This window comes from Rhinopithecus roxellana, chromosome 4 (assembly GCF_007565055.1).
Source record: "Rhinopithecus roxellana isolate Shanxi Qingling chromosome 4, ASM756505v1, whole genome shotgun sequence".
Lineage (NCBI taxonomy): Eukaryota > Metazoa > Chordata > Mammalia > Primates > Cercopithecidae > Rhinopithecus > Rhinopithecus roxellana.
In genome coordinates this window covers 172,770,949-172,843,037 of record NC_044552.1, presented here as the reverse complement: position 1 = coordinate 172,843,037, position 72,089 = coordinate 172,770,949, and the positions used below count along the sequence as shown (strand labels likewise).

At 40.6% G+C, this 72,089-nt stretch overlaps 1 protein-coding gene and 1 long non-coding RNA gene across 4 annotated transcripts; both read left to right on the top strand.

The window, feature by feature from the left end:
* Positions 1–20,598: 20,598 nt before the first annotated feature.
* On the top strand, positions 20,599–22,243 carry LOC115896963. The gene is made up of 3 exons (XR_004056914.1): positions 20,599–20,734; positions 20,849–20,910; positions 21,458–22,243. It is a non-coding gene; the product is annotated as an uncharacterized LOC115896963 (long non-coding RNA).
* Positions 22,244–43,217: 20,974 nt separating this feature from the next.
* HDDC2 (HD domain containing 2) lies at positions 43,218–69,776 on the top strand. Of its 3 annotated transcripts, XM_010359026.2 has the most exons (7): positions 43,220–43,486; positions 44,650–44,771; positions 46,512–46,614; positions 53,757–53,825; positions 68,418–68,556; positions 69,415–69,538; positions 69,629–69,776. In XM_010359026.2, the coding sequence occupies exons 1-6, from the start codon at positions 43,403–43,405 to the stop codon at positions 69,510–69,512; spliced, it is 615 nt and encodes a 204-aa protein (XP_010357328.1). In that variant the 5' UTR covers positions 43,220–43,402; the 3' UTR covers positions 69,513–69,538; positions 69,629–69,776. The 3 variants fall into 3 exon arrangements, with proteins under 3 accessions (XP_010357327.1, XP_010357329.1, XP_010357328.1); XM_010359025.2 differs by having other exon boundaries at positions 43,218–43,486; positions 69,415–69,776; XM_010359027.2 differs by lacking the exon at positions 46,512–46,614 and having other exon boundaries at positions 43,218–43,486; positions 53,744–53,825; positions 69,415–69,776.
* Positions 69,777–72,089: the final 2,313 nt, after the last annotated feature.

The window sequence follows — 72,089 nt, the reverse complement described above, 5'->3', positions numbered from 1 at the left end:
CATGCTAAAGAATAATAAACAGTTATCTGTATTAACCTGGAGGGATGTCAAGATATATTTTAAATAAAAAAGAAAGAATGATATATAGTCAGCACTTCACGTCTACAGGTTCCACATCTGAGGATTCAAGCAACCACAAATATTTGGAGAAAAAATAAAATAAGAATGACAATACAATAATAAAAACAATATAAAGAAGAAAAACAATATTCTGTAACAACTACTTATAGCATTTACATTGTATTAGTGTTAAAAGTAATCTACAGATGATTTAAAGTATACAGGAAGATGTGTATAGGTTATATGAAAATACTATGCCATTTTATATCAGGGACTTGAGCATTGCAGACTTTGGTATCACACAGGTCCTGAAACCAATCCCCTGTGGATACCAAAGAATGACTGTATACAGTATGACTCCATGTTTTTAAAAAATTTTATCTATACATGTATCTCTCTATAGCATTGATATATCAAATTGTATTCAAACACTGCCCTGTAGATGGACAGTCAGGATATTTGCAATTTATTGGCTCTACAAGAAATGCTGCCAGAGACTTCCTTAACCATGAGCCTTTACGCCTAGGTACCTTTACTTCTGTAGAAGAGATCCCCTAAGGTAGAACTGCTGTGTCAAAATGTACACACCATTACTCCTAGGAAGAGCAAAAATGCATAGAATTTTAAAAAACCCTAAAATTTAATTAATAGAAAAATTAGAAGCCCAATCTGTGTTTCCCTGTGCCCATGACCAGAGAACACTCGTCAGATAATTTAGTGTCTCCAACCATTCAGGAGAAAGAGAATACTCTGAACACTTAACACAATAAGAAAAGTCAAGGTCATTACTGGAGAAAGGTTCTAGTGGGCCCCATAAAGTATACATACTGAGTGCTTCCTCTCTGCCAGGGATAGTCATAGGCATAAGAGACATAGCAATGGATAAACTGGTCCCTGGTCCCAAGGAGGTTAAGAGTCTGATAGAGGAGACAGACCAGTAATCACATTTACAGTACACTGTGAGAAGAGCTATGACAGAGACATGTACAAGTTGCACTGGAAACCCAGACATGGGTCACCTGCAGTTCTTAAGATTGCCTAATATACATGTCGAGTCACCACACGTGGCCAAGAAAGCACATAGAGCTGAGTTTGCTGAAAAGCTCAGTGATTAAGTACTAAAAACTCAATGATTAAGTCAAGTGGCAAGACACAGGCCAATAAATGATCTAATAGCAAGTTAAAGCTTTACAAGGTTATATTTAAGTTCTTTATTTTGAGAGCCCTAAAGACAGACTTACATATATTTATAGTGTAACTTTATAATGCTTATATTGGGGATAGGAACAAACACAACTTTCCAACTTGTAAAATCAATTTATTAAATGAAAAATTTTTTGACCCCCAGTATATCCACATCCATATAAGAAGAAGATATTGTATAATGGGGTTTGGCTGTATTTCTACAATCTTAATAAACAGAAGTCATTGAAAACACAACTCTTACTTTATGATTTGGTTTTTGTCGACAGGAGTGGATTTCCACATGATACAACAATTACTGTTTAATTTAGCTTTAAAGATGAGCTATAAAATAAAAGAATCCAGGGAATATATTTTTAAATTGATGATGTGTTGGCTTCAAGAACATCTGCATAATCCACTTAAAAAGAAATGGTAAATGATGTGAGTGTAAAGAAGCACTACATAAAACATTTCCATCAAATTTTTTTTTTTTTTTTTTTTTAGACAGTCTCACTCTGTTGCCAGGCTGGGGTGCAGTGGCAAAATCTTGGCTCACTGCAACCTCCTCTGCCTCGCGGGTTCAAGTGATTCTCCTGCCTCAACCTCCTGAGTAGCTGGGATTACAGGCACACACTACCATGCCCAGTTAATTTTTGTATTTTTAGTAGAGATGGGGTTTCACCATGTTGGCCAGGCTAATCTCGATCTCTTGACCTGGTGATCCACCTGCCTTGACCTCCCAAAGTGCTGAGATTACAGGCGTGAGCCACGGTGCCCAGCCCATCAATGCTTATTTTTAATCTAAAAATATATACTCTATAAAAGCAAAAATTTAACATTTGGGCTTTTCTTTGGAAAACTGTGGTTTTCTCAACCTCCCTCCCTATGCCCAACAGAGCAGTGGTATTTGCTGGTTTTACATTTGTTTCTATAACATAAAGAATTCTTAAATAGTTTGCTTAAGTGAAATATTGTATACCTTCACTTAGCGCCTTCCCACAAAGAAATTGAAAATAAGGTTTTTACCACCCCCCCGGTAAGGTCATTTTGTAAGGACTACGGTATATCAATGCGTAGCACTTACCTACACACCAGAAACCAATTCCTTCTTCCTTCCATCTCTCTCTTCCTTCCCTCCTGCCTTCTTTGCTTCCTCTTTTTTTCAACAGTATTAACCAGTAACAATTGAATGCTTATCATGGTGCTATCTACACAGATTCCAAAAGCAATCTATTCCATTAAAGGGTTTTATAACACAGTGCAGTATTAGATTGTAAATATACATGATTAAGTTTAGAAGAGTTGAACACTTCTGGTTCAGTGTTGTTTAATAATTGTATCAATAGTATGAACGATTAAATAAAAGTCTGGTTTCCTAGGGACCAAAACTGTTCTTCTGCCTTAGAGGATAAGTTCTGAATCCCAAAAGATCATAGTAAATTGGAAATGTGGTCAGATGAAAATAGATGAAAATCAATGAGAAAAACTGCCTGCTAATTTAGAAGTAGGAAACCTAGACTATTCAAATGAAATTATTGAGAATAACTTTTTATGTGAAAGAATGACAGAAAAGTATTACTTGCAGTAAATACAAAATTATTACAGTCATGTAGAATAGTCACTTTTTCAGGGTAAACATAATAGTTTGTAGGACCCAGAGGTAGTTATTGCTTGACATTCACTCACAATATTACCAAAGCACGCTAATCAGTTGGGATATAGTAATTCAAAGAAACATTGACAAGCTTATAGAAGATTCACAGATATGTCTATATTTGTGATATAAATATTATTAATTTTGTTTATAAAGGCATTAAGCAGCCCCTGAGTATATTCACAGCATGACTCCACGGTGCCATTCTCTATCCCCACTGAGGATGGACAAGCAGGTAAAGGAAACAGACAAGGAATAAAAGCTGCCTCTGTGGTTTGAGATCAGATCAATTCCTCATCTTTCTGAAATGTTTGCATGGTCCTTCCCAGAAATGGAAAGGAGCAAAAATCAAAACACTGACTTTAAAGCTAATTAATAAGCAAGCAGCTTGTCAGGAACTGTGAAAGCATAGCTATATTTCTTCCAAATTTTGATTAGAGAAATCTGTAGATATGGATTACTTACATATAACAGAGGCTTATAATGTATCTGAGGGAGAGCTTTATGTTTTATTTATTCTTTTGTTTTATAATCTTCCTTCCATCACAATGGGTTTTAAACACTTTTCAAGGATTCTGGATAGAAGGTAGTAAGAGAGGTATGGTTTTTAAATATTCTTGAGTCCTCTCATAAAGCACAGGCACAGAAAGTATGATAGCAAAACCATAATCCCTTGGGCAATGTGTGCAGCAAACAGGTGACAAGGTATCCTCTACAAACCCCTAGATACTGGGAGACGAACCACCCACAGCTGCAAGACCGATGCGAGGTCATCCTCAATGAAGGAAGAAGTAAAGTCAACAGGGCATCAGCATCCCTGGGAATAAGAGAACCCAATGAACACTCCCTGGAGGCCCCGTGCCAGCTGAGAGAGTGGCTTAGGTTACTTTTGTTCCACCAAAGTTCCCTTCCAGGACAAAATCCCACAATGAGGAGAAATTGCTAGGGGAGAATCCAAATTGGGCAGGATGTGGCAAAAGGAACAGAAGAAAGAGAAGGTCCCAATATGTTCCATGAAAACAACAGAAAAGAGGACATTAGAGACCTCAAATTAGAAAAGCTACCCTAACTACCATCCCACTGGAAATGATGGAAAACTCATTTTCCTTAAAAATTAGCATCCAAAAAAATGAGAGTTGAACTTATACAAAGATATCACATGAGACAGAGAAAGGCAAAACATCCATGCAAACAATTAAAATGAGTCAAAAGGAATACGTACAAAAGACAAAAAGTGTAATACAATATTTAGCAACCACTTACATGAAACACAAGAAATGATAGAAGACAATAAAGAATAATCAATCAGATTTAAGAAAAACTAAAAAATGCGATAACTGAAGAAAATGAAAATTTGAAAAGAAAGGTGACAGAATTTATGAAAGATTTTAAAACAAAAGAAAAATAATATCATAATGTAAGACTAAACTAGAAGGGATACAAGAACAAGTAAATACAATCAATAATACCTTCATGAATTAGATGACCCAACAAACTAGAAATAGAAGGGAACATCCTCAACCTGATGAAAGGCACTGATGAAGAACTCACAGCTAACCATACTTCATGATGAAAGACTAAATGGTTTTCCCCTAAAATAAGAAGTAAGACAGGGACATCTGCTCCTACCACTTCTATTTAACATTGTGCTGGAGGGTCTAGCTGGACAATTAGGCAAATGAATAGACTAAAAGGTATTCTGATTGGACAAGAAAAAATAAAGCTATCTCTATTTGAAGATGACATAGTATTGTATACAGAAAATCTTAAGGAATACATTAAAAAACATGATAGAACTAATATATGAGCATAGCAAAGTTGTATGATACCAGTAAGTATACAAAAATCAATTATATTTCTATAGAGTTACAATGAACAATCTAAAAATGAAATTAACAAAAAGCAATCTCTTTTTTAATACCATCAAAAGAATAAAATGCTCCCAATCAAAATCCGAATGACATGTTTTGCAGAAATAGAAAAAAATCCTAAAATTCATATGGAACACAAAGACCCTGAATAGCCAACACAATCTTGAAAAAGATGAACAAAGCTGGAGACATCACACTTTCTGATTTCAAAATAGATTGCAAAGCTACAGTAATTAAATCGTATGGTACTAGTATAAAGACAAACATGTAGATCAGTAGAATCAAATAGCCCAGAAATAAACCATGTATATATAGTCACCTAGTCTTTGACAAAAGTGCAAAGAAAATATAATAAGGAAAAGATAGTCCCTTCAACAAATGGTGCTGGGAAAACTGAATATCCACATGTAAAGTGGCAAAATTAGATCCTTATCTTACACCGTACACAAAAATCAACTCAAAATGGATTAAAGACATAAATGTAAGACCAGGAATGATAAAACTAGCAGAACAAAACATAGGAAAAGTTTCTTGACATTGGTCTTGGCAATGATTTCTTGGATATGACACCAAAAGGACAGACAGACAGCAAAAAGCAAAAATAGATAAGCAGGACTACAGCAAAATCAAAAGCTGTGGCAGAGCAAAGGAAACAATCAACAGAATGAAAAGACAATCTATAGAATAAAAGAAAATATTTACAAATCATATATCTGATAAGAAGTTAATACTCTAAATATATAAGGTACTACTACAACTCATTAGTAAAAATTAAAAAAATCAAATAATCCCATTTAAAAATGGGCAAAGGACTCTAACAGACATTTTTCCAAAGACATACAAATGGCCAAAATGTATGTGGAAAAATGCTCAATATCACTAATCATCAAGGAAATGCAAGCCAAAACCACATTGCAATATAACCGCACACCTTGTTAGGATGGCTATTATCCAAAAAAACACAAGACAACAGTGTTGGTGAGGATGTGGAGAACTTTGAAACTCTGTACACTATTGGTGGGAATGCCAAATAGCCACCATGGAAAATATTTTGAAGGTTCCTCAATAATTTAAGAATAGAACTACCATATGATCCAGCAATCCCACTTCTGGGTATATATTCAAAAGAAATGAAGTTCGGATCTTAAAGAGATATCTGCACTACCATGTTTACTGCAACACTATTTACAATAGCCAGGATGTAGAAATAACCTAAATGTCCATTGATGGATAAATGGATAAAGAAAGTGTGGTAGATGCATACAATGGAATATTACTCAGCATTAAAAAAGAAGGAAATGCTGAAATATGCGACAACATGGATAAACCTGGAAGACATTACGCTAAGTGAAGTAAGCCAAAGAAGGACAAATACTGCATGACTTCACTTATATAAGGCATCTAAAATAATCAAACTCACAGAAGTAGAGAGTAGAACAGTGGTTGCCAGAGGCTGAGGGCAGGAAGAAATGGGGAGTGGCTAACCAATGGATATAGAGTTTCAGTCATGCAAGATGAACAACTTCTAGAGATCTGCTGTGCAACATACTGTCTATGGTTAGTAATAATGTATTGTACACTTAGAAATCTATTAAGAGGGTAGATCTGGTAAGTGTTCCTATCACAATAAAATGAAACTTTTTTAAGTTGCTATATCAGCAAATATTTTGTACTTGAGAATCTAAATTGAACTCATTAGACACTACTTTCTCTATTTGCAAGAATATTAATAAACACATATCTGCAAGAATAAATACACTTTTCCTAATTTTGCCCACTTGCAAATTCCAAAAAAAAAAAAAAAAAAAAAAAAAAAAAAAAAAAAAAAAAACTTAACCAGTGTCAATAAGCTTTCTCAGAGCTTTAACTGAGATCTCTAAATACCATGCCCCACTGAAAATAACCTGTTCTCCCTGGAGAAATGGCCAATTCCAAATCTGCAACAAAACAGTATGACAAGCCTGGAACACCTTGTCATGCCAGAATCAAGGTCATGTCAAAAGATGTCAAAATACATCTTAAATAGGCTCCTGCTGGCCAAAGATGGGACATTCTAAACATTACTAAAAATAATGTCTGTAATACATCAAATATATGTATATTCATAAGTATATGAGGTATAAAAAACACTGGATGGATAACTTCAGAACATGCTCAGTAATCAATTATTATTTTGAAAATTGATGAATAAACAGAAAGAGTCAAGCATGTAAAAGTCAAGCTCTTCCTATATGAATTATACATTAGTTAACCAAATAAGGGGATGTTTTTCTTTGTAGAACTATTCCAGCTAAGAAATCATAAAGGAATTCTAGAGTCAGATGAGAAGTATGCCAACATTAATAAAGTAATGGATCTAGGAAATACTCATTAATGGTGGCTAGCATGGTGGGAGGGTGGGGTGAATAGAAAGAGATTAAGACAGAGAAAGAGAGAGAGAGAGGGAGAACTGAACTTAAATACATGGACATACGTATGATAATAATGACATAATCATACGTATGACATACATAATCATACGTATGACATAATCTTGCTTAAAAAATAAAATGAATCTGAATAAGCTCTAGATTTAGCTATCAATCTATGAAAAATACAAGAAACATAGAAACACACACTAAACAACATTTCATGGATGCAATCAACAAAATCCAGACTGCAGGACACTCTACAGCACAAATGACCCAGTTCGTCAACAGAAAATTACAACGAAAAAAAAGAAGCTAGAAAAAGGTAGAAGAGGAACCAAGAAGTCAAAAGAGACTTGAGAGACCTATAAAGCAATCTCTATGTATAGACTGTATTTGGATCTTGAATCAAATTGTTAACTACACACACACACACACACACACACACACACACACAGGGCAATTTGCAAAATGTGAACATTGAATATTTGATGATAAGAAATTTCTTATTTTTAGGCATGAAAATATTATTGTCATTATTTATTTTTTGAGTCCCTATCTTTAGAGAAACATTCTAAAATATTTATAATTTATATAATGTCTAGATTTTGTTTCAAAATAATCAGCATGAGAGTGAAAATGGGGAGATAGCTGAAACATGATGAGCCATGTGTGGATCACTGTTAACACTGGGTGGCCAGTACATGGGCATTTCTCATACTATTGTCTCCACACTCAGATGTGTTTTAAATTTTGTATAATAAAAAACTTCTAAAAAATAAAATTACTAGAAAATAAAAAATACATTAAATGGCCAAAATATTGCTTACAGGGGTATACAAATGATGAGAAAGCATAATAAAGTTAGACAAACAAATGAAAAACAAGAATGACACACAAGACAAGCGGGAACAAAGCTTAAAATGTATATCGTAAGGACCTCCACATAGGCTACTGGTGGGTCATGTATTTGCCCAAAAGTTTTTAGTGGTTAACGTAAAAAGTGAAACTTTTGGCCAGGCATGGTCAGACATGTGCCTGTAATCCCAGCTACTTGGGAGGCTAAGGTGGGAGGATCACTTGAGACCAGGAGGTCAATGCTGCAGTGAACTATGATTGTGCCACTGCACTCTAGCCTGGGCAACACAGTGAGGCATTGTCTCCAGAAAAAAAAAAAAAAAAGTGAAATCTTTAAGTTACAAAGTTTATAATGTCAGATAAATACTAATTGCTCAGAAAAAGTTACTTGCTCAGTAGTTTAACCATGCTTAAAGTTAAGATTCTACCAGAATTTCTCTAGAAGGAGTCTCTTGAAGGGGACATGGCGTGCTCATTCATTCATACATTCATTCATTCATTCACTCATTCTTTCAGCAAACATTTTTTGAGCACCTAGCACATTCCAAGCTCTGTGTTCGAAACTGAAGTCACGATGATGAACATGAAGACAAAAGAGACTCCTGCCTTCACAGTGCTCACAGTTCAGTGAAGAAAATGACGAAACAAGGAATTAAGATGAAGCTGTGATGGGCAGAACTCAGGAAGGAGACCTAATCCCAACGAAGGATAAAGGAAGAATTATTCCCTGGAGAAAGCAACAGTTTTCTTAGTTGACATGAATTAAGGGGCAGGAATTAACTAGGAAAGGGTAGTAGGAGGGAAGAAGTTCTCAGATGGTGAGAAAAACCAAGATGTATGGAGAAAGCAGGAAGAATAAGTTGGTGGTGATGAGACTGAGGAGGCAAGCATTAATCCAAATGTGTCCACAACCAACTCCTGATTTTCTCCCAGAATTGGCTCCGCTTCCGGTCTTCTCATGTCAGTAATGACAACTCCATCCTTTTAGTTGCTCAGTCCAAAAATCTTGGGGTTATTTTGGTGCCTGTTTTTTGTGTGGTGGGGTGTGTGTGTGTGTGTGTGTGTGTGTGTGTGTGTGTGTGTGTTACAACCAACATTCAATCCTTCGGCAAACCCTATGTGTTCTCAAGTAAATCCAGAATCCAACCCCTTCTCACCACCTCCACTGCTGCAGTCATCCCTTCTCACCTGGATTATTTAAACAGCCCCCTCCCAAGTGATCTTTCTGCTTCTATCCTTGATTATCCACCACAATCCCCTAACCCCAGTGGCTAGTGGGATTGTTTTAAAATAAATATCTTAATTCAAACCTCACTGGCTTCCACGCTGAGAATAAAATCCAAAGTCCTTACAAGGTCCTGTATGTCCCTACACCATTGGGCCCTCACTGACCCGGTTTCCTGCTACTCTTCCCCAGCTCACTAATGGCCTCCTTGCTCTTCTTCAAATGTGCCAAGCACATGTGTCCACTAGAGATAGCATTTGTTCTTGCTGGTCCCTCTGCTTAGAATGTTCTTCTCCTAGATATCCCCAAGCTTTCTTTCTCCTTTCCTCAGTTGTCTGCTTAAATACTTATTTGCAAGTGATACTTTCTCTAGCCATTGCACATGAAATAGTAATACCCCTTAGCTCGATTTTTCTGTATAGCACTTGTATTAATTGGAGTAGGCCATTTACTATTGCAACAACTTCAAAATTTCAGTAGTTTAATACAACAAAAGCTTATTTCTTAGTCATGCAACAGTCCAACAGGATGTTTTTTATCAAGCAACATTTCTAAGTAGTTCCTCTTTTAGTAATGATTCAGGTCCCAGGCTCCATTCTTCCATGACTCTTTCATCACTTTGGTTCTCTGAGTCCACTGATACTATTTGTTGCATCTGCCATCAGATAGGTGAAGAGGAGGCAATAGAGGATTACACGGAAGTTCATTTTATGGGCCAGACTTAGGAGTGGTACACATCTCTTCTCTCCATATTCCACTGGCTACAGTCACACAGCTGCATTCACTGCAAAAGAAGCTAGAAAATGTAGCCGAGCTCTGTGCCCAGGGGAGAAAAAAGACAGTGTGGTGAACACTTAGCCAATCCTAGCCACAGCCTGTCATTCATTTATGGACACCAAACACTTGTTTTGCTCATCCTGTGATACATAGAACACTTTGCCCTTTTTCCATGGGAGGCAATTGTAATCCCATTCAGTTACTGTATCCAGCTCAAGGCCAGGACTTCTGGGTGATGTGAAGTCTTCTCCATAGGGCTCTGTGACCCACAATTTAAATGACAAGTTATCTATGTTTTTCACCTAATATTCAACTGGGAACAGGAATGGGATAATCACAATTTTTTTCCTTTCCGTTGGAGAAAGTAAAGCTTTTAGAGCCTAATTCCTGTTGGTACAAATATGGGGCCCAAAGACGTTTTCAGTTACAAACAGTCAAAAGTTTTGGTTTTTAATCTAGGATCACGCTTTATTTGGTTATTAATCTTTTCAAAAACTTAGTAAGTTTTTGGTTCATTTGCTTTGAATGAGTTCCATATGCAAATAAGGACACTCATCGTTCTTTCTTAGGGATCATTCTCAAGCCTGATTTATTCCCAAGCTTTCTCACCCTATGCCTCTATTTTTCAACATGTTGGCAGTGATCCATGGTTATCTGAAACAATAGGTGGGAAAGCCACATTTTAATTTGATCTTTTCTCTAGGTCTAAGTCATTTTGTTTAATCAAGAAGTTTTACTGGTTCTTTATCTCTCAGAGCCCTTTTTGTTTCTACATCTTGCTGTTGGGTTATTTAGCAGCAATTGGTCTTTCCAGTGTTTCAGTGCACCAGATTTTAGAACTAAGTTTTTCATTTCTGCTTACAAACAGGTCCTTGTCTCATCTATTAATTGCAATACTTTGTTAAAGGCAGTCAATGGTAGCCAACATACTCCAAACACTGGTATCTTCCAATCACTTTCTCCCAAGCTACCAGTTTAGTAGGCACAAGGTTTGTCTTCCAAGTTTTCTTAGGCACTAGCTTTAACAAATGGTGAACCACTGTATAATATGGGTCATCTTAGCTCCTACCTCCCATATCAATGTGAATATTGCCCAGTAACTGACTGCTAGGATAATGCTGCACACTCTAGGTTCTTGGTGATAGCATCCCCCACTTCCTGGTGCTAATATGTGTACTTGTCAGGGGATATTAACTTTCACAGAAAAAAAGTAACCTCCAAAATTTAAATGGCCTAACAACATAAAGGTTTATTTCTCACTCCTGCAGCAGTCTAAGGTAAGTGTTTTGGTTAGATGGCTTTTCTTTAGGAGTGATACAGGCTCTTTCTGTATCCAAGCTCTGACATTGTACAGAGCCTCAGAGTCCTTCAATACATTTAACCATCTGACTGGCAGAGAGGGGGAGAGAGAGAAAGAGAGAGAGAGAGTACAGTGGAGGAGGCTTAGATAGGAAGGTTTGTGTGGCCTAGGCTAAAAGTTGTGCATATCATTTTAGCTCATCTTTCAGTGGCCTACTACATGGTTTATTATTTAAAATTGAAATTATATATGACAAAACTGCAGAAACTTAGTGAAATGATAGACACAGAATTCCAAATGGCAGTTACCTATGGGGATGGGAATGGAAGTGGGTGGGATTTGGAAGGAATACTCAAGGGTCTTGCTAGGGGTTAATAACATTCCATCTCCAAAGTTTGGTCATGGAGATCCAGATGTTTGTATTGTTCATCTTTGTACCTGTCAAATATACTGAGAATATTCTATTGTGAGTGTGTTCAACATTTCTAAAAGCAATTAAATTGAGTAGTACTATGAGGCAGCATCTAATAAATATCTAAGAAAGAACACAAAGTGGGGAATATTACTCAGCAGTGAGGGTGTGAGTATTTGAGCAGTGTAAAATGTCTAATAATTGTTGAGTTCTTATATATAGCAGGCAGTATCTAGAATATCTTGTATTTAACTAGTTTAATTTTCTGAATGATCCTATGAGGTAGGCACTATTATTTTGCCCATTTTGCAGATCAAGAACCTAAGGTACAAGGTTCAGTAAGCTGTGTAAGGTCACACAGTGGGTTGGTAACAGACTGGAATTTGGATCCAGACCTCCTGGCTTTAAAGTCCATGTTTTTAATTCTCAATATTCCACTCTCTCTGGATCTGCTTAGACAGGGGATGGTGATGGTTGTGCTGTAACAAGGTTGGGAGTCACGCCAGCTATTCACAAGGACCGGAGGGGGGAAGGTCAGAAGTCTCATCATTCTTCACTTGCCACAGCCTCCCATTCTCACGGTAAGGCAAGAGCAGCCTGAGAAGGGCAGCTCAGAGATGAGAGCAAGCAGCTGCAAGAGCAAGAGTATCTCTTGAAATGGGCTTAACACATGCCCTCCTGCTACAATCCCATCTCCAGGGACCAGGTCACATGACCCCTCATGGACAGGGATTAGGGAGAGAAGGGCTTCCAGCTACACCTGTAAGCAGAAGCACTATTGCAGTAGTCAAAACACAGGCAATCTAAACCCCAGTTATGGGGGTGGATATGGGAAGAAAGGACCTAACATGAGATCACAATGACTGATTGGTTATGAGATGGAGGAGCTAAAATCACCAAAAATGAGAGTTTTGAGGCAAAAAAAAAGAATAACAGAACTGAGAGAAATATGAAAACCAGAAAGAGATGTTTGCTTTGAGTAGGCTGCTATTGTGCCCCCTTTTTTTGAGGCATGGTGGTATAGCAAAGCTCACAAAATTTTTAAAAATTTCAAGTTCCTGATGTACCACCTTGAAGGCTTCAATGAAGGCTAATGACTCAATATGCAATTTCCCCTATACATTCATGGGGTTTTTTGGTTTGTTTGCTTGCTTGTTTTTTGAGACAGGGTCTTACTGTGTTGCCTAGGCTGGAGTGCAGTGGTCCAATCTTGGCTCACAGCAACCTCCGTCTCCCAGGCTCAAGCCATCCCCCTACATCAGCCTCTGGAATAGCTAGGACTATAGGCACTCATCACCACACCCGGCTAATTTTTGTATTTTCTGTAGAGACGGCGTTTCTCCATGTTGCTCAGGATAGTCTCGAACTCCTGAGTTCAAGCAATCTGCCCTCCTTGGCCTCCTAAAGTGTTAGGATTACAGATGTGAGTCACCACGCCTGGTCCCACCTAGGTGCTTTTGAGAGACTTTTGTTGCTTGTTGGCATTTGGAAGGGAGTGTATATGTAATCTACTCATATGCTTTTTCATGGGATGCAATAACTAATGATATGGGTTTCTCAATAAAAATAATAGTATCTATTTCTTGAGTATTTATTTTGTTCCAAGCATTATGTTAAGCACTTTATACACATTCCAGGAATACATGCTGACCATAGCACTGCACAGGCTACTATTGTTCTCATTTTGGTGATGAGGAAATTTGGGCACTTAAAAATGCTAAGAAACTTGCCCTAAAACACATGACTAGTAAATGGCCAACCCATGCTTTAAGCCCAGGCCCAACTCCAACACATCTTGTCCGTGGTTACAAATAGTTTACATTGCTTCCGATTTCATTGTTTTAGTATCTGTATGAAGCTCTTGCTTTTAACTACAAGTTTTTCTCTAAAAATTAGCAGGTGTCCTTTTCACTCACTCCTGACTCACTAGCTATTTAACTGAATTGCTAGTCAACCAGTTTAGTCAGCATCCTGAAGTCCTTCTTTATTTGTGTAAGTCTCTTATTAATTGAACATTTACCATGTGCCAACCTCTTCAATCTGTTGGAGAAATTGAAAACAGGGACTTTCCTTCCATGTCCATAGTTCATTAACTGTAGAGAAACGTATTTTGAGGAATAAAATATAGCACTCCAAAACGATGTGGACATATCATTACACAGTAAACCAACTAGACCCATATTACAGTAAAAATCTATTCTGGGGTTACCCATTTGATTCCAGTTTGGAGAAAAGGCTACACCTTTTACACAAAATGACAGCAAGAACTGGGATGATAATCTAATGTTGTGTATTGTTTCCACCCCCAATCCTTGCAAAGAAACTAAGGCAATGAATTTAAAAATAAAAATAAAAATGAAAATGATATAGTACCTCAATAGATACAAACCAAAAGACAAATAATTGAGATTATTTTTTAGAATTAGTCAGGTAGAAAGCTGTTTTTTAATTGAATCATTCAAGTACTTCAAGTCCCAATAATTATTTAGGTCTGAATGACACATGTAATTGCCTCAGTTGTCTACCTTGCTTTACCAGTGGAGACTTAGAAAGAGAAGAACATTTCAGATGAAAGTTTGGGAAATAAAGGCAGAAAGGAAAAGTTACAGACCTGGGTTACTTCATCTTGAACTAGGAACAATAATCCAGTAAGTCCTCAAATACACGAGAGGTTGATGACCACCATTCTCCACCTGCACAGAGAACAGAACTAGCATATTACTTGATATGCCAGGGCTGCACAAACAAGGCACAGGGAACCAATTGTCCATTGATAATAACAAGGTTCCTTCCAAACAATGTAGCAAAAGGTAATTCGGTGAGAATTGTCTCTTTCCCGAAGTCTTTAAAAACTAAGAATTTAGGCCAGGTGCAGTGGCTTAATCCTAGCATTTTGGAGGCCAAGGCAAGAGGATCACTTGAGGCCAGGAGTTCAAGACCAGCCTGGGCAACACGGTAAGACCTTATATCTACAAAAAATGTAAAAATTACCCAGGTGTCGTGGCACATGCCTGTAGTCCTAGCTAGTCAGGAGACTAAGAAGATAACTTGAGCCTAAAAGTTTGAGGCTGCAGTGAGCTGTGATCATGCCACTGCACTCCAATGTGTGAGACAGAGCCAGACTCTGCCTCTAAAAAAATAATAATAAATTAAGTAGTTAGAATAGTTTAGATTTAGGCATATTTCTTAAAAGCAGGTAAAGGACTTGAAACTAGAGTTTAAATGTTCCTAAAGCAGCATGGGACTAGAGCTTTCTCCCAGATTACAACATTAGCCCTCTCCCCACGTCCTTTTCTTCCATCAACAGGACTTCTCAAACGGGAGCCAGTTCTGCTCTCAGCCATATCTTAGGTCCTAAGTACTATTCCTTCATGAATATTTGCCACAATGAGCTAGTTACTCACACCCATTCCATGTTCTGTCATCTTAAGAAATGAATTCACACTCCAAAATCAATTGTCAGATACGGATTTTAGATCTAAGTAGCATTAAACCCAAGGAGAAAAAGAATAGTGATTTCTTAACAGTTCTTAGTATTTTTCTCTCCAGCTTTATCTTAAAATTGCACCTCTTAATAATTCAGGATGAATATAGAATACTTAGCAAGCCATTTTATGAATGTTCAGACTTTTGGCGTTAAAAATAAAATCAATGTGATAGGGTAAATGGCTTGCTAAGAGATGCAATGACTTAGAAGTAAGTTCAGTAGCTTACATCTGCCTAGTCTCAACCCAGATAATACTTTAAAAATTGTCTCAGGTTACCAGGAGAACATATCTGGTGACATTGTCCCATTTAATAAGTAATGTATCATTATTCGGAAGCATCACTGAACTAAACTCACATCCTACTATAAGGGATCCCAATGTAGCCTTCAAATTAGTCATCCAGAGAAATACACTATGAATTGAAACACTTTTGCATGTGTGGTACAACACAGAAGCTATTTTGTTTCACAAGTACAACATGATGGTTTTTATGGGGGAAGTGAAGAATAATTCATCCAGTGGGGGAGGAATGTAATTAGCTTGAATACAAAGTATTGGAATTTGGCCAGGATAATAACCCAGTTATTTTTTCTAAAAGACTCCATTATGGATTATTCCAAGAATTAAACTTAAAATAGCGCCCCCTGTAGAATATTGTATTCTCATGGTTATTATTATTTTTTTCTTTGTCCTTCAAATATGGTAAGGGAACAGACCCGTAATAGCATTTGCTGAGCATTCATCGTGTGTTAGGCACTTTGCTAAATGTTCTCATTGTTCATGATGCCTACATGCCAGTTTGTACAGCCAAGCTCCTTCTTCATCCTCTGCAAAACGCCTGTTCTTTGGTCCTCTCTTGAGCCTACGAGCGGTCCGCCAGTGATGCAAGACACTTTCAGAACAGAGCTGGCAAGAGACCCGAACAGGTCAGGAATAGACTGGGCTATTTGGCCAGGAAATTCCACAGTCCCTGGTACCTGGACTGTGGCCTAAAAGGTAAAGTGGGTGCAAAGAGCACAGGCTCCACTGGGTGCTGCCCTGGATCCTGCCTGATTCTAAGCCCAGAAGCCGGGAAATGGAGCCTGGTGCAGGTCCTCATGTGCCTTCTCACCTCTTGCCATGGTCAAAGCCTCGTGCTACCAACTTGAGACTGACTCCAAAGATTTATGCTCTTAACAACTAGGCTAAATAAGCTCCATAGAACACAATAGGAAAACTGCTAACTGAACAAGTGATTGCACAAGAGACATGGTACTTGTCCTCTTGGAGTTTCATAGCAAAAGACTTGTATATTATCTATGAAACAAAAGTTTAGGCCAGGCACATTGTCTCATGCCTGTAATCCTAGTATTTGGGGAGGCTGAGGTGGGAGGATCTATTGAGCCCAGGGGTTGGAGGCAGCAGTGAGCTATGATTGCTCTCCAGCCTGGGTGACAGACTGAGACCCTAACTCAAAATAATAATAATAATAATAATTTAATTTAAAAATAAAATTTTTTAAAATGCTGGGCTAGAGATGTAAAAGAGTCCTGGCTCTGATTATCATACCTGTGACACCTGGTTAGACTTTCCATGAGGAGCACCTGTGGCTTAGCTATTCGACTAAGACGGTTTTTCACAGTACACAGTACAGGCTCCAGCATGCTGGCTTCTCTGCCACAGTTCAGGATTCAGCGTTCTATCCATGATAATCTGTCTCAAACAAGCCCATAGGCAATACTGGGATAACAATATACACAAGAGAAGAATAAACCCAGGTTAGGTTACTTGATCTGTTGTACTCTTTCAGGAACTAAAAATCAGTCTAATCAGCATCAAAAATTATCCTCTGATGATCTCAACAGGGCCTCCTGGTAAAAGGTTAAGGTGTTGAGTCATTGGATTGTGTTTAAGTAAAATAACCCCTATGTGTAAGGGAAGTGGAAATTTAGAGTCTTTATTACTCTTTTTACGACAAAAGAAAGAAGTTCTTTTGTTTCAACAAAGATTTTACTTTATGATTATAAAAAATGTCATATGCTCTTTGGGAATAATGTTGAAAAATTAATCTCCCAGAGATTTGTTATATCAAATCTCCCTGAGTCCCAAACAACGAAAAATCAACCCAAATCCCACTAACCAAGATCATGACTATAAATATTTTATTGTACTTTTGTAAGCTAAAACCAGTACCAGCCACTCAATTATAGCTTCTCATTTCAACTAACATTTAAATAATTATTCGCCCATATTATTAAAAATCTTTGGAAGCATTAATTTTAATAGCGACATAGCATTCAATCATATACATCTACATGTTTACGTAACAGTTACTACAGTTACGTAACAGTTACTCTGTTAGTCTCATTTTGTTTGGGGCCTTTGTTTCTTCATATTCTTTGGCTTTGCTTTTATTTTCTTTGATGAACAATATTGTATTTATTTTCTTATCTTGCCAGGAATATAATATAGTTAAAACATTTCTATAGGTCAGGTGCAGTGACTCATGCCTGTAATCCCAGCACTTTGGGAGGCAGAGGTGGGCGGATCACAAGGTCAAGAGATTGAGACCATCATGGCCAACATGGTGAAACCTCGTCTCTACTAAAATTACAAAAATTAGCTGGGCATGGTGACGCATGCCTGTACTCCCAGCTACTTGGGAGGCTGAGACAGAATAATCGCTTGAACCCAGGAGGCAGAGGTTGTAGTGAGCCGAGATCATGCCACTGCACTCCAGCCTGGACAACAGAGCAAGACTCTGTATCAAAAAAAAAAAATTCTATAATGAATATACATGCATAAAATATAAGAAGAAGGATATGAAGTCAAAGAGGTAGACCATTATCAAGGTTCTGCTATACTGCTTTCTAAAATTGTGGATCTAGTTAAACACCATATTCTCATTCCATGTCCCCCACAAGCATGGAATACTATCATTTGTTTGAATATTTGATAACTGAAAGGTAAATGTGGCATCCCATTAATATAACTTGTACTTACAAGGAAAGCAATTTAAATAAATGGAATCATGCCACAGTTTTAATTGAAATGTACTAAAAGATCATTTTATCTGATCATTAAAAATACATCCAGCCTGGTCAACACAGTGAAACCCCATCTCTACTAAAAATACAAAAAATTAGCCCAGCGTTGTGGTGGGCATCTGTAATTCCAGCTACTTGGGAGGCTGAGGCAGGAGAATCGCTTGAACCCAGGAGGTGGAGGTTGCAGTGAGCCGAGATTGCACCATTGCACTCCAGCCTGGGAAAAAAAAAAAAAAAAAGCACATCCTGACTTTCAATCAGTGGTAAATACATGATACATACCTCTGAATTTCCTTTGTTCTTAAACATTTTATTTTACTTATTGCTACTTTTTTAAAAAATAGAGATGAGGTCTCACCATTTTGCCCAGGCTGCTGTTGAACTCCTAGGCTTAGGCAATAATCCTTTCATCTCAACCTCCCAAAGGGTATTGTTACTTTTAAAAATCAGCGTTAGAGATGTCATTGGTTTGGTCCATAGAAAAGGTAGACTTTTTATTGCATATCCAAAATTTGCAACTGAGTTCAAATAATTCCATTTTATAGCTGAAAACTCTATTTTTAGACACCGAAATTTAATTCATTAACAGTCACAGTAGTCTCACACTAGCTGGAATTATTGTTTTTTATCCTCAAAAGTTGTCTTATTTTTGCTTTACATTTATGGCATTTTATTTTTATTACATATTGTTTTCCAAAGTATTGAATGCTATATTCTTATTTTTTTAAACTCAAACCTAATTTTTGGTAGGCTTCTACAAGCATTTTGTATTATCATTCAAGCTAATTGTACTTAAAAACAAACAAACAAAGAAAACAGGTATGAGGATTACCAGCTTGAAGGCAGACTCACTCGCTAGAAAAGTGTCCACATACCAACTTTAGCAGGATGTGGGATTTTTGCCATTGACTTTTTTCCGTTCATGGTCTCACTTGTGAACAGTGTAAGTGAAATGAGCTGGTTGGTGGTCTGCGCCTGTCCGGTCATTGCTGGGAAACCGTCAGGATTACAATGGTCCTTTGTTGGCTGGCTTGGCAGCGATGCCAGGAGCTGAATGGGCCACAGAGACTGAACCAGTTACGACGACTGCTCTGTCCTCTCAAACAACCAGAAGCCCTCCCCATATCTTAGCCCAACCACCCTGAGATGACAGCATGGATATGGAGATGCTCCAGTTGCCCCCACCAATATGCTGCACCAAACTGCTTAATGGAAAATTCTGGCTTTCTGATGGTCACTCTCAAATTCAGGAGGAACGCCAATCTCACCAGAAACTTGCAAAAGAATGTAGAAAAGCAAGATAAAAAGTAAATCACCAAAAAAAAAAAAAAAAAACGAGTGTAATGGTGTCCTAATCAATCTCACTGAAATCGCCTGGTGATTGTTAGCTAAATAGCTGAGAGGAGGGAGAATAAAAGACGAAGAAAAAAAAACAAAAAAAAAATCAGAAAAAAAAAAAAAACAGAAAAAAAAAAAAAAAAAGCTCCTGGAGGCAGGCAGCCCGAAAGTCTGATCTGACCAATTTAGGTCATAGCGATTTTTTATTTGTTGGTTTTTGTCATATTAGATCTCCGAGAGCCTAGATTTTTAACTTCACATGCAGCCCCTACTGACAGAGAGAAGGAAACTGAAGATTATGAAGCAGGTAGGATAAAAAGATGATTAAATATAAAACAAGTTGCTTTCTCTTCTAACAGCTTTCTGCTCACCCAGACTTCTGGTTTTATTTAAAAAGGCACTGCCTTTAGAAAGACACAGGGCCGTTTCAATAGGAAAAGATCAAATGATGTTAATCAGGCCATGAGGCCTAATGCTTTAACGCAACTGTCTCTTTACATTATACACATTCCAGCTCTATAAGGGGGAATGATTTTTATCCTAGCATTTCTTTTTTCTCCTCTTCTCTTCCTCCTCCTCCTTCTCCTCCTTCTCTGTCTCTCGCTTTAAATCTTAAGTTTGACCAATCCGTACAGAATATGCTTTATTCTATAATACTTCCTTTCCAACCCCCAGCAAGGAAAAATCTATTGTTGTGTCTTACAATGAAGACAGACAAGATGGTGGGACAAGGCCCTTCTCTTCTCCACGTTCCTCGCATTTTTGGTTGCTCATTTTGGGCGACATTTCAGTGCACTGCACGTAGCCCAGGCTTCTGTCTTCTCATCACCTTTTCTCCTCCTCAGCTATTGGTTCTGCCTGATAGATTCAGTTCCATTTAACTACAGATGTAAATGCATTTACAGCTGTTCTCAATAGCTTTTTTTTCAGTCAGTTTTTTCTTCAAGAGCACAATCATCATAGTTTGAATTCTATGGCATGTTAAGCCTGAAGATGCAAAAATTGAGCGTTGGGGGAGAAGATGTGTAATAATTGTCTTCAGATATTTGACCTGCCACCCTGTTGATGTAGGATTAAACTTCTATAGGAATATAGAGCTATTGGAGCAGTGATTCTGGAAGAGGGGCATGTGGTAAGTAGAGTCACTTGGGGACTTCCTCAGGTTATAATCCCTTTCTCTGCTAAGACGCTAATATCCCTGCTGTAGAGTGCCTCTGTTACAATGGGAATGTGATCTATTTCTTAGGAGCATTAGGATGGAAAAATTCAGAGAACCAGAGAAATGGACTATAAATTCCACAAGATCAGGTAAACTACATACAAATTCCTCATCTTTTTATTCCTAAGTCCTCACAGGGACTGGCATGTGGCAGATACTCAAAAAAATCTTAAAGTATTGTCCTGTTCATGAATTAAAATAAACACTTCAGGGAAACAAATTTTGTTTTAATATAAGAATTATCAAATAGTATGAAGCATTGTCCAAGGTGAGTTGTCATGACAGACAGAAACTGGGGGTACTGGTATATCCATAGAGAATTGACCTGATCTATGGGACTAACAGAAGGGCAGCCAGTTTGTCCCCAGGCCAAGAGAAAACCCTAACATGTTTTGTTTCTTGGCCATGAAAAGATTCATGATTTGGAGGGCATAAAGAGATGCATGCTGTCATATCATCAGTTTAAATCAGGGAAACAAATCCTTATGCCTTGCTTTCTGAGGATTCTGTTAAATTTGAACTAGAGTTTATTAAATCCTAAATTTAAAATTTCTCTGTATAATAATTTGGGGTTTATTACTAAGAATAATACTTGCACATTTGAAAGTCTCTGTATACTTGGGTCTCTTTCTCTAGAGCTCTACATGAATGCTGGTACATATCAGCACAAAGATGCCTTCAGCCTGCAGACAGCAAAACCTTTTAACCTCACCTCTTTGCCATAGTAATTTGGAAACCAAATTTTGAAATAAGCTTGATAGTGGCGCACAAGAAAAGTCCAACATTTTCTTGAAACATTGGAAGTCTTTTGAGGTTTTGCCCTCTTCCTCCTCCTTTTTCTTGCTCCTGTGTAATTCTGAACGATATTCATCATCCAAGGGAATGGGGTACGGTGATAATCATTTTTTGATATCAATGTGTTGCACAGTCATTTACACTGAACATCTGTGGCCTATTATAAGGAAGTCATAAAGTGGGAAGCCTCAGTGCCCACACAGGGCAAGACCATCAGTGTTGATGTGAAGATATTTTGGTCAAGAGCGCCACCTCTCAGCAGTGAATCAAACTGGCCCCCTGTGGGCCAAAATCCGAGGAACCATTGGCCAGTGGAAGAGTGAATCGTCTAGTCACTAGTATTTTCTCATTGCTCTTCACCCAATTACTTTTGTATTAAACAGTGAGAAAGTGCCTGAGACTGTGCATTGTGTCTGTTTTAATGGAAGCACACAGGAGGTGGATAAACCTGCGCTCTGAAAAATAGCCCTGAGTTTTCCGTGTCAATAGTTTTGCACCATGAATTCACTACTAAAAGAGGGTAATAAAAAATTCTTAGCTACTTATTTAAAAATGTAGATCCTTACAGAGTAAAACAAGTCTTCAAACTTTATCAAGGTTAAGAATTATGCCTTAGCATTTTAGAGATCTTTGAGTTCTTCTAAGCCCTTTGTTTTTTTTTTTTTTTTTTTTTTTTTTTTTTTTTTTTTTTTTTTTTTTTTTTTTTTTTTTTTTTTTTTTTGAGACGGAGTCTCGCTCTGTCTCCCGGGCTGAGTGCAGTGGCCGGATCTCAGCTCACTGCAAGCTCCGCCTCCCGGGTTTACGCCATTCTCCTGCCTCAGCCTCCCGAGTAGCTGGGACTACAGGCGCCCGCCACCTCGCCCGGCTAGTTTTTTGTATTTTTTAGTAGAGACGGGGTTTCACCGGGTTAGCCAGGATGGTCTTGATCTCCTGACCTCGTGATCCGCCCGTCTCGGCCTCCCAAAGTGCTGGGATTACAGGCTTGAGCCACCGCGCCCGGCCACCTTCTAAGCCCTTTGTGTTATCGGTGAGGAATGTGGGGTTCAGAGTGGTGCAATGACTTCCTACGACAACCCTGTTGACTCCCCAGCCACTGACTGCTGCCCTCAGGCCCTTTCCTTTGAACTCTTTTCTTTGGATTCCCAGGATTTTACAGCTTAGAGGATACTGGAAAATTGAGACTAAATAAAAACTAATTGTGGTATCTTAGACTGTATCTAAATAGATATTTTATCTTTATACATTTGTTGTATGTGGCTAGTGCTAATAAAGTACAAATCTCTCTATCCATAACACACACAAAACACAGATGTTGATTTCTGAATAAACTTATGTAAATCACTGCACGTGTGTCTGAATTTATTCATGCAAAAATTTTGAAAAAGCAGTTTTAGATTCTTCTTTATAGGGTGCTTTTAAGTGATTTAAAATATACACCTGTATGTATTAATATGATTTGATGTTCATATAATATTTTCTAAGTAACTTGCCTTTTTATTTATTTGTTTTTTTCTGAGACAGGATCTCACTCTGTCAGCCAGGCTGGAGTGCAGTGGTGCGATCTCGGCTCACTGCAACCTCTGCCTCCCGGGTTCAAGCGATTCTCCTGCCTCTGCCTCGTGAGTAGCTCGGACTACAGGCACGTACCACCATGCCCAGCTAATTTTTGTATTTTTAGTGGAGATGGGGTTTCATCATGTTGGTCAGGCTGGTCTCAAACTTATAACCTCAAGTGATCCACCCACCTCGGCCTCCCAAACTGCTGGGATTATAGGTGTGAGCCACCGCACCTGGCCACTTGCCTAACTTTTAACAGAAACTTTTGGAGATAATGTCATATTTTGAGAGACATGGAGGAAATTTTACCTCTTTTTTTTTTTTTTTAAACTATAAAGTGGTGTTGCTGTCACAGGAGGAAGATAGTAGGCTGAGGATGAGAACATTTAGGTTCAAGTTCAGGGCCAACCACTTAGTAGCTCTGTGGTTTAACCCAAGTCACTTAAACTCTCCTGGGGTGTGTGTGTGTGCGCGCACGCATACATGTTAGAGGGCAAGTGTGATAATAAGAAAATCTAAACTGCCTTTCTCATTGGATTGTTCTTAGCATCAAATTCAATAATGTACTTGAAACTTCTTTGAAACATAAATCAAGTTTAAGTTAGTATTACAATGGCCAAAGCATATGCTCACCACCATGTAGCATGCCAAGTGGAGGCAGTGTATTTAAAGGTTAAAAGCCAAGCTCTTTGACCTGCCAATTTGGATGGAATCCCAGCTTCACCGCTCACTAGCTGTGTGACCTCTTGTGAGTGCTGAACCTGCCTAAGTTCAACATCCTGATGGAATATGAATGTAGTATTACACATAGTTTGTTGGGTTGTTGTAAGTACAGTGATGCATGCAAGACACGAAGCGGGAGGTCAAGCCCATAACACATCAATGTTAGTTTGTCTTCACATTACGAGATTCCTGGCTTTTTCTTTTCCTATGGTTCTGGGGGATAATCAGTCTAGGAGAGTTTGGCCTGTTATCCCTTGAAACATTTACTTAGATCTCCTTTATTTATTTACAGAGCTAAGATGTCACCTCAAATAACATAGAACAAATTAATGTGTCATGAAACAAAATCATCTTCAGTAAAGATTCAAGAGTTTGAGGGCTAAACCAGAGAATATATATATTTTATTCTAACTTCCTCACTCTCATCTTCAGAGCTGTGTCCCTTTCAGAAAAATTCTACTTCAAGAGAAGATTTGGTTTCAGGATGTCTCCTGGACTGGAGGCATGTACCTAGTAAGTGTCCCCAATAATTTCAGACCCTTTATAAACTTTATGGATTTCATACATAACTCAGTTTTTGTATTACAAATAATTTGGTTCATTTACTCTATTTTCCCTTTCTGATTTTGAACTTCACAAAGGGTTAGACTTTTTCTGTCTTTTCTCACTATACCTAATATTTATGTCACATGAATGATTTAAAGATCATTAATGCTCTGACATTATGTAAGCTTGGACTCCTGTTGTGTCTCACTTACGCTCTCGTTGGGTATCTTTGAAAAGTTTGCTTTAATTCTCTGAATCTCAGCTTTTTTGCTCACAAAATGTAGGCAACCTTACAGATTGCCGATGAGTTTGGGAAATAATACCTGGAAAGCCCCCAGTATATAAATAAAAGCCTTCAATTAAAGCTCACTATTTTTTACAAATAAAAAAAATCAGGCTTTGGGGGATTGTTGCAGAAAAAAAAGGCCAAGCGCAGTGGCTCATGCCTGTAATCCCAGGACTTTGGTAGGCTGAGGCAGGATGATCGCTTGCAGCCAGGAATTTGAGACCAGCCTGGAAAACATAGTGGGAACTCATCTCTACAAACAAATTAAAAAGCTCACTATCAGTATTCTTCTTCTTTAAGTTGTCCATTATGGTTATTACCAGTACGATGGCCTTCATCTCTACGTATATGCCTAAGTATTGGCTCAGATTCCCAACAAAAACATGGGAAAGGAGAAAAAAAAAACGGAGGGGTATGTTGAAAGCAGATCCCTTTTGCTAAACCCAAATCAGCCAACACAGAACAATAAATGTATTCCGTGGTCCAGAAGAGAAGGCCCAGCAGGTTTTGTGAGCCTGATAAAAGAGAACACTAATGAGATGGTGCCACTTAGTGGTCGTCTTGTAATACTACAGACGGCTACTTAGTGAAGCGTTCATGACCAAAGGAGCCTCCATGTGTTTTCCCTCTTGTCTTTATTGAGTAGTTGGGAAGATAGGCACAATGTTTCCACACTCTTCTCTCTAACCTGCCCTGAGAGGTGCCATGGCCAGCACCCATGATCTGTTTAGCAGGGCTTTGCAACTTTGCATGCTACTCCTATGTCATAGTTAGATCCTCTCTGCGCATATAAATTAGCTCATTAGCAACTCGTCAACAATTAACTAATATATTAATCAATCAAAAATAACAAAGAATGATGAGATTCTTCTTGACATTTGCAGGTTAAAATGTGGCCTTGATCACCATTCAGAATTCTCTTTCCCCAGTCTGAAAAGAAAGGCCAGCAGAGTGGGTGGTGGGGAATGCTTATCATTAATTATGAAAGCATAAGGAGCAATGTTTTATCTGATGGTGGCTTCTGAAGCTACTTGCTGACAATTATCTTTTACACTCAATGGTGTTGAATAAGCAGTCCTAAAGTGCTCTACAGACATTATCTGATTCAGTCCTAAATCCCTAGGAAAGAGAAAATAAGCAGATTTAATTATCCTTGTATTATTCATTCACTTCTTTATAGTAGAATCTATGGAGGGAAACTAAGCCCACCAATAGGGAAAAAAATCCAATAGCCCAAGTATAAATCCGTGTGTGCTTCAACTGTGAGGGAATCTTGTTTTAAAGGTCAGAATTTTAGAATTAGAAGCATTTTTTTAAATTAGATGGTTCAGCTCCTTCTTTTATAGATGACAAATAGTTCTATGTTTATCTCACTCAGCTTTTGGTGATTTTGTGTTTTAACCTTGATTGCCATGTTTGGTTTGGTAACAGAATGATCTGGCTCTGTTAACAAGTCAGGCTATAAAACACCTTCTACAATGTGTCATTTATTGGGAGAGAGTGGGCCTGGGAGAGGATTAGAAACAGCTGAAGGCACATACAGGGCCATTGTGGCTCCTGTTTTAAAGGCAGTTTAAAAGCTCAAATGAAGAGAGAATGGGGAGAAACAGAAAGTTAGAAGAGAACAGATGTTGTTCAGCTGTGGCTCTGGCAATAAATGTGCCTTGGTCTTAGAGACAAGTAAGAATCATCTCTGGCAGTGTAACATACTTTCTCCCCAACTCCCTGCCACCCTAGCTTCACCTGGACATGGGAGAAGAGAGGGACAGGTGTGTCACAATCCTGAATATGCTTGCTTTATAGAAATGTCACAACCTGGCCGAGCACGGTGGCTCATGCCTGTAATCCCAACACTTTGGGAGGTGGAGGCGGGCGGATCACCTGAGGTTGGGAGTTTGAGACCAGCCTGACCAACATGGAGAAACCCCATCTCTACTGAAAATACAAAATTAGCTGGTGTGATGGTGCATGCCTGTAATCCCAGCTACTTGGAAAGCTGAGGCAGGTGAATTGCTTGAACCTGGGAGGTGGAGGTTGTGGTGAGCCAAGATTGTGCCATTGCACTCCAGCCTGGGCAACAAGAGCAAAACTCCATCTTAAAAAGAAAAGAAAAGAAACAAAAAGAAAAGTCACAAGCCTTGGACCAGCAGCATCTATTTTTATGGAACTTGGGAAACATCTCCCAAATATATTGGTTTTATTCATTAAATGAACTTTTTTTTTTTTTTTTTTTTTTTGAGACAGAGTGTCACTCTGTTGCCCAGGATGGAGTCCAATGGTGCGATCTCAGCTCACTGCAACCTCCGCTTCCCGGGTTCAAACAATTATCCTGCCTCAGCCTCCCAAGTAGCTGGGATTACAAGCGCCTGCCACCATGTCCAGCTAATTTTTTGTATTTTTAGTAGAAACATGGTTTTACCATGTTGACCAGGCTGGTATCAAACTCCTGACCTCAGGTGATCCACCCACCTTGGCCTCCCAAAGTGCTGGGATTATAGGTGTGAGCCACTGGGCCCAGCTAAATGAACATTTTTGAGCTCCTGATTTGTGATGCTCTACAAACACCTGATAGTGCATACCTCCTTGCCTTTGGACAAGGTGATTCTGTCCCTGAAATGTGTCTCCTTTCTAATCCACCACCATCACCACAATTTTCTTATCACCATGTCTGGAGGAGGCCATACTGGGTTCTAGGTTCTGGAGATAAAAGATGGATGAGACACAGTGTCTACCCTTAAGAATCTTTCTGTCTAGTATCACCATCATGATAAAACTGCTTGAGAAATCCTCTATGAAATCAGAAATGCAGTTCCAAAATGTGAGAGAATTCTATAACTTTATGGTTTGTCATTTGGTATTTCCACTTTCTAAAGTCAAGTCCCACTTTGAAATGACAAGGGCAGTCATCAAAAATGAAACTTTGCCTAACATATAAGCTAAGAAAATTGTCTTTTCAATTAGGATGAACCAAAGACACACATATTTCTTGATATGCACTTTATATAGAATAACATTTCTGCTCAGTATTACCTTGCAAGCTCTGAAATATGATTCCTTGGCAAGACAGCCACCTCAGATTCACCCAGTATTTACATGACAGTATAACATTCTAACATAGCTCCTCTCCAATTGAAGTGTTATCCCCACACAGAAGACCCTAATGATCGCCAGAATCTCCACGTTGCAATTTTGGAAAATCCAGGAGACCATGCAGGTACTGGAAAATATATAATCCATGGTGTTAACAGAGTTTAAGTCCTGACACAGATGTGGAACATGGGGCAAGTTATTTAACCTTTCTATGCTGTTTCCATACCTGTGGAAAGCAGATAATGCATTCTGCAGGGTTGTATGGATTCAAATGATATGGTAGAGATCCCAGCAAAGGGCCTGGCACAATAGGTGTTGTGTAAAGAAAGATATTATCATTGCCATATAAATACTTCTCGCTCCCTGAAACTCTTGGCCACTCCTGCAACTCCTGTCCGTTCAACAAGAGTGCCCAACTGTCCTGTACTTTTAGTGAAGCAAACATTGCCATTTTAGTAGCTGCTCTTTTATTTAATTTTTTTCCTTGTGTCAATATCTGTTACTCACAATATTCCCCACTTGTTGCCTTTGTTGTTTGCCATTCCCCTTCCTTATTTTCTTCTCTTTTCCACCACACTTCTACACTTCTTGGCTTGCATGCTGACATGGTTTGACTTTTATGACTCTTATAACATTGCAGTGGCTTTATCTTTTCTGGACATCAAACCAAGGGACCACTAAGTGCCAAGTGTCATTTGGGCAAAATTCAAATCCTGTTTTGGTTTGATAGTTTTACTGCTGGATGCTCTAGATTTTTTTTTCTGTTAGACATACTTTTAACTCTTCCCCCCCCCTTTAATTTTCTGGTTTCTGTGCCATCCCAGATGCATAATATCACTGGAATTCTGGCCTCTAGGATAACTAAGATTTTGCTGCAAAATGTGCATCTACTCTTTAATATTTAGAAATGCACTAGAACAACAACAACAACAGCATTTCCTTTGATTAGAAGAAGGAATATTCCAAATGACTGGAAACTGAATATTTTCAGAAATTTTTCCTAGTTCTCATTTCATGTAACTCATTCGGCATATTACTTAACTTTTCTGCTGTTTTTGAGGAGTAACCATATTCCTTTATATAACAGGAAAATGCTACTACTGAGTGTATGTCATTGTTTCATTTCTTTTTCTCTGTTTGGAGAAGGATTATGCCACCAGGTCTAAGACACCTGATGATTCATCACATAGCAGCTGCCAGAGGCAGTGGCAGACCTCAAAGTCCTCTGTGAAATTCACCTGAAACCCTGCCTTATTCCTTATGATGCATGTAGATAAGCAGAGTCAAACTGTAGCTTTGGTCACTCTGAAAAGATAAAAGTTCAAGTCTATCCCATATAATAAAAATGGGGTTGTAGGGTAGCTAAAGCCTGTTGTATGATTACGAAAATCTATAGTCTTTGAAGATGGTCATCCATGGAGAAGTTCTGAAGGCTCACTAAAACACTGGTGTAACAGATTATGGACTCAGAGAACTAAAACAAGATAAAACAGTAACGTTGTCTTTATATATGCAGAACCTCTCCACTCTGTAAGTCAGATGTGTCCAGAGGTGACTCTAACACATCTGTTTATGGTGATTGGTTTCGAGCCTGAAGGCCAAACTGTCCTTGCTTAGCTTCAAGTTAACTGGAAGGAAGACCTGTCTTTTGTAGAGCAAAGTCTTCACCATCACTCTCAGCCACCAGAGACTTGGTTCACTCTGCTGCTGCTCCTTTGAACAGAAAGACCTCCATTGGCTCTTTAGTGAATGCCTGATTTTATGGGGAAAGTAGTATGCACCCTTTGACTTTTTTTTTTTTTTTTTTTTTTTTTTTTTTTTTTTTTTTTTTTTGCTGTGCTGCAATACTTTGCCACAGGCAAGAAAGTGGCAAAATAAAACAAAGCCCAATCTCTTTCCCTTGAATAAACATTCCTTTTGTGATGTTCCTTTGCTCCCAGACTTAATATCCTACATTTATCTTCTTTGAGCTGAATTTCTCTACTATAACCTAGTTACATAAATGATCAAAGCCATCCTCTAATTCCTCTCATCTTTCCAGTCTCTGTCAGGGGTAAGCTCGAGAGCTTTTCTACACTAATTAAAAGAGGAGATACTATGTGAAACTTATTTACCTTATTTACCTTATAACTCATTCATTTTAATATAAACATAGCATCAATTTTCTCCTGATTATAATTCATTGATGATGTAAGGAATGTAATTTTAAGCATTTTATTTTTAAACATATAGAGTGCAGTCTCCTAATCTTAGCATTAATGGTGTTTTGTGCTGGATAATTCTTTGTTGCAGAAGGTTGTCATGTGCTCTGCAAGAATTTTAACAGCAGCCCCGGCCTCTGCCTCTTATTTGCTCCTCCCCTCCTCTGCCCCATTTCTGCGACAACCAAAAGTGTATTCCGATTTTGCCAAATGTCCCTTTTGGGTAAAAGGAACCTCGGTCGAGAATAACTGATGTAAACCATATTCAACCGTTTTTATCAAGGAAGATGCAGCACTTCTTCCTTGCTTAAAGGAAAAAAACAGAACTTGGATTTTTGGTGAGACTTGATCTCTACTCTTTAGTCATCTCCCAGAATGTACCTATGAATGTTTTCTGACAAAATTTCTCAGATCCATCTACGGCTACCTATTTTCTTGCCCAATTCTTCACATAAATAAGTTTACAAAATCCATTTCAGACATGTAATTTCATTGAATTTCCACAACATTAAGAAGTGGGTACTAATAGCCACTGGGGAGTACCAAGTGCCACAAAAAGAAAGCTTTGGAAGGAGACAGGCTAGAGCTTCAGTTCTTGCACCATTTCCTGGCTCTGAAAACTGAGGTCAATTCTTTAGCTTTGGTGCACCTCAGTTTCCTCATCTGAAACGTGGAATCATTAACACCTTGGAGTGATAGTGAGAGAATAAAACAAGATGAGAGATGTAACAATGCTTCACACTAACAGACGCTCAATCAGCTGTACCTTTGATTATGATCACTCTGAGTCCAGAGTTTTGTGTGCTACATCACACATAAATAGCAGCTTTCCCAATAGTGGCAGGTTTTGCCCCTGTTCTGGCCACAGATCACTTTAAGAATCTTCTAAACAAAAAAAATTCTCATAAGCAACACAGTTTGTAGACAATTTCAGGGTATCCACAGGTTCCCCTAAAGTGTATATTGGGTCCAAGTAAAGAATCCCTCTAATGAGAACCTTCTAATTTCAAACATCTTTCCTTCCAATTGACTCAAGTACATTGTGCCAAATCTCCTTCCTTGCTCACTGCTTTAAAATGGAACCACGTTCTGTGGAAATAAATTGATTCCTATTTCCTCTAACCTAATGCTAGAGGAAGATGCTTGTCCAACACATCATTGAAATCTGTCTTTGGTTTTGTGAAATAGAAACAGGCTTGCCAATTTCCCTTTCTCAGCAGAAAGGAAAAGAAGGGTATTTGGTAAAAAGGGATTCAGGACATTCAATATGATTATCCACTGTATTAGTTTCCTATTACTATTGTAACAAATTACCATAAACTTAGCACAAACTTATTATCTTACAGCTCTGGAGGTCAAAATGTGCCTCACTAAGCTAAAATCGAGGGGCAGGCCACACTGCATTCCCTCCTGGTAGCTCTAAGGGAGAATCTAATTTTCCTGTCTTTTTCAGCTTTAGAGTCTGCCTGCATTCCTTGGCTTATGGCCCCTTCCATCTTCGAAGCCAGCAATGGTCAGTTGAGTCTTTCTCCCATTACATCCCTTTGGCATGCACTCTTCTTCTTCCCCTTTCCACCTTTAAGAACCCTTGAGATTAATTCTCACTCATTGGGATAATCCAGGATAATCTCCCTATTTTAAGTTCAGCTGATTAGCAAAGTTAATTCCATTTGCTACCATTCTCCTTTGTCATGTAATATAGAAATATTTACAAGTTCTGGAAAAATTAGCACAGATATCCTTAGGAGGCTACTAGTCTACCTACTAGAGTCAAACATCTTGGTGTCTTTAATGATACAGTAGGAATAAATCATGTTACAAGCCCTGATGTACATATGCAGTTCACAAAAGCAAGAAGTTGGCACTATATTTTGAGTTTTCACAATAACAATTTATTTTTAGATAGTAATGTCCCTTCCAAAAATTCATATCATCTTTAAATAGTGTCCCTCAAAAACTATTTATACTCAATTTGTAATTTTTCAGCAACTTGACGTCTTCCAACTTCTGATCAGTTAGGAAACTGGAGAAATTCTTTACAGCTCACTACACAAAGTTAAGATAACTCACATGTATTTCGCAAAGAAAGTTGCAAATACAGACAGAAATACCCATGGAGACTAAATCAAGCCTGCATGAATCAGGAGGAGCTCAAAGGAAATCAACGCATTGTTGGCAAAAGAAGACAAGGCTGCTTAGAAGGAACCATAAGGGTTACACTGCACATTCACCAGTTAGCTTGCAGCCCCATTGCTTCATGGCAGCAATCTCTAGAAAGCCCCTTATTACATCCTTCTGCAAATCCAACATCCTCATCTTTCTTATCCTCCTGGATCTTTTTGGTCATTGCTTTTGTGTTCCTCCAGTGGACTGTCTGACTTTGCTTCTGATTCTTGATCCTTCTTTTTTATCTTTTATCTTTCCATTTTTTAATTTTTAATTTTTTAGAGACAGGTTCTGTTTCCCAAACTGGAGTGATCATAACTCACTGTAGTTTCAAACTCCTGGCATCAAGTGATCCTCCCATCTAAACCTCCTGAGTAGCTGGGATAAAGGCACAAACCACATCTGGCTTGATATTTCCTTTATTTAGCACCACTTATTATCATAAAAATGGCTTCCAGGTCATTATCCTAACCACGTTTAATACAAGCCCCAATATCCTTGGCATTTATTTGGTTCTTAGTCATATTTAATCTTATTGCTGAACCAGTCTTCAAAAAAAACTATTCCATGCCTTTTTTCTCCTTGTATTAGTCCATTCTTGCATTGCCATAAAGAACTACCTGAGACTAGGTAATTTATAAACAAAAGAGATTTCATTGGTTGTACAGGAAGCATGGATGCAGAAACCTACAATCATGGTAGAAGGTGAAGGGGAAGCAGGCATCCTCTTCACCTGGTGGAGGAGAAGAGAAAGAGAGCAAAGGGGGAAAGTGCTACACTCCATTAACCAGATCTCATGAGAATTCACTCACTCTCACAAGAACAGCAAGGGGGAAGTCTGCCACCATGATCCAATCACCTCCCACTGAGAGGTGACAACATGTTAACAGCTCTTGCTTGCTCTTGGAGCCTCCTCAGCCTCGGTGTCCACTCTAGCCACGCTTGAGGAGCCCTTCAGCCCACCACTGCGCTGTGGGGGCCCCTCTCTTGGGCTGGCCGAGGCTGGAGCCAGCTCCCTCTGCTGGCAGGAAGGTGTGGAGGGAGAGGCGCAGGTGGGAGCTGGGGCTGCACAGTGCTCATGGGCTGGCGTGGGTTCCGGGTGGACATGGGCTTGGCAGGCCCTGCACTCTTTGCGGCCAGCTGGTGCCTGCTGGGCTTGATCAGGGGACAAGCTCCCTCTGGGCTACCCTAATGCCTGGGCTAGGTGCTGCAAAGTCCTGTGGCAAGTGCCCTTGAGAGGTGAAGCTAGCTGGGCTTCTGGGTTGGGTGGGGACTTGGAGAACTTTTGTGTCTAGCTAAAGGGTTGTAAATGCACCAATCAGCACTCTGTGTCTAGCTAAAGGACTGTAAATGCACCAATCAGGACCCTGTCAAAACGGACCAATCAGCTCTCTGTAAAATGGACCAATCAGCAGGATGTGGGTAGGGTCAGATAAGGGAATAAAAGGGGGCTGCCTGAGTCAGCAGCAGCAATCCAGCTGGGTCCCCTTCCAAGTTGTGGAAGCTTTGTTCTTTGCTGTTTCACAATAAATCTCAATGCTGCTCACTCTTTGGGTCTGTGCCACCTTTATGAGCTGTAACACTCACTGCAAAGGTGTGTAGCTTCACTCCTGAAGCCAGCGAGACCACGAACCCACCAGGAGGGACAAACAACTCCGGACAGGAGGGACGAATGACTCCAGATGTTCTGCCTTTAAGAGCTGTAACACTCACCGTGAAGATATGTAGCTTCACTCCTGAAGCCAGCGAGACCACGAACCCGACAGAAGGAAGAAACTCCAGACACTTCTGAGCATCTGAATAAACAAACTCTGGTCACACCATCTTTAAGAATGTAACACTCACCGCGAGGGTCTGTGGCTTCATTCTTGAAGTCAGCAAGACCAAGAACCCACCAATTCTGTACACATTTTGGCGACCATGAATGGACTACTGCCTATCGCCAAGCAGTGAGACTATCGCCTATCACCAAACGGTGAGTACCATTGGACCCCTTGTGCTTGCTATTCTGTCCTATTTTTCCTTAGAATTCAGGGGCTAAATACCAGGCACGTGTCGGCCAGTTAAAAGCGACTAGTGCAGCCACTGGACTAAAGACACAGGTGTCAGGCTTTCTGGGAAAGGGCTCTTTGACAACCCCCAACTCTTCGGAGTTGGGATCATTGGTTTGCCTGGAACCGGCTTTTGCTTCTCCTGTATTTCTGGGCTGAGCCAAGGGTCAACAGAAGGGAAAGCCATTCAGCTCCGGGGTCCCGACAGCAAGTTGATTGACCCTCCGGCCATGAGTGGAACTCTCAAAGGCATGTTGGCCAAGCAAGGCTCTTCTATCTACCCTGACCTTTGCCTCCTGGGTCCTAATGCCTGCCAGATAAACTTCCTCTCATCTCTCTTCTCTGAGGCTAGTCCTGCTTCTAGAAACCACTCCGTCTCTGGTGCTTTTCTAGTTTCTCCTATAAGAATGATTTTTAATATAAACTCCAGGACTCTGCTACCTTCTTTAGGCACCCAGGCTCACCAATCAGAAAGACATAATTTTGTCCAAAGCCCCGTCATAGTGGGGACTATCTGGAGTTTTAGGATCCCTCCTCAGACAAGCAGGCCTAACAGAAGCTATTCCTGAAGCTAGAATATGGGAAGCCTCAGAAATTTTATCCTTCCTATTCCTGTAAATGTGGACAAAAGGTGTCACTCTTCCAACTCTGGAGATCCCTTCCCTCCCTCAGGGTATGGCCCTCCACTTCGTTTTTGGGGCCTAACATCTTTATAGGACACGGGTAAGGTTCCAATACTAACAGGACAATGCTTAGGACTCTAACAGGTTTTTGAGAATATGTCCGTAAGCGCCACTAAATTTGATTTTTCTTGGTCCTCCTTGTGGTCTAGAAGGACAGGCAAGGGTGCAGGTTTTCGAGACTGTGTCGGTAAGGGCCACTAAATCCAACTTTCCTTGGTCCGCCTTGTGGTCTGGGAGGAAAACTAGTGTTGCTGCTGCTGCGTCGGTGAGCGCAACTATTCCGATCAGCAGGGTCCAGGGACCATTGTGGGTTCTTGGGCAGGGGGAGAAAGAAAACAAACCAAAACCGTGGGCAGTTTTGTCTTTCAGATGGGAAACACTCTAGCATCAACGGGCTCACCCTTGAAACACATTCTAAGCCATTAGGACCAATTTGACCTGCAAACCCTAAAAAAGAGGTGGCTCATTTTTTTCTGCCTGTGGCCTGGCCCCAATATTCTCTTTCTGATGGGAAGTACAAATTACAATGCTATCCTGCAGCTTGACCTTTTCTGTTAGAGGGAAGGTAAATGGAGTGAAATACCTTATGTCCAAGCTTTCTTTTCACTGAAGGAGAATACACAACTATGCAAAGCTTGCAATTTACGTCCCATAGAAGGACCTCTCAGCTTATCCCCATATCCTAGCCTCCCTATAGCTCCCCTTCCTATTAATGATAATCCTCCTCTAATCTCCCCTGCCCCAAAGGAAATAAGCAAAGAAATCTCCAAAGGACCACAAAACCTCTGCCCAGGCTATCCGTTTTGTGCCCTTCAAGCTGTAGGGGGAGGGGAATTTGGCCTAACCCAGGTACCTGTCCCCTTCGCCCTCTCTGATTTAAAGCAGAGCAAGGCAGACCTGGGGAAGTTTTCAGATGATCGTGATTCATACATAGATGTCCTACAGGGTCTAGGGCAAACTGGCCTCGCTTGGAGAGATGTCATGCTACTGTTAGATCATACTCTGGCCTTTAATGGAAAGAATGCAGCTTTAGCTGCAGCCCGAGAATTTGGAGATACTTGGTATCTTAGTCAAGTAAATGACAGAATGACAGCTGAAGAAAGGGACAAATTCCCCACTGGTCAGCAAGCCATCCCCAGTATAGATCCCCACTGGGGCCTTGACTCCGATCATGGGGACTGGAGTCATAAACATCTGTTGACCTGTGTTCTAGAAGGACTAAGAAGAATTAGGAAGAAGTCCATGAATTATTCAATGATGTCCACCATAACTCAGGGAAAGGAAGAAAATCCTTCTGCCCTCCTTGAGTAGCTACGGGAGGCCTTAAGAAAATATACTCCCTGTCACCTGAATCACTCAAGGGTCAATTGATTCTAAAAGATAAGTTTATTACCCAATCAGCCAAAGATACCAGGAGAAAGCTCCAAAAGCAAGCCCTGGGCCCTGAACAAAATCTGGAGGCATTATTAAACCTGGCAACCTTGGTGTTCTATAATAGGGACCAAGAGGAACAGGTCCAAAATGAAAAGCGAGATCAGAGAAAGGCCACAGCCTTAGTCATGGCCCTCAGACAAAAAAAACCTTGGTGGTTCAGAGAGAACAGAAAATGGAGCAGGCCAGTCACCTGGTAGGGCTTGTTATCAGTGTGGTTTACTGGGACACTTTAAAAAAGATTGTCCAATGATAAACAAGCCGCTGCCTCATCCATGTCCACTATGCCAAGGCAATCGCTGGAAGGTGCCACTGCTCCAGAGGACAAAGCTTCTCTGGTTCAGAAGCCCCCAAACAGATGATCCAAAAACAGGACTGAGGGTGCCCGGGGCAAGCGCCAGCTCATGTCATCACCCTCACTGAGCCCCGGGTATGCTTAACCATTGAGGGCCAGGAAATTGACTTCCTCCTGGACACTGGCACGGCCTTCTCAGTGTTAATCTCTTGTCCTGAAGGACTGTCCTCAAGGTTTGTTACCATCCGAGGAATCCTGGGACAGCCTATAACCTGGTATTTCTCCCACCTTCTCAGTTGTAATTGGGAGACTTTGCTCTTTTCACATGCCTTTCTTGTTATGCCTGAAAGTCCCATACACTTATTAGGGAGAGACATATTAGCCAAAGCTGGAGCTATTATCTACATGAATATGGGGAACAAGTTACCCATTCATTGTCCCCTACTTGCAGAGGGAATCAACCCTGAAGTCTGGGCATTGGAAGGACAATTTGGAAGGGCAAAAAATGCCCACCCCGTCCAAATCAGGCTAAAAGACCCCACCACTTTTCTTTATCAAAGGCAATATCCCTTAAGACCTGAAGCTCATAAAGGTTTACAGGATATTGTTAAACATTTAAAAGCTCAAGGTTTAGTATGAAAATGTAGCAGTCCCTGCAACACCCCAATTCTAGGAGTACAAAAACCAAACGGTCAGTGGAGTCTAGTGCAAGATCTTAGACTCAACAATGAGACAGTAATTCCTCTATATCCAGTTGTACCCATCCCCTATACCCTGCTCTCTCAAATACCAGAGGAAGTAGAATGGTTCACTGTTCTGGACCTCAAGTATGCCTTCTTCTGTATTTCCCTGCACTCTGACTCCCAGTTTCTCTTTGCCTTTGAGGATCCCACAGACCACACATCCCAACTTATGTGGATGGTCTTGCCCCAGGGGTTTAGGGATAGCTCTCACCTGTTTGGTCAGGCACTGACCCAAGATCTAGGCCACTTCTCAAGTTCAGGCACTCTGGTCCTTCAGTATGTGGATGATTTACTTTTGGCTGCCAGTTTGGAAGCCTCATGCCAGCAGGCTACTCTAGATCTCTTGAACTTTCTAGCTAATCAAGGGTACAAGGCATCCAGGTTGAAGGCCCAACTTTGCTTACAGCAGGTTAAATATCTAGAACTAATCTTAGCCAGAGGGACCAGGGCCCTCAGCAAGGAACGAATACAGCCTGTACTGGCTTATCCTCACCCTAAGACATTAAAACAGTTGCGGGAGTTCCTTGGAATCACCGGCTTTTGCCAACTGTGGATCCCTAGATACAGTGAGATAGCCAGGTCCCTCTATACTCTAATCAAGGAAACCCAGAGGGCAAATACTCAGCTAGTAGAGTGGGAACTAGAGGCAGAAACAGTCTTCAAAATCTTAAAGCAGGCCCTAGTACAAGCTCCAGCTTTAAGCCTTCCCACAGGACAAAACTTCTCTTTATAAGTCACAGAGAGAGCAAGGATAGCTCTTGGAGTCCTCACTCAGACTCGTGGGACAACCCCACAACCAGTGGCATACCTAAGTAAGGAAATTGAGGTAGTAGCAAAAGGCTGGTCTCACTGTTTATGGGTAGTTGCGGCGGTGGCCATCTTAGTGTCAGAGGCTATCAAAACAATACAAGGAAAGCATCTCTCTGTCTGGACTACTCATGATGTAAATGGCATGCTAGGTACCAAAGGAAGTTTATGGTTATCAGACAACCACCTACTTAAATACCAGGCGCTACTCCTTGAGAGACTGGTGCTTCAAATACGCACATGCATGGCCCTCAACTCTGCCACTTTTCTCCCAGAGGATGGGGAACCAATTGAGCACGACTACCACCAAATTATAGTTCAGACTTATGCTACCCGAGATGATCTCTTAGAAGTCCCCTTGGCTAATCCTGACCCTAACTTATATAGATGGAAGTTCATTTGTGGAGAACGGGATACGAAGGGCAGGTTATGCCATAGTTAGTGATGTAACTGTACTTGAAAGTAAGCCTCTTCCCCCAGGGACCAGTGCCTGGTTAGCAGAACTAGTGGCATTTACCTGAGCCTTAGAACTGGGGAAAAGGGAAAAAGAATAAATGTGTATACAAATAGCAAGTATGCTTATCTAATCCTACATGCCCATGCTGCAATATGGAAATAAAGGGAGTTCCTAACCTCTGGGGGAACCCCCATTAACTACTACAAGGAAATTATGGCGTTATTGCACGTAGTGCAAAAACCCAGGGAGGTGGCAGTCTTACACTGCCAAAGCCAGCAAAATGGGAAAGAGAGGGGAGAACAGCAGCATGAGCAACTGGCAGAGGCAGCAGAAAGGAAAGAGACAGAAAGTCAGAGAAAGAGAGAGAGAGGAAGAAACAGAGAGACAAAAAGAAGGAGTCAGAAAGAGAGAAAGAGAGACAAAGAGGGAGTCAGAAAAAAGAGAGGAAGAGAGAGACAAAGAGGGAGTCAGAAAGAGAGAAATGAAGAAGTCAAAGAGAAAGAGAGATGGAAGTAGTAAAGAAAAAACAGTGTACCCTATTCCTTTAAAAGCCAGGGTAAAGTTAAAACCTATAATTGATCATTGAAGGCCTTCTCTGCAACGTTAAAACACTCCAATACCACCTTGTTGTCAGTGTAAACAAGGGTGTAGCCTGAAAGCACTGAGGCCACTGACAACCGGTAGCCTTCCTATCAAAAATTCTTAACCCAGCAGGTTTCCTAATGGGATCTAAATCTGAATGTCTGACCAGACAAAGGAGGAACTCCCTTCAGGACAGGACTATAGATGGTTCCTCCCAGGGGATTAAGGAAAAAGACACAATGGGTATTTAGTAAGTGATAAGGACAGTCTTGTAGAAGCAGAATTAGGAAAATTGCCTAATAATTGGTTTGCTCAAACATGGGAGCTGTTTGCACTCAGCCAAACTTTAAAGTACTTACAGAATCAGGAAAGAGCCATATATACCAATTTTAAGTTAATATGAACTGAACGAGCTCTTATTAATAGCAAAGAATAATTAAAATCCCAAACTTACAAGGTGTTCAACAAAAGTAAAGTTTGCTAAAAGTTAACAGTGTAACGTGTTATCCTACTACCACACACTTTCTTTCTCAGTTTGCAAGAGATAACGAAATCTATCCTTACTCTACAATCCCAAATAGACTCTTTGGCAGCAGTGACTCTCCAAAACCACCAAGGCCTAGACCTCCTCGCTGCTGAGAAAGGAGGACTCTGCACCTTCTTAGCGGAAGAGTGTTGTTTTTACACTAACCAGTGAGGGATAGTATGAGATGCCGTCTGGCGTTTACAGGAAAAGGCTTCTGAAATCAGGCAGCGCCTTTCAAATTCTTATACCCACCTCTGGAGTTGGGCAACGTGGCTTCTCCCCTTTCTAGGTCCCGTGGCAGCCATCTTGCTGTTACTTGCCTTTGAACCCTGTATTTTTAACCTCCTTGTTAAATTTGTTTCCTGTAGAATCGAGGCCATCAAGCTACAGATGGTCTTATAAATGGAGCCCCGAATGAGTTCAACTAACAACTTCTACCGAGGACCCCTGGACCGACCTGCTGGTACTTTCACTGGCCTAGAGAGCTCCCAACTGGAGGACACTACAACTGCAGGGACCTTTCATCACCCCTGTCCAGCAGGAAGTAGCTAGGGTGGTCATCTGCCAAATTCCCAACAATAGTTGAGGTGTCCTGTTTAGAGGGGGGATTGAGAGGTGAAAACATGCTAGCAGCCCTCGCTCGCTCTCAGCGCCTCCTTGGCCTTGGTGTCTGCTCTGGCCACACTGGAGGAGTCCTTCAGCCCACCACTGTGCCGTGGGGGCCCCTCTCTGGGGCTAGCTGAGGCTGGAGCTGGCTCCCTCTGCTCGCAGGGAGGTGTGGAGGGAGAGACGCGGGTGGGACTGGGGCTGCATGTGCACTCACGGGCCAGCATGGGTTCTGGGTGGGCACGGGTTTGGTGGGCCCTGCACTCTTTGCAGCTGGCCGGTGCCTGCTGGGCTTGATCAGGGGACAAGCTTCCTCTGGGCTACCAGAGTGCCCAGCCTAGGTGATGCAAAGTCCCGTGGCAAGTGCCATTGAGAGGTAAAGCTGGCTGGGCTTCTGGGTCGGGTGAGGACTTGGAGAACTTTTGCGTCTAGCTGAAGGATTGTAAACACACCAATCAGCACTCTGTGTCTAGCTAAAGGATTGTAAATTCACCAATCAGCACTCTGTGTCAAGCTAAAGGTTTGTAAACGCACCAATCAGCTCTCTGTGTCTAGCTAATCTGGTAGGGACTTGGAGAACTTTTGCATCTAACTAAAGGATTGTAAACGCACCAATCAGCACCCTGTCAAAACGGACCAATCAGTTCTCTGTAAAATGGGCCAATCAGCTCTCTATAAAATGGACCAATCAGCAGGATGTGGGTGGGGCTAGATAAGGGAATAAAAGCAGGCTGCCTGACCTAGCAGCAGCAAGCCTCTTGGTCCGCTTCCACATTGTGGAACATGTGTTCTTTTGCTCTTTGCAATAAATCTTGATGCTGCTCACTCTTTGGGTCTGCCTTTATGAGCTGTAACACTCACTGCAAAGGTCTGCAGCTTCACTCCTGAAGCCAGCAAGACCACGAACCGACCAGGAGAGATGAACAACTCTGGACAGAAGGAACGAACAACTCCAGATGTGCCACCTTTACGAGCTGTAACACTGACCGTGAGGGTCTGTGGCTTCATTCTTGAAGTCAGCGAGACCAAGAACCCACCAATTCTGGACACACCACCAGGCCCCTCCTCCAACTTTGAGGATTACAATTTGACATGATATTTGGGTGGGGTCACAGAGCCAAACTATATCACTCCTTAAATCTCAAATGCCTCCTCCTCTATTCACAAATATTGTAGCCTCCTTTCTTCCCAGAGGCCTAGCAAGATTGCAGTCCACAGGCCCCCTTTGAAGTTAGATGTGGCAATGTTACTTATTTTGCCAATGATAATGTAGACCAAAGGTCATATACTTCCAGAGACAGGCTTTAAGAGCCAGAGTGCCACTTTTTTTTACAATCTTGGCAAAAGAGAGCAAAGAAAGCCTCCTAGCTCCCTGAGTGAGGTTAGAGCAAGCAGCATCGTCTAGCTGATCTACAATGGACACTTAGCATGAGAGAGAAATAAACCTTTGATGTGTTAAACTGCTGAGATACAGGAAATAAGGAGGTTGTTTGTTATTATAACATCCCAGTCTATACTTTACTTCCTAAATTGGTGAGAAAATAGAAGCAATCAGAAGATAACTTCAGGCCGGGCGCGGTGGCTCAAGCCTGTAATCCCAGCACTTTGGGAGGCCGAGGCGGGCGGATCACGAGGTCAGGAGATCGAGACCATCCTGGCTAACACGGTGAAACCCCGTCTCTACTAAAAATACAAAAAACTAGCCGGGCGAGGTGGCGGGCGCCTGTAGTCCCTGCTACTCCGGAGGCTGAGGCAGGAGAATGGCCTAAACCCGGGAGGCGGAGCTTGCAGTGAGCTGAGATCCGGCCACTGCACTCCACTACAGCCCGGGCGACAGAGCAAGACTCCGTCTCAAAAAAAAAAAGAAAAAAAAAAAGAAAAAAAAAAAAAAAAAAAAAAAAAAAAAAGAAGATAACTTCTACAACCTCCCATGACTACATCTGTGACTGATTAGTCACCATATACTCTGTCCTCCTCCAATAATTGAATTCTCCATAGTCCTATCTAAAGTCCGTCTTTTATCTTGTACACCAGATGGGAACTACTTTTCCTTACTCAAGGCTGACATTCAAACATTTCTCTCCTTTGTTTTTTATATAATCAATGTTTCCCTTTCTACTAGACCCCCTTCAGCAGTAAATAAACATACATAATATCTTCTGTTTTTAAAGAATCTCCAATAGTTAACAGCACCTCAACCCCATCTCCAGTGTGTTGTAATACTTGCTCCCATTCTCTTCAGAATTATCTCACTAGGTTCTGCTTGTCCCACTACACTGAAAACTGCTTTTGTTGGGGTAACCAATAATACAGAATTTACTAAGTCTGGAAGTCAAATCTTGGTCCTGATCTGACATAACATTGACTTGGTTGACTGTATTCCTTCCTTCTTGAAATATTTTTGTACATGGCTTCTAAGACACAACTATCCTACCTACTAATCCTCTTCCTACCTCACTGGCTGCTCGCTTGATCTTCCAAAGTCTAAATGTTGGGGTTCAGGCCTTGGGTGTCTTTTCTCCTTCATTCACACCCTCTTGCCAGGTTACCTCATCCAATTTCATGGTTTTACATTGTCAACTGAAGAATAACGAGGTTCATAAATTTAGAAAGGAGAGCTTTATTTTTCACGAAGAAAAATAAAACTGAGTGTCCAGTATGTGCCAAGCAAGGTGTCTGCCACTGATGGAGCAATGCCCAAGCAGCAGTCACCAAGGCCAGGAAGGGGAAGTCTGGACAGAAGGGTCTGAGAAAACCGTGAGAAAATGGAGGAGGGAGATGAGGAATAAAAACAGGAGGAAGAAAAGGAGGGGGAGAAAAGATGAGGGGCAGGAGGAAGAGGGGGAGGAGAAAGCGGAAGTGGGGGAGGAAGAAGAGGATGAGGAGGAGGGAGTTGGAAGAGGAAGGGGGCAGAAGTCAGAATAAGAGGGGCAGGAGGAAGAGGAAGAAGAGTAAGAGGAGGTAGAAGAAAGACAAGGGGAGGGCGGGGAGGAGCTTCGCCTCGGCCTGCTCCGCCCAGCCAGGGTCCGTGGCCGCATGGCTTCGGTTTCCTCTGCTACCTTCTTGGGCCACGGGGCTCGGTCCCTACTGCAGTTCCTGCGGCTGGTGGGGCAGCTCAAGGTGAGCGGGCACCAGGCCCGACGCCGCGGCCGAGCGGGCGGGACTGTGGGGCGTTAGAGATTCCGGCTCCCCGCTGGGCCCGCGGCCTTTCCCCTTCCTGCGCTGGGTCCGCCACGCCGAATTCGGGAAAGGCCCCAGTCCAGGGGATGTGGCCGCGCCTCGCGGACGGTGGACGGAGGAAGAAGCCGGAGGGGCAGCCGGGCCTGCTGGGACGGCGCGGAGTCTGAGCCTAGAGCCCCGGGCCGCGGGGCCTGCGGGGGCCGCGATGTCCGCCCTGCAGCCGCGCCGGTTCCGGAGAGCAGCCGGCCTCGCCCTTCCTGCACTGAGCTTTTCCGGGGCTCAAGACCCCAGAACCACGTGGGTGTGCGTGTGTGTGTGTGTAGGGTGGGGCTGCTTCTGAGCATGGGTGGAAAGAATAGAATCTGTCGGCTCTGCAGATTTTAAGTGGAGCGCTTTACCTCTGTCTCACAGTTACTTCCAGAAACAAGACTTTTCTCCCCGCCACACCCCAAACAGGATTTAATGTCATACACACGAGTTTCATCACGTGCATCTTCCCCGTCTCTCTCCCAAGTTCAAAGTAAATTATCTGTTTCATGCCACTCTACTAGTTATAACAATCCTTAGCGATGTAGAATTCTGAGGAAGAAATGCAGTTTCACAAGATGAGGTTATGATGTGAATAAAAGGAAGAGTCCTGGCTGGTGGTAGCATCAAGCAATTAGAAGTGCCCTTACCCCTTGTGCCTCAGAATTTGGAAGCCTATCACTCGTTCACGTTCAGAGCCTTCAATACAGTGTTTTCTGCTTGTGTAGGATTATTTGAAGGCAAAAAGCCGCAATTCTTGTAGTTAGGAAAAATGCAGGTTTTTTTTTTTTTTTTAAAGAACTTGCATATGTTCCGTAATTATACATCAGTAACTGAGTAATTTGACCAATGGACTTTGTGACTTATCTCTGTCTTCTCCCCCTTTCATTCTCTGAGCTCTCAAGTTCATTTGATTCCAGATGTCTATCATTTCAGCTAGTTTAGCAAAACATTTTGTAGTAGGTTCTGAAACTAGGACCCAGCGTCTGTGTGTTGTATCCTGGACATCTCTTGAAGAGCATAGCAGATAGTTAGTATTTGTTTTTAAAAACTTTTTTCTTCTTCATATGTATCAGAGAGTCCCACGGACTGGCTGGGTATACAGAAATGTCCAGAGGCCGGAGAGCGTGTCAGATCACATGTACCGGATGGCAGTTATGGCTATGGTGATCAAAGATGACCGTCTTAACAAAGACCGGTAAGCTGAGCTGGACTTTGATGCCCGTGAAGGATTCTGGTCTATGGGTGTGCACCCGTTTTTACCACTGAGACCCGTGTCAAATCCTTGTAGGTTAGTTTATAGGTCGATAAAAATTATTTGAAGCAAACCATACATATTTAGGTTGTGGGTTGTGTTGCCTCGGTTGTTGTAAACTGCAGTCTGGGTTTTCTGTTGGCAAGTGATAGAGCCTGCCTAGGGTATCAGAGGAGACTTAAGTGTGATATTGGGGCCTTGAAGGTGAGTGTGTTACGTCTAAAATTCTAGCATTGTATTAGTACACTGTGTGCTCTTTTCTAGTGCCTTTTATGTATGTAGTAGCATTGTGAATGTAGTAGCATACATTCGTGAGGCTCTTTTTGGAGTTGTATGTGCGAGGCAGCTGAGAAAGAGGTATCCTCTCCCCCTTCATTCAATTGACAAGTGTTAAAATGCTTTTTGAGCACAGAACAAAAGTAAGTTTACTAGCATATAAGAGAGTAAATAAATCCCAAGTGACTTACACAGGCCCAAAAGAACTTCTATAAGAAGTGAAACATAAGTTATAGTCGAAAATGTTAAGTATTTTAAGAGTAGGGGAGATCACCTGTTCTTGGTTGATCTTTATGAAGGAGGTGCAATCTGAGTTGAGCTCTAGAGGGTTAACATAGTCAGAGAGGTAGGAGAAGGCACTGCATGCAAAGAGAAGGGCAAATAAACCAAAGCCCTGAGTGTAGGAAAGTAAAGGAGTATTTTGCAAATGAGAAATAAATCAACTTGACTGCAGCAAAGGGTTCATTGGGGAAGCCTGAGTAGTCCTCTGTTACTCAGCAGATGGTGTGGAGCTGAGGAAGTTTTTGGCAAATAGTACAAAGTGAAAGTGAAGTCCAATAGAGATGCAATTTGGAGTAGTCTGGGATTTGAACTGGACCAGAAAGAGAGTAGACGCAGGGAAATCTCATAGGACAGTGTTGGGCCTTGTATTGCCTGGGTAGTATGGGAGGCTAAAACATACTGGCCCGATCGGGCATTTATCTCATTACTTGACTTCCTGTTTTGATGATAGTTATCACAACTACCGTTCCTTAACCACTAATAGTCATAACCACTTACTGAATGATTCACATGTGTCAGGAACATGAAAGTTGTTAATATAATTTTTTTTTTTTTTGAGACAGAGTCTCACTCTATTGCCCAGGCTAGAGTGCTGTGGTGCAATGTCAGCCCACTGCAACCTCCGCCTCCCAGATTCAGACGATTCTCCTGCCTCAGCCTCCTGAGTAGCTGGGATTACAGGTGTGCGCCACCACACCTGGCTAATTTTTGTATTTTTAGTACAGATGGGGTTTCACCATATTGCTAGGCTGGTCTCAAACTCCTGACTTCAGGTGATCCTCCTGCCTCGGCTTCCCAAAGTGCTGGTATTACAGGTGTCAGCCACCACACCCGGCCTATTTATCAGCCTTTTAAAGTGAGATTTCAGAGACAAACCATTTAAGAAAAAAAATTCATGCTAACAATTTCCCCTACACTCACATGTATTTTATTGAATATGAACTAACAGTTTTGATCAGAACTGTTGTAGGCTGGCAGAATATAACTACTTTAGAAAACACTACATTAAAATACTCTTTGAAGCGGAGAAAAAAATATATTTTATGCAATTTTGGAAGAGTATAGAGAAGGAACTTATAGTGAATATAATTCTGTGTAATTATTCAACATTTCTTGCCTGATCAGATGTGTACGCCTAGCCCTGGTTCATGATATGGCAGAATGCATCGTTGGGGACATAGCACCAGCAGATAACATCCCCAAGGAAGAAAAACATAGGCGAGAAGAGGTCAGTGTTGACTGTTGACTCTGCAAAAAACCACCAGAAAAACCTGTTGCTGAAGCAAAGCTAAGTTTATGAGACCTGTTGCAGTTAGGGAGAATACTGCCTTGATATCTTAGTAGTGTCTTAGGAAGGGGAAGGTCAGGGGAGGATAATTTTGGAGATTCAGGGCCTGGGCTGGAGAGTGTTAAGATGGATCTGACAAGTTAGGCAACTAGCTGGGATTGCACAGTTTAGGACATAATAGATTTAGATTAGTAAACATATGAAGGAAGGTCGTAATGAGTTTTGAAGAGTAAACTGTTAGTGTTGACTCTGTTTTAGGGGGTTTACAGCCTTATCTTCCAGAAGCAGGGATTTTCTGGAGTAAGCAGCAGATTGGATTTTGCTTGTTGTGTTAATCTGTTCTTTCGTAGCTTTTATAAAGAAATACCTGAGACCAGGTAATTTTTATTTTATTTTATTTTTGTTAATTTCAACTTTTATTTTAGATACAGGATATATGTGTAGATTTGTTACATGGGAATATTGTGCGATGCTGAGGTTTGGAGTACAGATCCTGTCACCCTGATAGTAAGCCAATAGGTAGTTTTTTTTTTTTTTTTTTTTTTTTTGGGACGGAGTCTCGCTCTGTCGCCCAGGCTGAAGTGCAGTGGCCGGATCTCAGCTCACTGCAAGCTCTGCCTCCCGGGCTCACACCATGCTCCTGCCTCAGCCTCCCGAGTAGCTGGGACTACAGGCCCCGCCACCTAGCCCGGCTAGTTTTTTGTATTTTTAGTAGAGACAGGGTTTCACTGTGTTAGCCAGGATGGTCTCGATCTCCTGACCTCGTGATCCGCCCGTCTCGGCCTCCCAAAGTGCTGGGATTACAGGCTTCAGCCACCGTGCCCAGCCAATAGGTAGTTTTTTTAACCCCCCTCTCCCTCCCCCCTCTAGTAGTCCACAGTATCTGTTGTTCCCTTGATTATGTGTATGTGTGCTTAATACTTAGCTTCCACTTACAAGTGAGAACATCCAGTATTTGGTTTTCTGATCCTGTATTAATTTACTTAAGATTATGACCTCCAGCTCCATCCACAGTGCTCCAAAGGACATGATTTCATTCTTTTTCATGGCTACATAGTATTCCATGGTGTATATATACCACATTTTCTTTAACCAGTCTACCAGTGATGGGTGCCTAGGTTGATTCCATGTCTTTGCTGTTGTTAATAGTGCAACAGTAAAGATATGAGTACATGTGTCTTTTTGGTAGACTGATTTATTTTCTTTTGGGTATATACTCAGTAATGGGATTGATGGATTGAATGGTAGCTGTAAGTTCTTTGAGAAATCTCTAGACTGCTTTCCATACTGACTGGACTAATTTACATTCATACCAACAGTGTATAATCATTCCCTTTTCCCTACAGCCTCACCAGCTGTGGAGAAAAAAAAGTCTTTTTTGACTTTTTAATAGTAGAGTAATTTATAAAGAAAAGAGGTTTAATTGGCTCATAGTTCTGCAGGTTGTATGGGAGGCATAGCGCCGGCATCTGCTCCTGTTGAGGGCCTTGGGAAGCTTCTAATCATGATGGGAGGCAAAGGGGGAACAAGTGCATCACATGGCAAGAGCGAGAGCAAGAGAGAGAGGGTAGGGAGGTGTCATACTCTTTGAAACAACCACATCTCATTTGAACTAATTGATCAAGAACTCACTCATTACAAAGGGGATGGCATTAAACCATTCATGAGGGATCCATTCCCATGATCCAATACCTCCTTCTAGGCCCCACCTCTGATGCTGGAGGTCACATTTCAGCATGAGATTTGGAGGGGACAAACATCCAAACCCTATCACTTGTCTCATCCTTGTTTAACACAGTAAGAGGGGTTATATCTGCTCCCAGCTTTGTTTAACACAGGGACAGAAAATTGTATTGGTTTCAGTTCTCCCTAATATGTAGATGTAGATAGTACAACTTTCATTAGAATAGTGGAAATAGCTGGAATTTAAATGAGGTTATAGGAATTCTAGATGCTAAATAAGCTCTTTGGAGAGAAGTTCTATAAATCACAAATCGAATCATTATTATAATTATTATTTAGTAAATTTTAAGTTACTCCTTTAACTTAGGGGTTGAAGGTAAAGAAAAATCAAATATTTGTATTAGAAAGAAATGAATAACATCAATAATGTATTAAATTAGCATCAATTTGGACTCTAAACCCAGAGCCCAGGGCAAACGAGGAAGATGTGTTTGAAGCAGAAGTTGGAAAATGAAGGAAGCGTTTTTTGAATGCTGAATGGTTGATTTTCAATTCAAGAGTTATTGCTAGCTACTTTTATTGGAGGCCTAAGAGATTGGTCCTAAATTGCTGAGTAGTAGGAGTCTTTAGTGAGATAGTTTAACAGGGCAAGTAGGCTTAAATGTCTATTCTCAGAGCTGGGGAGACTGGAGCTTGTAGGGAAAGGAAAGAGAGATCAGACTGTTACTGTGTCTTTGTAGAAAAGGAAGACATAAGAAACTCCATTTTGATCTGTATTTTGAATATACCTATAGACTAACAGGGGCTCAGTAGCCAGCAGGATTTTTGCCCTCCAAAGGTAAGAAGGGCCACAAGGAATGAGGGTCCCAGTTTAAGAGTTCCAACCTACCCAAAAGTATAGGCACAAGGGGAATCGTATAAGGAATGTGTTCTTCCTGCCAAAGTTTAGGTCCAAGATACAGGCTGACCAAGACAGGAAAAGGGGAGGAGTCTAAGGAAATGTTTCTCTATATGAGTCTGCACTGCTATGAATAAAGAACTGTTCTGTTGCCTGGCAGAATTAATATAAAAAGAAACCAATTAGTTCGAGATTCTGAGTTGCAGAAAGGAATTGGCACCTGAACCAGAGGATGGTGAGTAATGAAGTATAACACAGAGGGAAAGGAAGGGAAAAAATTCCTCAGTTATACAGCTCATTGCAGGATAGTTTTATTCAAGGGTAAATCTGGACATTGTGGATGAGAAGTCATATTCTAAAGTACCAGTGAGTCATCGAAGACCTTAAAGTGAAGAGAAGGCAAGGAGAAATGGGGCCCAGAGAAAAAAGACAGACTTCCCTCTGGAAGCACACAGTGAATTTGAGATTCACTCCACAGAGGAGCAAGTCAAAACCTTCTGGAGAAGAACCAGTCAGTGTAAACCATCTCCAACAACAGGAAGTGAGGAAGACCTACGACTGTTCCTACAAGAGCTGAGTCCTGGCTGGTGACACCCCATGGACAGGCACAGAGGGGACCTGAGCAATCAGAGAGGGTACCGCTGCCTTCCAGGATGCTATATCCTGGCTTTGATGAAAAACCTTTCAGGCCTCATTAAACCTCCTGACTGCTGCCCACTCCTGCTGATTCACAAGGGAATAAATGTCATAAGCAGAAGGCAATGGGGAAACATCTTAAAGAATCACAAGGTCTTGGACAAGAAACCAAAGGTTTGGAGAGCACTGATGTTCTATTGCCTCTTCCTGCTGCTGGTCAGGATTTGGAAAGAGAGAAGAAAATGAGAAAGGTGAACAATTCTTTGTGCAGATGGTGTTTATGAACAAGATTTGGATGTCTGAACCATGCATTAAGATAATTAAATGAGGATTTCTTGGCTCCTGGTGGAATCCGCATAATGAGAACCAGGAAACCTCATTTGCCCTTGCTGGCTAGATCAGTGAGCCTCTAAACTGATATAGGAGGGAGAAAAAATACAGTGGTCCCTCAGTATCTATGGAGTATTGGTTCCAGGACCCCCATAGATAACCAAATCTGCAGATGCTCAAGATAAAATGGTGTCATATTTGTATATCACCTGCACATATCCTCCCATATACTTTATCATCTCTGTTTTACTTATGATACCTAATATAATGCAAATGCTATGTAAATAGTAACACTATTGTTTTTTATTTGTATCTTTTTTTCAATTTTTTTTTTTAATCTATGGTTGGTTGAATTCATTAATGCAAAACCCACAGATATGGAGGACCAACTGTACTTGATAAACCTGGCGGGCTGATTGTTTTGGAGAAAAGTGGGTATTAAGATGAAAGGGAGAATGAGGGCATAGAAGAAGCAAATTTAGAAAGGGGGCCAAAAGCAATACTTATAGTCTGGCCTCATTCCTAAACATATTAACATACACTTGATATTATAATGCGAGTTGATAAATGATGTCTGATAAGGATCACCATGATCTAGTGAAGTGGAACTTGAAGCTGGAACACAGCGGTGGCAGGTCATATTCCTTTGCAAAGGGAAAACCTTATTGAAACAGAAGGCAGAGTCGTGGTATGCATATATCTGCGAGGGTTAAAGTTGCTAAAGAACTGGGAGATTACAGTGAGAATGGAGCTTTATTATAGAGTGAGCATGACAAGAAGGAGAAAATGAAAAACATAGCAAACATGTATAGAGTGCTTATTATGTGCCAGATTTATAAAGTGCTTAGTATTGGCACATAATAAGCACTTGATGTGTATTAACTGCTTAATCCTTATGATCCTCTTAGGTAGGTACCATTATTTGACCCCATTGTGTAGATGAGAAACCTGAAGGACAAAGAGGTCAAATGACTTGCTCAGGGTTCCACAATTAGTATTAATAAATGGTGAGCTGGGTTTGAAACCCAGTCTGGATCTGGTCTTCAGTTGACTGCTACACTCTTCAGCCTCATCAATGTCTGAATGATGAATAATACCTTCCAGATACTTGTCACAAAACTGACACAAAATATTTGCCGAAAGCTTCATTCAGCTCAGCACTTTAGGCAGATTTTTGACATATTTTGCTAATAGAGGAAGAGGCTAGGGAAGCTGTCACTCTAAATCTATGTCTGAACAACAAGGTGAAACTCAGTATAGAAGTGGAAGTGGCAGGGCTCATTGCTTGCCAGGAAGGGAAAGACTGGCATACTTAGCTGTGTACCCTGGACCTGAGCCATGTTGATATCAGAGGGTCCAATTAAAAAGGTAGGCTTGATTCTGGTATATGCTGCCAAACAAAGAATATTAACTCTCTACAAGGTTGCAAAAATGCAGTTCTGATTGTGTGATAACAAATACCAATCAGCCTAGATTCAGAAAATCATAGTTCGGTTTCAGGAAGAGAGCAACAATGTATTTGCTGTTCTGTTTTTTAAAGAATATGGTGATTGTAAACAACAAGAAGCCTATTAATAACTTAGTAATTGGACATCATCGCCAAAAAGCCAAATCAGTCTTACACTGCTCTTAAAGGAATATAGTATCTAGCATGAGGAAGGTGATGATTCCATTTTCTTCCACCTTGGATCATACATAAATCACTGTATGCAGTTCTGGGTGTGTCGTTTTAAAGAGAATAAAATAGTCTCTTGTCAGAGCAGGACTTTCATATTTGCATTCTAAAGTTGAGATTTTCATATACCTTTATGTACATATGATTTAGTTCTTTCTTTTCAACTGGAAGTAATTGGCAAACTTGTGTTTCTGGAATAGTGTAGAGAAAAGCAATCTATAAAGACACAGTTGATTTGTGAAAATATAAAGTATTTTCTCAAGTATTCTTGGCTGAAATTTATGAAAAAGAAACAAGGAAGAATGCATGTACAACATAACACTAAATTTCTTCATACTAAGGGTAGTGTGATGCTGCCACTCTGTAACTCAATAAGCCATTCAAGATGGTGATGTTATTTTTAAGAGTGGATTGTTGACATTGGCAAATGTGGTTTGCTCTGGAAGTGGTTGTATTCTGTAACATTTTTTTCTCCCAGTAATAAATAAATATACACACAAATGTCCAATTTTGTTTTCATTGCTTTCCTGCAACTCACTGTTTTATTTTATGTAAGACCTTTATATTGCCAAAAATGGTTTTTATAGCCATATTCCATTCAAAGAGCCTAGCCTCTGTGGTTAGAAGAACTGAGGCTGATTAAAAGGTATGGAGTGAAGGTGGTGAAAGAATTTGAAGCCATTTGAGAATACTGGAGTAATTCAGAAATAAAGGAAGGATACTGGAGTAACTCATAAATAAAGGAGGAGACTGGTGGATAAGGGTAGCTCCTGAAATCTTTGGGACTAGAAAGTACAGAAAGCCTAGAAGTACAGGCCAACCTCTACTCTCTTATTTCGTCTCTGCTTTTCATTAGGTTTTGGCTAACTCTCACGCTTCTCCTTGTGGTGGGGAATATGGCTTCTCTCCTAGCCTTTTCTTGACAAATGCAGATGGCCCCTGAGTGGCCTGGTTTGAATTATAAGGTTATCTCTTGGACCAGTCACTGTGGCCACAGATAGTCCAGCCCAGTGGGGTCACTGTCCACCTGTTTGACATTGTGTTTGTGGGTGAGAGGAAAGCAGGAGGGATGGGTTAGGTGTGGTAGAAGAACTACAGGGAAAATTTTCAGCTTGATATAAGAAAGTAATTTCTGCCAGTACTGCCGAAAGCCATGCAGGCAGCCTCTTGAGGTACTAGGCTCCCTCCCACTGCATACATTTTTGGAAAGAGAATAGAAGTGTTCCATGATGCTATTGAAGGGTTCAGATACTACATGGATGGTTTAGCTAAGTGCTGTTTAAAATCCCTTTTCAGCCTGTGAGTCTGTGAGTCTGCAAAATTCTATCATGTAACTTCATTTATGTTAATGGCAATAATTGCTCATTTGTGTTGTACTTTACATCTTGCAATGAAAACATATTAACAATAGAAAATGAATATACAAAAAATCTCTTTGAGCTTTGTAATTCAGTATTCCTTTTCCATTCTCCACACTCAGGTTTGTTTTGAACTCTCGTATGCTTATGATTGAAATGTATGTGGTATGTTGTGATTTATCCACAGATGTAAAATCCTTGGAACACCTCTGATATTTTTGTAATTGTCTTATGACCTCTTCATTGTCCTTTTCTGTGTCTGTTGTGTTGTAGATCACAAAATAGGTGCTAAGCAAAGCCCATATGAATGATTACACTTATTTTTTTAAGGTATACAACTGCCTGCCTTCCTTACAAGCTATAAATATTGTCCAATATAGGCCAGTTACTCTGCTGCCCCTGTGGGAGTTGTTTGTAAGAATCCGAACTATTTGTCTTTTGCAGAGTAGTTGTTAACTTTGATAAATGTCAATATAATTAAAGTAATAGTTTGATATTTCAGGAAGCTATGAAGCAGATAACCCAACTACTACCAGAGGACCTCAGAAAGGAGCTCTATGAACTTTGGGAAGTAAGTATATATAATGCATTACTGTTTTTAATTTGTAACTGAATTTATATGGCTCCCTGATGCTGTAGTTGACTTAGACGATCTTAACAAGGGGTCTCTTAACTTATTACTGTGTGGTTTATGTCTGTCACTTCCCAGCTGCTGCAGAAATTTCTCCTGATGGATAGAAATTTTGTATCTCTCCAAGTTCCCCATTTCCCTCCCCACCCCAACTCCTGGCACTTGACTCACAGCCCTGGATTTCTTGCTGCTTTGTCCACGACCACCCATTTTTGGTCCTTGAAAAGAACATGGACTTGGGGATAGTTCAGAGCTGGGATTGAATCCCACCTCTCCACTTTGAAGTTCTGTGACCTCGGCACATTTCCCTCGCTGAGTCTGTTGCTCATCTGTAAGACCCCGGAGGGTTGTTAGGGTTGGATGAGGCAAAGGTGAAGTGCCACAGAGATGCGTGCCATGGAACAGGGCTCTACCAGTGCTCACTCCCTTCCCAGTGCTGCTGACGGTGAAGGGAGGTTGGGCTGGAAGGAAAGGGCAGGTTCAGCTCTTTTTTCCCATTGCTTCCGTCTTCTGCTGTTGTCTTTCATTTGTGAAGGGGAAAAAATCAATTCCCATTTCTAATTACAGTTTCTGTCTTCCAGCCAGTCCACACTGGCCCTTCCTTGCTTGAGCCCTAAACTTCCTCTTATTCATGGATAGCCTTCCCTCCCACTCTTACTTTTCACGTTTTCTTCAAAGTTCATATTCATCCTCCTGTCTTAGAGCTTGATCTTCCACCTTCCCTTTCTACACTCAGGCCCCTTCCCGCTTTGCCTCTGCCAAAGCTGGCAGAATTTCCTGTCTTACTGCCTCATGTGTTGGGTCAGGTCGTCCCTTGTCTTAGGAGTGAGAGGGGAAGTGCCCAGGGTTGAAATCCTGTACAACTCCCTCTCCTAGAAATGCCATGTAATGCTCAGATTCTGTCTGGCACTGCCATTTTCTGTGGTTTGGGTTGATGATGGGATGAAATAGCCATTTTAAGGCATTCAGGTGTGATGCAGAGACCAGAGCCTTGCAGCCAGAGACCTGAGTTTGAATTCCAACTCCTATTTACACACTCACGTATGAGTTACTTGACTCTATTTAACCTCATTTTCTCCACTAGAAAATGAGAGTCATACAGGTTCCCACACCCTTATCCCCAGTTATGAAATTCGAAAAGTTCAGAGAACCAGTTTTTAGGAAATTTGACCTGACCTGAACTCATTAGACAGCAAATCTTACCTGAACCCACGTGAGGCTATTTAGAGTCCTCATCCATCTCTCTTGGCATGAAAATTAGTGTGCTTTGATGCAGAAATCTTCATCTGGCAACTGAGTGCTGTCCCAGACCTCACTAGAGGCGTGACTTAGTATATACCGCATGTACCATATTATTTTTCTAAAATAAGAAAATGCTGAAATCTCAAAGCTCTGGCCCCAGGGTTTAAGATAAGAGATTGTAGGCCTTCAATACCTATCTCGTTGAATAATCATGAAAATTAAACCTGGCAAAGTATGTGTGGTATCTAACTTGGAACCTGGCTCAGATGGTACCTGTTACTACTAGGTATAGCAGGGTTTCTTTAGAAAAGTGGGCCTTGTCTCAAAGTATATACTTTCAAATGAACTTTCAGAACATTCCTTATATGTTGGAAAATAATGGAGTGGAGTTAGGTTGCATCTTATACATAAAAGAAAAAACAATAGCACCTCATGTATTGTCGCCTAAGGGGGAAACACTCTTGTATTAATAATTTGAAAAACTTCTACAATAATTTGTACCTTTTGCCTAATTATTGTAAACATGGTGGCAGTTATCTATCAAAGTATTTTCTTAGCTATCAGCAACTGGTGAAAAACTACTGCAGAATTTACTGTAGTGTCTTCCAAAGATAAATGCTACAAAAGCTATTTAGAATGGCTTTGAATTTGAATAAATATAAAACACAGTGAATTAAAACACTTGATAACCCCTAAACAGGTAACAATTTTACATCTTATAAATGTCATTTGTTGAATTAATGAAGCCTGATAAAGATTTCTCTCCAAAAGCAAAAGGAGGATTCTTCCTTGCCTCTTTGTAGCTTTTGGTTATCGCAGTCCTTGTCTCGCAGTCACATCACTCCAGTCTCTTCCCTGTAGTTACATGGTATTGGCCCTATGTCAGAACCCATGTCCAAATTTCCCTCTATTGAATAAGGGTCCACTCTCATCCAGTAAGACCACATCTTAACTTGATCACTTCTGTTGAGACCCTGTTTAGAAGTAAGGTTACATTCACAGGTCACATTTATAGGTTGTAGGTGTACATACATTTTTCAACATAGTATTCAACACAGTACAAGTTTCTGTAATAATTTATGCATTTGATACTTCATGTCTATTGTTAGTACATAAGCTTCAGACTTCCAGGGTTCAAATAGTGGCTCCCCTGTTTACTAGCTGTGAGATCTTGAGCAATTTACTTAATCTCTATGCCTCAATTTCCTCATCTGTAAAATGGCAATAATTATAGGGTTATAGGAATTAAAGTAATTAATATACATAAAGCAATGAGGATACTGCCTGGCACATAGTAAGCTCTATTTTTCTCTCTCTCCAGTCCATGTATCATGGTTTTTAGTTTAAGAAAGTAGGGTCATTCTGTACCCATTGAGCTTAGAATAGCATTAGTTACATAGAAAATGACAGTTGATTGGTTTTAGAAATGCTAATTACAACTATTTATCACTTTAAAATGTTTCTCAGCCCAGAGGATCACATCTATTTGCAGCCATTAAACATCCTTGATTATAATTTATCTTTTATCATAGAAGGTGAAATCACATTTCACCAAGCCAAGAAACAACATTTTTTTTTTTTCTGAAAGTATCACAGAAAATGTCTACTCCACCACCTGCGTTTGGCCTTAAAGAAATGTCCTTTTCAGCCCCAAGGCATAAGGGGAGTCTCTCCTGCATGTGAAATGCCTAGCACTCCCCACCGTCCTTGGATTGTTTCTAACCCCAAGTTTTCTCTCCACATTGTCAGAAGTTCAGTCAATTGGAGATACAGTTAAGTTAACAAGAACCCTTTTAAAAATGTCTCCCCCAATTCATTCTTCAAAGTACAGGTGGGGCTTGATGTAGAGTAGCATGAGGACCCCAGGACCCTGGAGGGAGAGTTGCTAGGAGGTTGGAGAGGGGAAGATGCAAAAGATAAACTTTCAAGAGATCAGCACTTCACTCAGGGCCAACATTTTCCCCAGGAAGAAGGAAATGTTTAATCTTACTGTTTTCCTTTCCTCTGCCTATTTAGTCCTCCATTTTCAGGACCTAGAATTTGAATCTCCAGCCTGTTTGGACTCCTTGCCCCTCTGTTGCTCTTCGAAACCCCAATCTGAGTCATTTGGTCACATGTCCTCTCCTACCCTACCAGAAGGCTGTGAAACACTGATTCAGAGTCTCTGTGCCTGGGGACTGGGGTCACAGCCGCCCTGGCCGCCAGGCTCTGCAGAGCCTCAGGGTTGCTAGCACCCCATCAGTGGGCCTCAGGTCACCTCCCTGCCCCTCTCTCCCCCTCCCCTGTCTCTGCCCCACATCAGCTGTTCAGCCCTCTCTTCAAGCATCTACCTTGCCACTTCTCCCTGATTTTATAGCAAGTATTCTTGCCTATTCCTTCTTTGAGAACATACACGCTGTCAGATAGGAAGTTTTCCAGCTTTTTAGAAGACTTGCGAATATGTTTACACAATCCTATTTCGGAATAATTTTCCCTGAATGCCACATTTCCCTACTTCTCTTTACAACTAAACAGGTGAGGAGTTGCCTGCACTTCCCGCTTCTGCTTCCTCACGGCCACCATGCTGTGACTGACAGGCCCACCAGGCACTGCTTGCCAAGGTCACAGCCGGCCTTCATGTGGCTGAATTCGGCAACCCCGCTCTGCCTGTGTGCTGCCTGACACTGTGGCAGCGTGAGGTGTTGCCACTCCCATGCTGAAAACCTCATCCCTCAGGTCGTGAGATTGCCCTCTCCTGGTTTTCTCTGTGCCTTTCTGGCTGTTTCTTTTTTCAAATGTTCCCCTCCTTCAACCTACATCTTCAGAATCTGTGTCTTCCTCTCAGGGCCATGTCCTTGGCCTTCTTTTCTCTCCACACCCCTCCTGTGCTTCAGCAATCATGTGCTGATTGCTCCATAGATTCTACTGAAAAACCTTCTTCCTAAACCCCAGACACATAAATCCAGCAGCCTCCTGAACAGCTCCACCTAATCGTGCACAGGAACCTCGACTCAACAGCTTCACACCTGTACCTCTTCTCTTCTGCCATTTATATTATTTTTAAACCCTTTTATCGAGAAATAAAAAACTCAAAACCATGCAAAAGCCCAAGAGTAGCATAATGAGTTATTAGAAAGATAACTTTCTTCTAACTACAACTCAGGTAAAGATTTAGAACTTTTTCATTCACCACAGAAGCCCTTCCCTGTGCCCTGATCCAAACACCCTCCCCACCCAAATTAACCACTACCCTGATTTTCACAGATATCCTAGAATGTCTTTAAGGTTTAATCACTTAACTATTCATTTCTAGAAATTTTAGTTTAAATCACGCTCACTTTTTTTTAAAGCTTAATGTCTTTTAAATCTCCTTCAATCTACAGTCTCCCCCTTCATTTCTTTCTTTTTCTTATAATTTACCTGTTGAATCCAGACCATTTGGCCTATAGAGTTTCCCATAGTTTCCCAGTTGCACACTCGTGGTGCGGGTCGCGTTCCTCTGTTCTCTTATTTTATACAGATTGGCGGCTGGATCCACAGACTGGATCAGACTCAGGTTGGAACCTTTTGGCAAAACTAGGGGGGCATATGGGATTCTTTTGTCATGCACTACATAATGACTAGTTTTTCTTCATGCTTACATTCCTTAATACTTCAGGGCTTCAGAATGGTAATATTCTAATATTTTATTTTTGTTTTTATTTATTAGCTGAAATAATTTTGTGCTTCACTCTCATCTACTCTGATTACAGTTCATATAGGAAATAATGCTTCTTCGATAGCAGACATGGCAGGGTGTTCCAGCTTCATCTTGAGCATATTCCACCCTGACCTCCTATTTTGCTTTTTGTTTGTTTATTTTAAAATAGAAAATGGTATTTCAAGACCACATAATGAGCATTATGGACGGTCATTGTACATATAATACCTTGTGAGTTCATACTGATGTTTTCAATTCAGCTTCAGTACTACAGAGGTTTTACTTAACCACTTCTCTATTATGGTACATATCCTTTTTTCCACAACAGGAATTCTGGCTCTATAGTACAGAGACGATGCTAGCATTAGAATGTTTTATACATACTCATTTGCTTTATCCCTCTTTACACATGAACCGGTCTCAGAATGACAGTTTTATACACCACCATCATTAATTCTGATTACTGAAAACAATTTTAAAAATGGTTTTGCCAATACTATCCCTGAGTCACCCTATTTTTTTAAATAGTTGGACTATATCTACATTGCTAAAACATTTCACCATTACACACTATAACCTTTTCATTTTTAACTGCATTTAGTTTTACTTCTACAGGTAACCATATAGTTATGTTCATCACCAGTCCTTATGTCAATTTCTCAACAGTTTTGGTTTTCTGAGACTTGTTGCCAAATAGATTCCTCATGAAAGGCTCACAGAACAGTATTCCTTCTTCTTGCATGTTATTAATAGTTTCTCTGTGTTCTTTATATTTGAAAGTCAGTTTCACCACATGTAAAATCTTTGCTCCCAGTTTCTTTTCTTGAATATCTTAAATCAGATTATTTATATCAAAATAGAAGTAACAGATTGAAGATTTAAGGTCCCAGGATCCTTATACTGCTCTACATCAAGCCCCACCTGTACTTTGAGGGACAGATGGGGAGAGACATTTTTAAAAGGGTACTTGTTAAGCCAAGTGTATCTCCAGTTGACTGAACTTCTGACAATATGGAGAAGCTGTCCAAGTCTGATCATAATTTTATTTTCCTTAAATGCCAGATACTCTTTTTACATAGGTGTCCAAAGGATTTTTTTTCTTTTAAGTCTGATAATGTTATTAGAATGTATCTTCATGTTGCTCATTCTGGGTTAATATCCTTAGGTATTTAGCATGCATTTTCAATATATACTTTGAAATTTTTTTTAAAAAATTTAATTTTAAGGTTTTCTTGAGGTATAGTTTTCCTTTTGCTTTGCTTTTCTTTTTTCTGGGACTTTTCTGTATCTGCATGTTGGTTCTTCTTTGCCTGTCTTCACTATTTGTCACCTTATATCAAACCCTTTATATCATCTTCATTTCTGTTCAGCTTTTAAACTTATCCTCCTTTTCCATTTCTATTTCTCTTGAGGCATTATTTATCATATTTAATTACCCTTGTGTTCCTTATTGCTTAGTTTCTAAAACAACCTTTTATCTTACATTTCACTGTTTTTATGTTGTTCTTCTATGTCTTATATCATTTTCTTTCTTTTTTTTTTTTTTTTTTTATACTTCAAGTTCTGGGATACATGTGGAGAATGTGCAGGTTTGTTACCTAGGTATACATGTGGCATGGTGGTTTCCTGCACCCACCAACCTGTCATCTACATTAGGTATTTCCCCTAATGCTACCCCTCCTCTTGCTCCCCACCCGCTGGCAGGCCCCAGTGTGTGATGTTCCCCTCCTGTGCCAGTATGTTCTTATTGTTCCATTCCCACTTACGAGTGAGAACATATGGTGGTTGGTTTTTCTGTTCCTGTGTTAGTTTGCTGAGAATGATGGTTTCCAGCTTCATCCATGTCCCTGTGAAGGATATGAACTCATTCTTTTTTATGCCTTCATAGTATTCCATGGTGTATATGTACCACATTTTCTTTTTCCAGTCTAACATTGATGGGCATTAGGGTTGGTTCCAAGTCTTTGCTATTGTGACTACTGCCCCATTAAACATGTGTGTGCATGTGTCTTTATAGCAGCATGATTTATAATCCTTTGGGTATATTCCCAGTAATGGGATGGCTGGGTCAAATGGTATTTCTAGTTCTAGATCCTTGAGAATTCGCCACATTGTCTTCCACAATGGTTGAACTAATTTACACTCCCACCAACAGTGTAGAAGCATTCCTATTTCTCCACATCCTCTCCAGCATCTGTTGTTTCCTGACTTTTAATGATTGCCATTCTAACTGGCGTGATATGGTATCTCATTGTGGTTTTGATTTGCATTTCTCTAATGACCAGTGATGATGAGCTTTTTTTCATATGTTAGTTGGCCACATAAATGTCTTCGTTTGAAAAGTGACTGTTCATATCCTTTGCCCACTTTTTGATGGGGTTATTTGTTTTTTTCTTGTAAATTTGTTCAAGTTCCTGGTGGATTCTGGATATTAGCCCTTTGTCAGATGGATAGATTGCAGAAATTTTCTCCCATTCTGTAGGTTGCCTGTTTACTCTGATGATGGTTTCTTTTGCTGTGCAGAAGCTCTTTAGTTTAATTAGATCCCATTTGTCAATTTTGGCTTTTGTTGCAATTGCTTTTGATGTTTTAGTCATGAAGTCTTTGCCCATGCTTATGTCCTGAATGGTATTGCCTAGGTTTTATTCTAGGGTTTTTATGGTTTTAGGTCTTATGTTTAAATCTTTAATCCATCTTGAGTTAATTTTTGTATAAGGTGAAAGTAAGGGGTCCAGTTTCAGTTTTCTGCATATGACTAGCCATTTTCCCATTTATTAAATAGGGAATCCTTTCCGCATTGCTTGTTTTTGTCAGGTTTGTCAAAGATCAGATGGTTGTAGGTGTGTGTCTTGTTATTTCTGAGACGTCTGTTCTGTTCCATTGGTTTAAATGTCTGTTTTGGTACCAGTACCATGCTGTTTTGGTTACTGTAGCCTTATAGTATAGTTTTAAGTCAGGTAGCATGATGCCTCCAGCTTTGTTCTTTTTGCTTGAGATTGTCTTGGCTATATGAGCTCTTTTTTGGTTCCATATGAAAGTAGTTTTTTTCTAATTCTGTGAAGAAAGTCAGTGGTCGCTTAATGGGAGTAGCATTGAATATATAAATTACTTTGGCCAGTATGGCCATTTTTACAATATTGATTCTTCCTATTTATGAGCATGGAATGTTTTTCCATTTGTTTGTGTCCTCTCTTATTTCCTTGAGCAGTAGTTTGCAGTTCTTCTTGAAGTGGTCCTTCACATTCCTTGTAAGTTGTATTCCTAGGTATTTTATTCTCTTTCTAGCAATTGTGAATGAGAATTTGCTCATGATTTGGCTCTCTGTTTGTCTATAATTAATTGGTGTATAGGAATGCTTGTGATTTTTGCACATTGGTTTTGTATCCTGAGACTTTGCTAAAGTTGCTTATCACCTTAAGAGTTTTGGGGCTGAGATGATGGGGTTTTCTAAATAGACAATCATGTCATCTGCAAACAGAGGTAATTTGACTTCGTCTTTTCCTATTTGAATACCCTTTATTTCTTTCTCTTGCCTGATTGCCTTGGCCAGAACTTCTAATACTGTGTTGAATAGGAGTGGTGAGAGAGGGCATCCTTATCTTGTGCCAGTTTTCAAAGGGAATTCTTCCAGCTTTCGCCCATTCAGTATGATATTGGCTGTGGGTTTGTCATAAATAGCTCTTGTTATTTTGAGATATGTTCCATCGATACCTAGTTTATTGGGAGTTTTTAGCATGAAGGGCTGTTGAATTTTATCAAAGACCTTTTCTGTATCTGCTGAAATAATCATTGGTTCTGTTTATGTGATGGATTATGTTTATTGATTTGCATATGTTGAACCAGCCTTGCATCACAAAGATGAAGCCTATATTTAGGATAGTTAGGTGTTCTTGTTGCATTCATCCCTTTACCATTATGTAATGCCCTTCTTTGTCTTTTTTTATACTTGTTGGTTTAAAGTCTGTTTTATCAGAGACTAGGATTGCAACCCCTGCTTTTTTTTCTTTCCATTTGCTTGGTAAATCTTCATCCCTTTATTTTGAGCCTGTGTGTGTCTTTGCACATGAGATGGGTCTCCTGAATACAGCACACCAAAGGGTCTTGACTCTTTATCCAATTTGCCAGTCTGTGCCTTTTGATTGGGGCATTTAGCACATTTACATTTAAGGTTGTTATTGTTATGTGTGAATTTGATCATGTCATTATGATGCTAGGTGGTTATTTTGCCCATTAGTTGATGCAGTTTCTTCATAGTGTCGATGGTCTTTGCATTTTGGTTTGTTTTTGCAGTGGCTGGTACTGGTTTTTCCTTTGCATATTTAGTGCTTCCTTCAGGAAGTCTTGCAAGGCAGGCCTGGTGGTGACAGAATCCCTCAGCATTTGCTTCTGTGTAAAGGATTTTATTTCTCCTTCACTTATGAAGCTTAGTTTGACTGGATATGCAACTATGGGTTGAAAATTCTTTTCTTTTTCCTTTTTTTTTTGAGATGGAATCTTGCTGTTATCAGCCCAGGCTGGAGTGCAATGGCACAATCTCGGCTCACTGCAATCTCTGCCTCCCGGGTTCCAGCAATTCTCCTGCGTCAGCCTCCCAAGTAGCTGAGATTACAGGTGCCCACCACCCCGCCTGGCTAATTTTTGTATTTTTAGTAGAGATGGGGTTTCACCATGTTGGCCAGGCTCATCTTGAACTCCTGACCTCAGATGATCTGCCCACCTGGGCCTCCCAAAATGCTGGGATTACAGGCATAAGCCACTGTGCCTGGCCCTTTTTTTTAAAGAATGTTGAGTATTGGCCCCGACTCTCTTCTGACTTTTAGGATTTCTGCAGAGGATCCGCTGTTAGTCTGATGGGCTTCCCTTTGTGGCTAACCCGACCTTTCTCTCTGGCTGCCCTTGACATTTTTTCCTCCATTTCAACTTTGGTGAATCTGACAATTAATGTGTCTTGGGGTTGCTTTTCTTGAGGAATATTGTTGTGGTGTTCTCTGTATTTCCTGAATTTGAATGTTGGCCTGTCTGGCTCGGTTGGGGAAGTTCTCCTGGATAATATCTTGAAGTGTGTTTTCTAACTTGGTTCCATTCTCCTCGTCACTTTCAGGTACACCAATCAAACATTTGGTCTTTTCACATAGTCCCATATTTTTTGGAGGCTTTGTTCATTCTTTTTTCTCTAATCTTGTCTTCACGCTGTATTTCATTAAATTGATCTTCAAACTCTGATATGGTTTCTTCCCCTTGATTGATTTGGCTCTTGATACTTGTGTATGCTTCACGAAGTTCTCATGCTGTGTTTTTCAACTACATCAGGTCATTTATGCTCCTTTCTAAGCTGTTTATTCTAGTTAGCAATTCCTGTAACTTTTTATCAGAGTTCTTAGCTTCCTTGCATTGGGTTAGAACATGCTCCTTTAGCTCAGAGGAGTCTGTTGTTACCCACCTTCTGAATCCTACTTCTGTCAATTTGTCAAACTCATTCTCCCTCCAATTTTGTTCCCTTGCTGGTGAGGAATTGTGAACCTTTGTAGGAGAAGGGGCATTCTGATTTTTTGAATTTTCAGCCTTTTTGTGCTGTTTTTTCCTCATCTTTATGGATTTATCTACCTTTGGTCTTTGCTGTTGGTGGCCTTTGGATGGAGTTTTTGTGCGGTTGTCCTTTCTGTTGATGTTCATGCTATTGCTTTCTGTTTGTTAGTTTTCCTTCTAACAGTCAGGCCCCTCTTCTGCAGGTCTGCTGGAGTTTGCTGGGAGTCCACTCCAGACTCTGTTTGCCTGGGTATCACCAGCAGAGGCTGCAGAACAGCAAAGATTGCTGCCTGTTCCTTCCTCTGGAAGCATCATCCCAGAGGGGCACCCCCTAGATGCCAGCTGGAGCTCTCCTGTATATGGTGTCTGTCGACCCCTGCTGGGAGGTATCTCCCAGTCAGGAAGCACGGAGGTCAGGGACCCACTTGAGGAGAGAGTCTTGCCCTTAGCAGAGCTTGAGACTGTGCTAGGAGATCCACTACTGCCTTCAGAGCCAGCAGGCAGGAACATTGAAGTCTGTTGAAGATGCACCTACAGCCGCCTCTTCCCCCAGGTGGTCTGTCCCAAGGAGATGGGAGTTTTATCTATAAGCCCCTGACTAGGGCTGCGGCCTTTCTTTCAGAGATGCCCTGCCCAGAGAGGAGGAATTTGGGAGGTAGTCTTGCTACAGCGGGTTTGCAGCGCTGTGGTGGACTCCACCCAGTTCAAACTTCCAGCAGCTTTGTTTACACTCAAGCCTCAGTAATGGTGGATGCCCCTACCCTCACTGAGCTCAAGCATCCCAGGTTGACTTCACACTGCTGTGCTGGCAGCGAGAATTTCAAGCCAGGGGATCTTAGCTTGCTGGGCTCCATGGAGGTGGGATCCACTGTGCAAGACCACTTGGCTCCCCGACTTCAGCCCCTTTTATAGGGGAGTGAGCAGTTGTGTCTCGCTGGCATTCCAGGTGCCACTGGGGTATGAAAAAAAAAACTCCTGCAGCTAGCTCAGTGTCTGCCCAAACAGCTGCCCAGTTTTGTGCTTGAAACCCAGGGCCCTTGTAGTGAGGTATCTGCGGGAATCTCCTGGTCTGTGGGTTGCAAAGACTATGGGAAAAGCATAGTGTCTGGGCCAGAATGCACCATTCCTCACAGCACAGTCCCTCACAGCTTCCCTTGGCTAGGGGAGGGAGTTCCGTGACTCCTTGCGTTTCCTGGGAGAGGTGACGCCTCATCCTGCTTCGGCTCGCCCTCCATGGGCTGTACCCACTGTCTAACCAGTCTCAATGAGATGAGCCGGGTACCCTAGTTGGAAATGCAGAAAGCACCTGCCTTCTGCTTTGGTCTTGCTGGGAGCTAGCTGCAGACCAGAGCTATTCTTATTCGGCCATCTTGCCCGGGGAATCTCGTCTTGTATCATTTTCTTAATGTCTTTTATCTGTTTCTGAAATATAGATTCGAGTTCTCTTTTAAAAATGTAGTATATTTTTGATATGTCTTTTTGACACAAATTGGCTGTGAGATGTTATTTTGCTTCTTATTCTTTTTATCTTATGGGATAGCTATATAGGATATGACCTTTCTGCTTTTCAGTTGCTTATTTTGATTGGCAATTAGTTTTACTGAACTTTGAAAGGAAATTTGGTTACTGTTTTTCTTTGTTTTTTTATTTTTATTTATTTTTAAATTGACAAAAATTGTTTATATTTATGGCTTACAACATGATATTTTGAAATACATAAATATGGAATGGCTAATCAAGCTAATTAACATATGCATTACCTCACATACTATATTTTGTGGTGAGAACAAGTTGCATTTTTAACTTCAGAGCTGCTTCTGCTTTTTTGTTGTTGTTGTGTTTTTTTTTTTTTTAGTGTGGCATAAAAAAAAATGTGGTGGCTTGCTTTTAGAGATGTCCTCCTGGCTTTGTTCCCCTTCCCCATTTTTATCTGGGTCTTTTTTTCATCTGTGTTATTTGTATCCCACTCAATTTTGATTTTCTTCCCAGCAGTTTCTCCTCATGTGGGCCCTTTCCTGGAAAGGAGTCCCAGCAGGTCAGATTGGAAAATTCAATAGGGCTGGGCTGTCTTTGATGTAAGCTCCTTGTGCTCATCCACTACTAGAGTGGGCAAGATCCCTCCCAGTGTCAACTACTGTTCTTAAAATGTGAGATTTCTAGAGAAAACCTTTTGGCCCTTTTGAGATTCTCCTATTCTCAAGTCCATCAGACATTAATCTTCTTACTCCCATGCTGGTGTCATGCAGGGCTTATGACTGGAGGTGGTTTGTCTCTACTGGAATATATTTGGACTTGATTGGAATGTCATGTCCCCCAGTTTTTGTTTGGGTTTTGCTATTTCTTTGCTGTGTCAGTTTTTGTCTGTTTCTTCTCTTTTGCTGACTCTTTTATCATGAACCTAGTTACTCAAACCAGAAACTAGGCAGTCATTTTCAGTTTTCCTTCTCATTTACTTTTATATTTTAGTTCACTTCTTTATCCTTAATATTTCTTAAATCCTACCACTTCTTTCCATTTTAACTGTTACTATCTTACACCAGATTCCTATAACATCTCTGCTAGTGCTACAGTCTTAGAATCTGATCTCTCTGCTTCCAATCTAGATAGTATCCACCTGTAGTTAGAGTGACCTTTCTGAGATGCAAATCTGAACCCAACTCTTCCTGACATTAAGAGCTACTTGGAATAATTTCTCCAAATGCCAATCTTTCTTCTCACCCCTAGAGTTCTGTCTGTAGTATTATTTTGTGTGCTTTGCCTTTTTATTGGAGAATGCCTATATCATTATTTTTTGAGGAAAAATTTCAATAATTTGTATTTATTTTAAAAGAAATCTGTAAGTTCACAAGAATTTGTTATAAGATGTATTGTATTTCCTAATGGTCTTTAAATATTTTTCTCACTTTCAACTTTCAACAGAAAAAAAAAAATTCCAGACTGCTATGCCTGAAGTATTCCATTTCCTTTTGTGAAATCATGAACTTGAATTTATTAAACATAAATATATAACTGTGAATGTGAATAAACAAATAAAATGAAATTATTTTTAAGTGCCTTTGACATAAAGCAAAGTGTATTTGGTTCCATATTTAAATGATTCCCCTGTACAGTTCTCAGCTTTATCAAATCCAAGTAGCTGCCTTTATAAGAATAAGCATGTAATAAAAACTAAGAAACCTTTAAGTGATTCATATCACATCACCCTGCCAAGAAATCGTGACAGGTTTATTATCTGAACACATCTGGGGTAGAATTACAAACAAGAACTTGGCAGGGAAACCATTTGGGAGCACTTTGGTCTTAATAGAAGAATGAATCTATATAATATTAATTGGGACTTGCTGTTGGGTGGCAAGCATCGAATTCTATAAGAAGCAGACCTCCTGGAGCTTCTTGTTCGAAGTCTGCACTGCAGAGGGAGGGACCAGTGGGAAGGGAAAAGTAAAAAAACTGCTCCCATCCACCACATTCACCACCTTCCTGCTGCAACACATGCACACACCAGTGCATGTAAACCTCAGATCTTAGCTGTGTCCTCAATAGTCTTAACCCAGAGAAACTTAATTAAATCTACCCCTATGTGGAAAGTAAGCAAAGAGATTCCCAGGTGAAGTGGTAACCAAAAGTAAATGATAAAGCTAGAAATTCATTTACAAATGACAAGGAAACCTGACATGAAATGGAGAGGGAAATACAAGTTTGAGAGGCATAAGATGAAACATCAGCTTGAAGTCAAAAATATCTAAACTACTTAGGTAGACTAAAGAATAACGATCTTAAAATGAAGACGTATTAAACAGGAAGAAAAGATCTTGGAAGTATGTAAGATGAATATATGAGACTTCCACGGCTTCTGGCAGAATACTTAGAATGGAGAGCACATCTTTCTTGTATAGAGTCCTGGTGTTAGGCTGTGAAATTACAGGAGAAGTGTCTCTGAAGGATTTCTAAACAGTAGAGAAATGGGGCCGATACAGAATGTACTTGTAGCTGTCACTCTGATTTCTGGTACCAGAGTCAGAATTTTCCCAGGATACCCTATTGTGCAGTGCTAATCATGCTGCTTTAATTGTCCCTTTACTTAGGAGTACGAGACTCAATCTAGTCCAGAAGCCAAATTTGTGAAGCAGCTAGACCAATGTGAGATGATTCTTCAAGCATCTGAATATGAAGACCTTGAACACGAACCTGGAAGACTGCAAGACTTCTATGATTCCACAGCAGGTACTCAACACCATTTTCAACAGGAGTCCGTTTTAGTTTGGCTTACTCAGTGTAGTGACCAATGTTAACATTAGGGAAACCCACTGTTAGTACCCTTATCTGACCTTTTCACGTGGAGCATCTAAAAACAAAGGGAAGGAAACATTCGGGTAAGAGGTTGAGGACAGGAAATAAATGGAATAGAGTTTAATGTGGAATGAACAGTAAGCAACAACAAACACAGGCAAGAACAGACTGTGAGAGAAGAGATGTTGGGGTGAACAGTCCCCCATGCTAGCCGTCATGGACCTATGATAGCTTAGAGCTTGGTTGCTACCAAAGCAGAAATCTGGGGAGGTCTGAGGAGCAGGGATGACAGTACAGATCAGCCAACTGAAGTGTAGAGGTGTTTACAAGAGAGACACCTACATCCTTGTTTACATCCTGAGCCGGCCTAGCCCCTCTGATCTTCCTCCTTGCCTTTTCATATGTAGGTGCTTCATTCTCCTTACTTAATTACAGGTTTGGGATGGGCAGAGATTGTCTTCAGCTTTCTGAGCTCTCACACCTGAGTTTTCCCATATTTCCTGGTAGAGGCACTCAGGAGCCTGGTGAAGTTTCCCCTAGCTCTACTTAATTGATGATTCGTTGCCTGAGTCTCATCCTTATTCTCAGTTGCACCTGGGGTGACAGAGCGTAAATGCCATGTGGTCCCCTTCGACCGCTTCCCAGGACCTGCAGTCTCCTTCTGCTTTGGAGTGAAGCATGGGTCAGATCACAGACTAGAGCCCCCAGTGAACCCTGGGATCAAGCTGGGGAAATGAATGTACTCTCTTGTCAATATGGGAATGTATTTTTTGCTGTTCTTTTGCTTTGCAGGAAAATTCAGTCACCCTGAGATAGTCCAGCTTGTTTCTGAACTTGAGGCAGAAAGAAACGCTAACATAGCTGCAGCTGCCAGTGAGCCACACTCCTGAGACACTCTCTACATTGCTGCACTCCTGTAAACACCATTATTTTTCCATTTCATTGTATTGTGTTTTGCCATTGTTGGTCTCTTGATTTCCCTAGATGTGAGTCTGTTTGTTTTCAGTTGTCTGGACTTCAGCAAGAAATGTGATATAACTTGGGCACTAAAAGAAGCCACAGAACAGGAAGCGGTCACGAAAGTGCCATGGATGAAGACTGGAGGGGGCAGTGCCTGTTTATGAACTAAATAAATAAATATTAAACACCTAAAACTTTGGAGTTTTAAAATTTATTGGAGATTTAAAATCATCTTATTCTGACTTAACTACCAATATCCCCGAAGGCCAGATTCATTGAACAATAGAAAATTTCATTATGATTGCTTGTAAGAACAGATTCTTCAGCTGATTTAGTGATAAGAATCCAGAAAAGAAAATGTACTAGTAATGTATTCTCTCCCCAGATGAAATTGCTGCCTTATTCAGATTCACTCTCTTGAGCCAGATTTTGAATTTCACTGCAGACTGCTTCAGACTCCTAATCATAGGCTTGTAAACCTACTAATAGGCTCTGCCCCTCTTTCCAGTACTTTTTGTCATTTAGAGATATAAACTGGGGCATATAAAAATGCAACTTGTATTCCTCTGTATATTTCTCCCTGACTTATAAATCTTGAGAGCTTGATTGTAAGAAATGTAAATAGGAACTGGGGTCATTGAGAGTTAGGTAGGGAATATATCAACCCAATTTCTTCCTCTCTTCTCCCTTTCATAGGATAAATAATCCACCCCATCTGCTCTTACATTGAATAGTGCAAAAAGGAATACGATTTCCACAAACCTGCCACAGATTTTGGTGTGGAGCAATGATGCTTGTCCCTTTAATTCAAATGTCACTTTCCATTTGAACGCCTTTGAGGCTGGCATGCTGAAAATTCTAAGCAGCGTTTCTTTGGAAACTTTGCAGTATCCGTGGATACCCAATCTGCAGGAAGCAAGGTGCATGATCTTTTCAGAAGCAACACACATATGTATGTGTAAATGATCTGTATCAAAAAGAAGAAAGAGGGTAAAGTCCGTTACTGGATATATGGTTAGTAGGAAAACAACTCCATCTATTAGGAATGTGGAGTTTTTCCCTTGGCATGAAAACATACACACAAAATAACCCCAGATAAAGTTCAAGTATTTATAACCAGAAGGTGTTCTGTGGCCTCACAGTTTTATTTTCAATGTTTTGTCTACCATGATTTTCATAAATAACTAACAATTCAGTTCACAGAGAGACTTTGGAAACTTCTACTGGGTTAAACTTTATAACTAGTCACTTAACCATTACCTCAGTTCATCATCTACCTGCCAAATGGGAGTTTTCAATTAATCCTAAACCTTCCTTCCTGAGAAAATACACCTTTTAAAGGAATAAAGAAAAAAGATGACAGTGTTATAAATAAAACATTTGATAAGAAAATAACAAAATGAAAATCAATAAAATAACAGCTCCTGAGTCTGCCAGCAATGTCTATAAATATTTGAGCATTATTACTTTAAAATGCTTTCGTTAGAAGATACCTGCGACTTACCTAGAATTTGTCTTCTGAATGACAACCCTATAATTACAATGCAGAGTAAATAATTATTCATGGTTTGAACTCAAGAAAAAAGAATTATTTGTTACTGTTTGTCAGATTCTAGCCCAAACTGAGGTCCAAGGGGAGTTGGTGGGCTGGTGGCAGGTAGCTGCAAAAACTTGTGGAATCGTAGGCAGTTTTGACATGGCCTTATTCTCTCTCTGGGCGCGAGCCATATGTACAGCATCAGCGGGGTAGTTAAACCTTTTACAGACAATAGTGGATTCAAGCCAAGCACAGGCTCCTGTGAATGGTCACCTAATGTGCCTCACGTGGCGTGGTTACATAATGTGTAGAGTTGTGCGCCTGCGTTCCAAACCCACTGAGTCATCCTGTGCCAGAAGGCTGCCTCAGCCTACTCCTGACTAAAATGCAGCCATTTCCCTTATACTCCATCCCCTAGGCTGAGGGGAGTCTTTCAGGTAGGGATACGTGCCCATAGGGTGGAGCCCTGAATTCATAACCCACAACAACAATACAGAGAGCAACAGCTCCTTACTAGGATCCCAGCTATGCTACTTAGGACTATTAGGGCGCGGCGTAGGCCAGAGCCCAGAGATGTCTACCATCTCTGCAGGGGGTTACCAGTAAGGCTCTCAACCACCCTGATCTCCCATGAGACCTCTTGCAGGGCTGCTGTTATGTTCTGCCAATTGTCAGGGATAAAGGTTCCTAAAAGAGCACAGGTGCCTCCTTGTGCAGCAGGTTATTGTGTCTAAGCACATTCAGTTTTGCAACACCACCTTTCTCATCTGGTGAGCCTCATCCATTAACAGGACGAGGGCCACTTGGGTGTAATTCAGAGCCCGAGTGGTGTGCTCTGCAAGAGAGGTAACTTGTGCTTCTATAGTTGTGACACCCACTCCAGGGATAGTCACTGTCAAGGGGTAGAACCACCAAGGGGCTCGTCGCACTCAGAAACGAGAGTGTAGCACCTCCCAGTTATGCAGTGTCT

Bases quoted from the DNA above. Each gene is read 5' to 3' on its own strand.
- HDDC2 (XM_010359025.2), top strand. From the start codon at position 43,403: ATGGCTTCGGTTTCCTCTGCTACCTTCTTGGGCCACGGGGCTCGGTCC. The intron at 44,772-46,511 runs GTAAGCTGAGCT...TTGCCTGATCAG, and splicing joins GACCGTCTTAACAAAGACCG to ATGTGTACGCCTAGCCCTGG. The intron at 68,557-69,414 runs GTACTCAACACC...TTTGCTTTGCAG, and splicing joins CTTCTATGATTCCACAGCAG to GAAAATTCAGTCACCCTGAG.